Source organism: Musca vetustissima, unplaced genomic scaffold (assembly GCF_032173495.1).
Source record: "Musca vetustissima isolate MV318-11 ecotype Yass unplaced genomic scaffold, APGP_CSIRO_Mvet_v1 utg40409, whole genome shotgun sequence".
Lineage (NCBI taxonomy): Eukaryota > Metazoa > Arthropoda > Insecta > Diptera > Muscidae > Musca > Musca vetustissima.
This window is the reverse complement of record NW_026884993.1, coordinates 1-60,454: the sequence shown is the minus strand read 5'-3', so window position 1 is coordinate 60,454 and position 60,454 is coordinate 1. Positions and strand designations below refer to the sequence as shown.

At 36.1% G+C, this 60,454-nt stretch overlaps 1 protein-coding gene across 1 annotated transcript; it reads right to left on the bottom strand.

Annotated features, from left to right (window-relative positions):
* Positions 1 to 15,139: 15,139 nt before the first annotated feature.
* LOC133332095 (carcinine transporter) lies at positions 15,140 to 47,100 on the bottom strand. The gene is made up of 10 exons (XM_061540476.1): positions 46,796 to 47,100; positions 46,117 to 46,229; positions 24,433 to 24,595; positions 23,743 to 23,919; positions 19,982 to 20,131; positions 18,357 to 18,581; positions 16,047 to 16,174; positions 15,901 to 15,987; positions 15,485 to 15,819; positions 15,140 to 15,234 (listed from the first exon to the last, which is right to left on the bottom strand). The coding sequence occupies exons 1-10, from the start codon at positions 47,098 to 47,100 to the stop codon at positions 15,148 to 15,150; spliced, it is 1,770 nt and encodes a 589-aa protein (XP_061396460.1). The 3' UTR covers positions 15,140 to 15,147.
* Between the last annotated feature and the right edge of the window lie 13,354 nt (positions 47,101 to 60,454).

Here is a 60,454-nt window from a genome sequence, read left to right as displayed (position 1 = left end):
GAGCAGTATAATCGGACGGGACCGACCATACGATACCCTACACAACTACCACGGAACTTGAACTTTCTGCGAAAGCCTGGGCAATATTTCATGATATTTGCACCCATCAGAAGTCTTTCTTACACTGGCATATTTTCCGAATATTACTAATATTCAGTACAGCCCTTCTAATTACTTGTCCAGATCCCCTTCACCGTGGATTGTGTTGTGATGTTCGGTTTATATTTGTGGCCTGCAGTCCACTTCATCCTAAAATTGTAGTCTGATCATCACCGAAAATTATAGGCGTTGTCCTTGACCATAACTGGAACCTAATGGAAAAATTTCAAAGCGATCAGCGCTGTATTACGGCCCTCCAGTGTGATAATAAGTTACTAAATAATATATTATTACGTAAGCACCAGTAAATATTTAAGTGTAACTCCCACATCCGAATACATATGACAATATAATTGGTATCAATTTAAATGTCAACCACTCCTCTTGAATATACTGTCAACTTCTCGGGTCTATATCCTTCATCGGCAAATATATACGCCATAGAATACAAATTTGTTGTAATCGAGATATGACGATCCGTATACTTAAAGGTGGGTCTAGGACCAATATTTCCCGGCGTTACAAACTCTTGGGGCTGCACAAACCTATAATACCCTGTCAACATAGTTGTGTAGGGTATAAAAATCATAGCTCTCATGTAAACCAGTAAGGAAAGTAGTAAAGTCGGACTGGGCTGACTACCCTTCACCACTTTGGGTATATATACCCTTCACTACTTTGGGTATATTCTGCATATGTATCCTAACAGACGACTCGTTTTTGTTATATATCTGTATCTGAACCGTTTTCAGGGAAACTTGCCAGAGGCTAATTTATATAACATCAGTACGTTGTGTCAATCGGCCTAGCTATGGACCTTTTCACGAAGCTTAGCAACAACATTCTAGACTTAATTCAGTACCCTATACCAAAATTCGTGCAAATCGAAAAATATATAGGGTCTTTGGTGCATCAATTACCTTAAATCGGACGAAAATATATATGGGAGCTATATACAAATCTGAACCTATTTTCACGAAACTTAACACACATCATTCTAGACCTAATATATTACGCTGTGCCAAATTTCGTGCACATCGAAAGATATATAGGGACTTTGGTACACCATTTACCTTAAATCGGACGAAAATATATATGGGAGCTATATCTTAATCTGAACCGATTTTCACGAAACTTTTCACACATCATTCTAGACCGAATTCAGTAGGCGATACCAAATTTCGTACAAATCGAAAAATATATATGGACTTTGGTGCACCATTTACCTTAAATCGGGCGAAACTACATATGGAAGCTATATCTAAATCTGAACCGATTTTCACGAAACTTAGCACATGTCCTTCTTGATTTAATTCAATGTGCTATGCCAAAATTCGTGCAAATCAAATGATTTTCAGGGACTTTGGTGCACCATTTACCTAAAATCGGGGGAAACTATATATGGGAGCTATATCTAAATCTGAACCGATTTTCACGAAACTTAGCACACATCATTCTAGACCTAATTCAGTAAGCGATACCAAATTTCGTACAAATCGAAAGATATATAGGGACTTTGGTACCCCATTTACATAAAATCGGATGAAACTATATATAGGAGCTATATCTAAATCTGAACAGATTTGTCCCAATTTCAATAGGGTTCGTCCTTGGGCCAAATAAGTGACATGTGCCAAATTTTATCCAAATCGGATCATAAATGCGACCTGTACTTTGTTCACAAAAATACATGGACGGACGGACAGACGGACATGCGTATATCGACTCAGAAAGTGATTCTATGCATATTCTCAAAAGGAACCATGTGTCTATCTCGTTTCCTTTTGCCTGTTACAAACATATGCACAAAGACATAATAACCTGTACCACAGTGTGGTGAAGGGTGTAAATAGTCAAAAAATCCATAGTTCCCATATTAAAAGGCCCCATGGATTTTAGTTATTTTAAATGTCCACTTCATTGTATAGGATATAAAATATTCGGTCAGGCTGTAACAAAGTTTTTACTTGTTTGTATTTTTTTTTTTTTTTGTACTTCTCGTTCTGAATGCTGCTGCAAAAGAAGTCACTGCAAACATGTCTAATTGTAAGTAAAGCTCTAAAGTGTTCAGTCATTTCATTGTTTCCTTCCATGCTTTCGTTTGTCGGGCACACGCTCACACACAGACCATCTGAATTACTTTGAGCATTTGAATTACATATTTAATGTGTAGATATTCCATAGCTATCTTTACTCCTTTGCCATTTCTTCCTTTGGATTATTAACGACGTTCTTGAAACTCATCATCATGGTCGTGGTCCTTGTCGCCGCCACCATTTCCATTGTGTGTGGTTTTATTTAATGATGAGTTAAATATCCCGCATATCCTTCCTTGAGACCCTCCAGCCAAACGAACATCTCCTTAAACATCTTTCGAATAGTAAGTAAAATTTTGTATTGTTCCCATGTCTCCTTTTATATGGCATTGTTCACGATATTGTTCTACCTCACTCAACCCCACCCTGCCTTTTACGATTTACTTTTAATCAACGAACTCCCAAATTTAATGAGTAAATATTCCGTTTGGCAACATCCTTTTGTATTTTATTATTTAACAAAATATTACAGCTTCATTTATTTTACATGCCTACAAGTCCTAAGTGAATTAAAGTTAACCCCTTCTCCATTCACCCGCTTAGTCCTTTTCATCACCATGTTGTTGTTGCCGTTGTAGCTGTAATTCGTTTTAATCCCCCCAAAAACGTTGTCAAATAAAATTCCTTTGTCACGTACATATGAGTGGTGGTCATAAAAATCTCTCAGGAAAAGTTTCGTGGCTAAATAACGGTATTATTTAATTTAAATACTTAAGCTGTTTGTTTTCGACGATGGAGTTGTTGTTGTAGAATTAAATTGTGCTTAATAGAAGGTAAACGATTAGATAAGTTTAAATATGGAGGACACGGGTGGGGTTACAAATGTAGCTAAAAAAATTAAAGAGATTCAAAAAAAAATTTTAAAGAATCCACGAAACTATATATGGGAGCTATATCTAAATCTGAACCGATTTTCTCCAATTTCAATTGGGTTCGTCCTTGGACTAAATAATTGACATGTGCCAAATTTCATCCAAATCGGATCATAAATCCGACCTGTACTATGTTCACAAAAATACATGGACGGACAGACGGACATGCATAAATCGACTCAGAAAGTGATTCTATGCATATTCTCAAAAGGAATCGTTGGTCTATCTCGATTATTTTTGCCTGTTACAAACATATGCACAAAGACATAATACCCTGTACCACAGTGTGGTGAAGGGTATAAAAACCCACGCTTTGTTGTGATCTCGAAAACTATTTTTTTTTATAATGTCCACCAATTTAAAAAGAAAATTCTTACTTACTTACTTAGCTGGCTTGTGACAGAACTTTCGTTTCATAAGCCGAGCTTAGAAAAGATTTGCAGGCGCATCGGTCTTTTGCGCAATTTTTCCAATTTGAAAGACCATTTTCGGCAATGTTGTCTTCGACGTGATTTTTCCTTCGTATTCGTGGCCTTCCCCTTCTGCGTGAAACATCAGCTGGTTCGCCTTTATATGCCTTCTGTGAGTTTGGTCTGGCGGGAGGTGGCCTTGCTTTTGAGTTGTTTGCTCAGACCATAATAGCATGGGTTGGCCATCACAATCCTTCTCCGAATTTCAAAACTGATGTCATTCGTTTTATTTATGGCGGTACCAAGGTATATAAAATCGTTAACTACCTCGAAGCTGTAGTTCTCAAGTTCCACAGTTGGTCCGAGTCTACTGAACGTCTTGCGCGTTGATACCATCAGCTTGGTCTTCTCGCCGTTTACTGCCAGTCCCACTTTGGCAGACTCCTTCTCAATTTGTTCAAAGGTGCCTGTTACCGCTACCAATGTTCGACCCATTATATCGATGTCATCGGCGTAGGCGAGTAACATGTTTGTTGTTTGGTGTACAGAGAGCAATTTATGTTCACCTTTGCGTCTCATATGACCTTTTCCAGGTGGATGTTAAAAAGATCACACGACAAACTGTCGCCTTATCTGGCTCTCGCTCACATTTTTCTTGTTCTTTCTTCTTTTTCTGAAAACACTTTTCTCCTCTCTCCTTTTCTCTCGATAATTCTCCATCTCATTACGTGTTGCTACTGTATGCAGGGTTGCCCTATACGCTGCATTTTTCACATCAGTAGCATTACGACACTCCTGATCGTACCATGGGTTTCTCGATGGTGGGTTTTGGTACCCAAGTGTTGCTTTTGCTGCAGTTTATAGGGAGTGGGCAATTCTTTGCCATTATGCATCTATACTATTATCGGAACAAAGAGTCCCTTCGTCAAGCAATTGGGTAAGTTGAGCTTCCGTGTTACATTAGATCGCACTTTTGCTGCTACATTAAGGCAGGTGCGAACGTTGGCTGCCACAAAGTAAAGGTCCGAATCGATATTCGTTCCTCGGGCCGATCGAACGTCTAAAACACTGTATGATTGCCTTCCGTCTATCACAACATGATCAATTTGATTTCTCGTTGATTGATCAGGAGAAATCCAGGTGGCCTGGTGTATATCGAGATGCTTGAATCTGGTGCTGCTAACTACCATGTTTATTGCTGCAGCGAAGTCAATCAACCTCGTGTCGTTGTCGGATGTTTCTTCATGAAGGCTGAATTTTCCGACGGTCGGGCCAATGATATTTTCCGTTCCGTTTTTTGCATTAGGAGATTTTAATTTAATGTCATGGCCAGGGCAGCCGTTGTATGCTGTTTCTAGGCGCTCGTAAAATATGTCGTTGGTCTGCTCATCTTTGTCTTCGGTCGGAGCATGGGCGCAAATAAGGTTGATGTAGAAGATTATAGCTTATGTGGATTATAGCAATTCGCTCATCTACTGGAGTGAATCTGGAGACGAGGTCTTTTATTCTCCTGTTGACCATTAATCCGCAGCCAAATTCATGTCTCGTTTCATGGCAGCTATAATACAGTGCGTAATCGTCTGTTTTACTTACGTCTGTCCCTTTTCATCGCATTTCCTATAAGGCAATAATATCGGCCTTGTACTTCTTGAGTACATTCGCCAAAGCAAGAACTACGCCTGTTCGGTACAACGCGCGCACATTCCAAGTGCAGATTCGCAGATCGTGGTCCTTTATACGTTTGCAGGGGGTCGTCAACATTAGGGAGGTTTGGTTTTCTTTTTCTTTGCTTTTTCACAGTAGGAGGGGTTTTCCGAGTCTGGGCAACTAACCCGACACCTTAACCCATTTGTTTGTAGTTCTTCTGGGTGAACTCGCGGCACATATTAGCTCACTATTTGGGTGATGAAAATAGCTACCCCAGGTAACACCACGGAGGTCAGTGTCCACAATTGATATAAAAGAGGGACCAAGATAAGCCTGGACTTCGTCATGTTAAAGCCAATCAGAGCCGTTGCTTGATATCTATCATCCCCTAAGCCACCTTTTTTTTATAAATCCATGCCTTGTTATATCTTGCAAAATAATTTTTAAAAAATCCACACCTTGTTATAATCGCACAACGGATTTTTTTATAATATCCACCAATTTAAAAAGAAAAATCACCAATAAAAAATTAAATTAATATCAATACTGAACACCATATCGCGTTGTTGTTGTTTTTATTTCTAACATAAATTCACTTAAGCAAGACATTGAGTTGATTGCAATATTGCCTTTCTAGCTTCACTTCAATTTAGTTCATTGTTTTGTTGTTGTTGTTTCTGGCTTTTTTTTCAATTTTTTCAACAATTTTCAAAAATTGAACTAAAGACTCCCTTGTTGAGTGGTGTTCATTGTTGTTGCCTTCTTTTTTCATTTATTTCGTTTTGTTGTTGTTTTTTCGCCCCGTTGCAAAACTAATTTGTAGCAACACCATCGTTAGTTTAGTTTTATTTGTGTGTGCCACTCTTGCTGCCACTGAAACTGAAGCTGCTGTTGCAACTGACACCATATTACCTTTGCCACATCGCTGCGAAAGAGTAAGTGTATGAGTTGGTAGTTGTTATTGTTTGCGTAGTTGTTGCTTTTTATACGCGCGCGATAAAAATTGATTCAGAACATCACATAAATCAAGCCCCGAATGTAGAAAGTTTTGTTAGGAATTTATCAGAGGCAGCAGCAACAGCAGACAACAACACAACAGTAGTTACGCAGACACTTGAATGCCACCAATACAAATAGAGATAACAGGATCCATACAACCGCATGGGGTACAGGTGAAGTGTATACGGTTGTCTCACTATATTCTCTGACATACAAACAAACATACAGGACATGAACATAATTTCGTTGTATAAAATATTTACAATCATGTGTTCATCACACATATGTTTGTATGTGTGTGTGTGTGTTGGGAACGGCATGAAAATCTACTGGCAGCCAACCCGAAAGGCACGCATAAAATCCAATTCTGTGGCTGAAACCAAACACAAAAAAAAAATCATATGAAGTGAGTGTAATTTATAAAAAATTCAACTTTGTGAAATTAACCCCATTATGTTGACGAAACTCCAAAACAAAAAAAAACAAGGAACATATCACACACTTACTTATTCAGACACACACATATATGGTCATTCCCATATTATGCAGTATGGATGAAGTACAGTCTACTGAAAAGGAAAGAAGACCCTAAAGGTGTGGATTTTTTAAAAATTATTTTTCGAACATATTACTGGCCCGGGGGGCTTAGGGGATGATAGATACCAAGCAACGGATCAGATTTGGCTTTAACATAGCGAAGTCCAGGCTTATCTTGGTCCCACTTTCATCTCAATTGTGGACACTGACCTCCCCGCGGTGCCACCTGGGGAGCTATTTTCATCACCCTAAGAGGCGTCGGGTTAGTTGCCCACTCTCGGAAAACCCAACCTACTATGAAAAGCAAAGAAAAAGAAAACCAAACCCCCCCCCCCCCCCCTAATGTTGGCGACCCCCGCAAACGTATAAAGGACCACGATCTGCGAATCTGCACTTGTAATTTGCGCACGTTGTACAGAACAGGCGCAGTGTTCGCTTTGGCGGATGTACTCAATAAGTACAAAACCGATATTATTGCCTTACAGGAAATGCGATGGAAAGGGACAGGCGTACGTAAATCAGACGATTACGCCCTGTATTATAACTGCCATGAAACATGATATGAAATGGTGCAGGTACATCCTCCTGTAGAGATGAAGAAGTAAACCTGGTGACGGATACAGACAGCATGTTGAGTATATGGGAGGCCAGATGCTAGTCAGGAGCATGCACCAGCTGATTAGTACAATTTCGCTAGAGGAATGCATGCTCAATGATTGGAACCTCAGCATCCTGTGTCCCGTGCACAAAAAAACGATACAACTATAGAGGAATAAGTCTCCTTCCCAGCGCATATAAAGTGTGCTGTGTGAACGACTGAAGTCAATGGACTATGACGTTATTGGACCATACCAATGCGGCTTCAGACCTGGGAAATCCACCATTGACCAGAATTTCACTCTGCGCCAAATCCTGGAAAAGACCCACGAAAAACACATCGGCTCATACTACCTATTTGTCGACTATAAAGCCGCATTCGGCAGTCCTATACGTTCAGATGTGTTTAAAGTCATGTCTACGTTCGGCGTACCTGCAAAATTAATACGGCTATGCAGGACAACTTTAAGTGGCACAAGCTGCTGACCTTAAAGTCGGAAAGGATCTACCGGAGCCTTTCAATACCGAACGAGGATTCAGACAAGGTGACAGATTGTCGTGTGGTATTTTTAACATCCTGCTGGGAAAGGTCATACGAGACGCAAAGGTGAACAGAAATGGCACTCTGTATACCAACCAACACATGTTACTCGCCTACGCCGATGACATCGATATAATGCGCAAGACGTTTAGTAGACTCGGACCAACTGTGGTACTTGAGAACTACAGCTTCGAGGTAGTTAAAGATTTTATATACCTTGGTATCGCCATAAATAAAACGAATGAAATCAGTTTTGAAATTCGGAGAAGGATTGTGATGGCCAACAGATGCTACTATGGTCTAAGTAAGCAGTTTAGAAACAAGGCCACCTCCCGCCAAACCTTACTCACACTTTACTTGACGCTGGTACTACCCGTGGTGTTTGAAAAAAAAAAATCTCTGAAAGATCGGAGATCTGCGGGCCGATCTGCGTTGACGGTGAATATCGAATGAACCATGTGCTTTACAATTTATACGCGGACATCGACATGGTCAGTCGTATTGAGCTGCAGCGACTACGGTGGCTAGGCCATGTTGTGCGAATGAATGAGAATGCCCCAGCTCAAAAGGCATATAAAAACGAGCCTACTGATGGTTCCCTTAGAAGGGAAATACCACGAATTAGATGGAAAGACCAAGTAGAAATACATATCTTGGAACGTAGTCTTCCAAATTTGTGGATTTGCGCTCAAGACCGATGCGTTGGAAATCTTGTTTAAGTTCGGCTTATGGAACAACCGTTCTGTAACAGGCCAGCTAAGTAAATAAGTAAGTATTACAAGGTGTGGATTTTTTAAAAATTATTTTTCGAACATATAACAAGGCGTGGGTTTTTTTAAAAATTATTTTTCGAACATATAAGGCGTGAATTTTTTAAAAATTATTTTTCGTACATATAACAAGGCGTGAATTTTTTAAAAATTATTTTTCGTACATATAACAAGGTGTGGATTTTTTAAAAATTATTTTTCGTACATATAACAAGGCGTGGATTTTTTAAAAATTATTTTTCGTAAATATAACAAGGCGTGGATTTTTAAAAAATTATTTTTCGTACATATAACAAGGCGTGGATTTTTTAAAAATTATTTTTCGTACATATAACAAAGCGTGGATTTTTTAAAAATTATTTTTCGTACATATAACAAGGCGTGGATTTTTTAAAAATTATTTTCGAACATATAACAAGGTGTTGAGTTTTTTTAATTTATTTTTTCAATGCATTACAAAAAGTTGATTTGCTAGATTTTCTCCAGTCCATACGCAGAGAATCGTTCTTCTAACACCCATTGTTCTTACATTATGTACGAAACCAAATTGAGGCACATATGCCAACCCAATATGTCGCATATGTATGCGAAACTACATTGCGGTATATAAGTCTCTTTCTTTCAACAGATTTCCTGAATTTTTTCGCATATTATTATAATATTGAGGCTATAGCACAACACACACTAAATCAATTTGTTATTTCTGACACGGAGGTCGGATAGACCTCATTTAAGGTAGTTTATATAAATATTTTTTTTTTAACTGGTGAGAGATGATGTAACTTTTTGATCATTCCATACCAAGCAACAACAACAAGGAGCAAGAGACATCCAAACAAACAGCCAAACCAACCCAGTTACCCCAAAACGACCTACAGGCAAACACAATCAGGTAACCACCATTATCGACCACTCTTCTCCTCAATATACATCCCATCTGAACGACATAACGTCGTCGAGTCAAATTGAAGAGCCATGGTCTGGGGCCCATGCAACATGACGATGCGTATTATGTGGTTGTCAGATATTTTCCACCATCGAATTTATTTAAACACTGATTGAAGTACCGTCATTGTTGTATTATCGTCAGGATATTTTCGTAATTTTTTTATGTAGCTTGCAAAAGGATGCGAATGAAATATTTTTCGGCTTTATGTGAAATTTAAACAATTTCATGGATTTCTCTTTTAAAGTCAGCACTTGACTTCATTTGTGTTTTTTGTGTGTTGCAAAGTTGAGTGGCGAGTGAAAGCGAATGTAATTTAAATTAAGACGAAAGTCATAATGGTTATATTGGACTAAAGTTTTTGTAATTGGTAATTAATTTTTCATACACCACTAACTTTGCACTACAGCACAGAAATTTTATAAAATTGTATCCGATGGTAGACTCAAATTTCGTCGTCACAATTTTTATTGAATATATTCGTATATTCAAGGCCATATACCACAATTTTAGAATAAATGCATTAATATGGTGGACCTGTGTCCCTAAACTTGAACATGACCTTCCTCCAGACAAAAGACTTTTAGCACCTTTCCTAGTTCCTTAGGAAGTTGTCGTGATGCCATAGTCGCTTGAGAAAAGTGAAAACGAAGCAATTCCAGCGTTTGATTTCCTCATTGATTATTATGTTTGTACTTTATCCTTCTCCCAATCAATGAAGAATTTACGTAGTTTGCTTTTAAATTCTACTTTTGAATACCGAATATTTGTATCACACGCGATGTCTTGAACGTACTTTTTTGACGTAAGACGTTAATGATTTTAGTCATTCGTTATTTTGGTCCTCTTTTTAGGATAGCTTCCATATATTATTAATTTCATAAGCCCACTGATCTAATTATGGCCAAAAAATGGGATCTCTCCCACAATGTGTATAGCTCCCACAATGATCCCGGCCCATTTGTGAGGATTCAGCGGCAGAAATGTATCCATTTTCCATTCTCGATATTTTAAGGATATAGCCGTATTTTTTAGAGTTTTATCCGTATGTTCTAGAATTGTGACTGTAATTTTGCATACCCATTTGGTTTCTTGAGGCTTACATTCATGTATGCAGAAAATTATCAATAATGTCCATGTTTAAACATATCACCCTATTATTGTAGGGTGAATGATAATTTCGAAATCGATCCTATTTCAATACAGATCAATGTGTTGACATTTGTCCACATCATTTCTTATGTTTTGAAAGTTTAAGCCGAAGAACATCTTTGTAGAAGCCTATCGAATACCAATCGAGTTATCTGTATCATGTTATATCATGTTCCCGATTGTTAGTAGACTGCAAATTATTCACAATATATGGTTGGGAAAAATAAAAACCAGTATGAAAATGTCCATAAAATCGGAGAAATTATCGAATTTGACCGCCTTGTAGCATGAGCCAAAAATCGACAATAAAACTGTTTTAAACCATTTACACAAAGCTGGATTCAGAATGAATCTCGATGTTTGGGTGCTACACCAAATAACAGAAAAAATATGATCGATTGAATTTCCATCTGCGAAGACTTGGCCAAACGGAATGAGTTAGACTCATTTCACAAACGGATACTGACTGGATATGAGAAATGGATCACATAAGATAACCCTGTATGAAAACGATCGTGGTCAAAGAGCACTGAAGCACCTCAAGCGGTGGCCAAACCAGGACTAACGACCATTAAGGTTCTGCTATGCATTTGGTGGGACTGGAAGGGGATTGTTTATTGTGAGTTGCTTCCATATGGCCAAAAGCTAAATTCTGATCTCTACTGTCAACAACTGGACCGTTTGAAGATATCAATTGGCCAGAATTGGCTAACAGGAAAGGTGTTCCACCAGAACAAAGCTAGGTCACATACATCTACAGTGACTCGCCAGAAACTTCGGGAGCTTGGTTGGGAAGTTTTAATGGATCCGCTTTACAGCCCGACTTGGCACCAAGCGATTATCATATTTGTCTTGCATTGACAAATTTCTTTAATAATATAAAATTTGTATCTACGGAGGATTGTGAAAATCAACTACTAGAGTTTATTGCAAATCGAGAGCAGAACTTCTATGAGAGAGGCATTATGACATTACCTTTAAAATCTCAACAAATCATACAATAAAACGGTGCATATTTGGCAGGGTGCGCAAAAATTCACTCGCGAATGAATTAAAATGCATTATTTTCCTTTTGTGTTCATTTTACGAATGAATTTTTGGCGATAAATTCTTTACCAAACGATCATTCGCCAAAGAATGTTCGCACGCACATAACAAACGAGTGAGAGCACGCAACAACGATCGTTCGTTTCGTTTGGTGGTTGAAATTCTTTCTGACATTCTCTCACAAATGAAAACAAACATTTCCGAATTTTCGGGAATGTTCAAAACACCAACAACAAACTTTCGTGAAATGTTACCGAAATTTTATCGGTCGTAAATTTTTCGTACAATGCGAACATTCGCGAGAGATTGCAAATGCTTATTGATTCATTGTAACATTATCATTCGCAATAAATTGAAAACATTGGAATTCTCGCCGTGAGCATTCGTGAGAAAGAGCATATTTTAATCATTCTTCGCACCTTGATTCCTGGTTCGTTAAGTTTTAGATCTCCTCCACGTTACTTATGGTGTTGGGCCATATTCTGCATATGATCCTGACACAAGCCCGGTTTCACTGTCATGTAAGAGAATCGATTTTATACATATATCCAATATTTTCAGCTTGGCTATATTAATTTCAAGTTTTCTAATTATGACTGCATGTTGGTTATCTCATAGAGAAAGGATAGATATCGTTCGCATAATCTATGTCCTAAAATCATACCTTAGCGTAAATGATTAAAAACTTACTCTCATTTTTCCTCGATTATATTTGGTGATGAATTCTTAGATGCGCTCACCGAACTAACTCTCAATTTGAGTTCTGAACAACAATGATCTAAGACTTCGAGTTGCCGCGAGAGACTCTGATTAATACCTGTTCTGCGAGAGCCGATGGCATCGACATAATGGGTGGAACATTGCGAGCGGCAACGGCCACCTTTAAACAAATTGAAAAGGAGTCTGCCAAAGTGGGTCTGGCAGTAAAAGACGATAAGACCAAACTGATGGTATCGGAGATTTGGAGAAGTGTTATATTGTTCATCATATGGTACTATGGTCTAAATAAACAATTCAGCGAAAACGGCATATATAGGCAGACCATACTCACACTCTACAAAACCGTCCTGATCTAATACAATCCGTACACGACCATCGAGCTGCAGCGACTGTGGAGGCTAGAACATATTGTGCGAATGAATGAGGATGCTCCTACTCAGAAGGCATAAAAGCGAGCCTGCTGATGGTTCATGGCAGTATATTAATTTTGTTTTTCTGTTTGTAACTCATCGAAATAATTATTTCCGATCAGCATAAAACTCTATGACGATTTAGCCATGTCTGTCTGTCAGTTGTAATCATTCTAGCCTTTAAGCGAATTGAGATAGATCGCCAAAATTTGGCTAGAGTCGTCTATTGTGTGCAGGCTATATCGGCCCACCTTTAGGCATACCTCCCACATAAGGGTAACCCCCAATTTTCGGTATTTTGGGGTTCTTGAGCGCGGTTTTAAACCGAATTCGCAGTAATTTAGTATTTTTTAGTTGCATATGGCAACAAATCTCCCTACCAAAATTATTAATATTCGCCCCCTTTTAGGGATAGTTCCCATATAACCCCCTTTTTATACCCCTCACCACACTATGGTACAGGGTATTATGTCTTTGTGCATATGTTTGTAACAGGCAAAAGGAAACGAAATAGACACATGGTTCCTTTTGAGAATATGCATAGAACCACTTTTTAAGTGGATTCATGCATGTCCGTCCGTCTGTCTGTCCATGTTAAATTATAAACAAAGTACAGGTCGCATTTTTGATTCGAATTGGATGAAATTTGGCACAGCTCATTTATTTGGCCCAAGGACGAACCCTATTGAAATTGGGAAAAATCGGTTCAGATTTAGATATAGCTCCGTCCGATTTTATGTAAATGGTCCCTATATATCCTTCGATATGCACGAAATTTTGCATAGCGTACTGAATTAAATCTAGAAAGATGTGTGTTAAATTTCCTGAAATTCGGTCCAGATTTAGATATAGCTCCATATATATTTTCGTCTTATTTTATGTGAATGATGCACCAAAGTCCCTATACATCCTTTGATTTTCACGAAATTTGGATTTATAAGTAAATGAAGAACTCAAAATGTTGCCAAATGCAGAAAATATACTGAAACAAGTATAACCTAACATTTGACATGTTTCGATGAAATCGGTTTAGATTTCGATATTTAGCTTTAAATTTATTGTCACATATATTGTCACATTGTAAGAAGCAACTCTATATCTGATCAAAATTTAGTATAGGTTGCAGAATGACATGTTAAATTTCATGTTAATGGTCTTTCACAAATGCGACCTCTGTTAGGATTCCATCTGTTGAATATACCCAAAGTGGACTTTTGAAATTTCCTAACTGGTTTAATATAAACCGACTATATGATACCCTTCACCACTTTAGGTACATACAAAAGATGATCATATATACAATATCATGTAGATAGAACAGATAAATCGTCTTTGGAAGACCATTGAGATGGAATCGGGCGAAATCAAATGTGTGATCTATAAGATATTTGAACCAATTAAAAAAAAAAAAACATAGACATACCATTCTGAAATCAATGAAAAATTGCATATCAAACTGGCAGACTTCGATCCTTTGGTGTTTTTTTATTAAATCGAGCAAAATTATGTATATGAGCTATATGTAAATATGGACCTAATTAAGAAATCGTTGCATACAACATGTTTTTGCGACTTAAATACACATGACTCAAAACTTAATTTAATATAATTTGCAAAATTTGGTGTCAATTGAAGAAACATAGGCTCTTCGGTCCACCATTTACGTAAAATCAGAGGAAAATATATATAAGACCTATAACTAAATATGAACCGATTTTCCCCAATATGTTTCGTCCTTTTGACAAATAAGTGACCTGTGCCAAATTTCATCCAAATCGGATAATAAATGTGAGCCGTACTTTGTAAACAAAAATACATGGACGGACGGACATTCAAAAATCGACTCAGAATGTGATTATATGCTTATTCTGAACATGAAACATGTGTCTATCTCGTTTCCTTTTGTTTGTAACAAAATTATTTGTTTACTAATTTTTTGTTTTATATATTATTTATTATTGAATATAAATATACAATTTTTTTTTCTTATATACAATTCACATTAACTTACACATACATACTTATGTACAAAAGATTCACACAATCTTAAAAAACGAAACAACAAAAATCAATTTGGAATTATACTAAAATAATAACAAAATTAATTGGGAATAACTTAAAGTACATAAATTACATTGTCACTAACACAATGGACAACAAACAGGTGGAGGGGCGACACAAGGAAACGAATATCAATCCTTTGAGCGCCAGCAAGAAAATCATTAAAAAAATACTGACTGAAAAATAGGCTAGTAAAAAAACAGCAAACATCACAAAGTCTCCTAAGAATCCGCTTGACCCTTTTTAGGGGGCAAATTTGCTTTGATTTAGTTTTTCCGTAGTTTCGGCATCAGCATCGGTGGGTGGGGCCTTGGGTAGGCTAAAGAATTTCTGTAAAAAAACAAAATTGCAATTTAGAGTAATTTGAAAATAAATGTTGCAACCCAAAAACAAAGGAACATTTATGCTGCAGTACTAAATAACTGCAGTTGTTGTTGTTATTGTTGTTTGTAATTCCCCATTTTTAATGGATTTCATTTAAATTTTTTGGAAATACCCTGCTGCCAACCACTAAGGCTGCCAAATGAAAAAAACAACAAACTACCACGAAAACAACAAACAAACAAACATCATCACTCACATCATGTATGCCAAAGTTACGAGCCTCCTCCATAGTGTCGGGTAGTTTTTTATGCAACGTTTCGGGTAAAAACAATGCACCAATGGCGCCAATCAGAAACAGTGCACCCAAAATATAATACGGACTGCGAATGTCAACCGTGGTGCCTAAGTACACCAAATACGGTGCAACAACGCCAACAGCATTCGCCAGGATGGTGCCAAGGGCAATGCCCGTTTGACGCATACATGTGGGATAGATTTCCATACCCTGCAGATTGGCGGTGAAGAAAGTCATAGCGTTTAAGAATTTGATAAACGCTGCCAAGCCCATAATTACAACTTCGTATTTTTCATCTGAAAAATGAGGAAAGGGGGAGGGAGATAAGTAGAAGATTAAAATGCCAACTTTAGGGGCAGCTGACTGCTCCAACAAACCTGTAGCCAGTAAAATCAGAGGTACACATGCCAAGAAGGAAATAAAAAACGAAAAGCTGTTGGTAAAGCGGCGACCATATTTATCACCTAAAAAATTTTAAGATTTTAGTAAAATTAAATTTTATTTGTAGGTAATAACAACATACCCATATATTTGCCAACCATATAGGCGGGTATCTCCACTATACTCTGTATTAGGAAATTTAAAAAGGGGTTACCATTCATTCGGGAACTGAAAAGTACCAAGGTGAAGTAGGAAACAGCTACCACACACCTGCAAATATTTTAGAGATTAAAGAATATTTTTCATGACCTTTCATGTCCTACAAAAGACGTGGATTTTTATACCCTGCACCAGACTTTTGTACAGGGTATTATGTCGTTGTGCATATGTTTGTAACAGGCAAAAGGAAACGAGATAGACACATGATTCCTTTTGAGAATATGCATAGAATCACATTTTAAGTCGATTTATGCATGTCCGTCCGTCTGTCCATGTTAAATTGTAAACGAAGCACAGGTCGCATTTATTATTCGAATTGGATGAAATTTGGAACAGCTCATTTGTTTGTCCCAAGGACGAACCCTATTGAAGTTGGGAAATTCGATTCAGATTTAGATATAGCTATTATATATATATTCGACCGATTTAAGGTAAATGGTGCACCAAAGTCCCTAAATATCTTTCGATTTCCACGAAATTTGGCACAGCGTACTGAAACTTAGCACACATCATTCTAGGCTTAATTCTGTACGCTATGCCAAATTTCGTGAAAATCGGTTCAGATTTAGATATAGCTCCCATATATAGTTTCGTCCGATTTATGGTAAATGGTGCACCAAAGTCCATATATATCTTTCGATTTACACGAAATATGGCACAGCGTTTTGAATTGAGTCTAGGATGATGTGTGCTAAGTTTCCTGAAGATCCGTCCAGATTTAAATATAGGTCCCATATATTTTCGTCCGATTTAAGGTAAATGGCGAACCAAAGTCCCTAAATAGCTTTCGATTTGCACGAAATTTGGCACAGCGTACTGAATTGAGCCTAAAATTATGTGTGCTAAGTTTCGTGAAAATCGGTTCAGATTTAGATATAGCTCCCATATATATTTTCGTCCGATTTAAGACAAATGGTGCACCAAAGTCCCTATACATCCTTCGATTTGCACGAAATTTGGCATAGCGTACAGAATTAAGCTAAGAATCATGTGTGCTAAGTTTCGTAAAAATCGGTCCAGATTTTGATATAGCTCCTATATAGATTTCCGTACGATTTAAGGTGAATGGTGCACCCAAGTCCCTAAATATATTTCGATTTGCACGAAATTTTGCACAGCGTACTGAATTGAGCCTAGAATGATGTGTGCTACGTTTCGTGAAAATCGTTTCAGATTTGGATATAGATCCCATATATATATTCGTCCGATTTTTCATAAATGGTGCACCAATTTTTCATAAATGGTGCACCCTCGATTTGAGTCTTGGATGATGTGCTCTAAGTTTTGTGAAAATCGGTTCAGATTTACATATAGCTCCCATATATATATTTTCGTCCGATTTTTCATAAATGGTGCACCAAAGTCCTTATAAAACTCTCGATTTGCACGAAATTTGGTATAGCGTACTGAATTAAGCCTAAAACGATGTGTGCTAAGTTTCGTGAAAATCGGTTCAGATTTATATATAGCTCCCATATATATTTTCGTCAGATTTAAGGTAAATGGTGCACCAAAGACCCTATATATCTTTCGATTTGCGCGAAATTTGGCACAGCGTACGGAATTATGTCAAGAATGATGTGTGCTAAGTTTCTTGAAAATCGGTTCAGATTTAGATATAGCTCTCATATATAATTTCGTCCGATTTTAGGTAAATGGTGCACCGATTTGCACGAAATTTGACACAGCGTACTGAATTGAGCCTAAAATGATGTGTGCTAAGTTTCGTGGAAATCGCTTCAGATTTAGATATAGCTCCCGTATATATTTTCGTCCGATTTTACATAAATTGTACACTAAACACCAATGTTTGTCCGATTAACACGAAATTTTGCACAACACATCAAATTGAGACTTGAATGACGTTATTGGGTTTTGTTGAATTTCCATAAATTTGTCTAAATCTATGTTCCTTTGAGGGAACATTGACATACGTTGATTTTTTTACCTCAAAAGGCGTGGATTTTTTAAAGAATATTTGTTCATGTCCTGCAAAAGGCGTGGATTTTTTAAAGAATATTTTTTCATGTCCTGCAAAAGGCGTAGATTTTTAAAGAATATTTTTTCATGTCCTACAAAGGCGTGGATGTCCTACAAAAGGCGTGGATGTTTTAAATATTTTTTTTCATACGCTTTTCATTTCACTTTCCCTATTTTCCACAATTTAAAGACTACATTTTTTATTTAAATTTTTTTTAAAGACATGTCCTGTCTAATGTCAATTCATACTTACCAGCTGAAGCCCATAATACAAGTGTTTCTGGCCAAACGCCAACCGGAGAACAACGAGGCTATGCCGTAGGTAACTTCTTGTTGGGTGCTCACATAGATGGCGATCAACTCTTTTTCGCTCATGTCAAATTGACGTCCATTGATTTTGGCAATTTTCTTAAATTGCCCAATCGCATCAGCAAAGCGTTTCTTGCTAATCAACCAGCGTGGCGATTCAATGGCATATCTAGGCGGGTGGACATTCGAAAGATGCAAAAAGAGAAAATAAAAGAACAGAAAAATAGAAAATGAAACTAGAAATGGAAACGAAATCTAGATTTGATGGGTCTGTGGAATTTGATGGGTAGCAGGCAGTAAGTGAATAAATGACTGACTGCCTGAATGACTGAATGAGTGAGTGACTGAGTGATGAGGCAAAAGAAAAACAAAGAAAATTCAATTGAAACAAAGTTACGACCATCAGCAGTGGCTATATCGCATACACAGAGGGCATACGAAATTACGAATAAAACATTCTTCTCATCTCCCCTTCCCCATGCAGGGTCCCTTTGCAATTGTTTGGTAAGATAGTAAACAGACATTGAGGGGAGCCCCCAATCCATATCCGCGTCTATAGCCCCCCACCATTCACTTCGGTATTTACATCAGTGCATATTTGGTCATAAAACAAAACATTGTGTAAAAAGGTTCCGGGTTTCTTCTTTTTTTGTTTGTGTCGTTGATGCTGTTCTTCGTTGCTGGTGTTTTTTTTTCTCATTTTTTTTTTTGTTTTATCGAAAGAAATTGAAAACAATCGAATGAATTTGATTGGATTTCAAATGAATTGAACACACACACACCAGCACACACATACAACTACGCAGACACATAGTCATACATGTCGAATTGAGCATAAGAAGACATCGTGCAATTGCTTTATGCTTCAATGAATCCTTTTTCGGTGGAAATTTAATGGTGTGTGTGGCGGGGGGATAGGATAGAGAGGTTTCGGAGGACATAGCTGGCAACCAATCCAGCCATATACTTTTGCATTTGTTGGCAATTGGTTGGAGAAGACCAAGAAAGAAGCAAATGCTGAACGAAAACGAAAAAAAGAACACATCAAACCAGGAGACTGATACCGGCAACCAACACTACGCTACAGCAATATGCTTCGTGGTCCTGGCAATGGCATTGTTTTCGTTTTTCCCAGCTTAAAGAGTTTCACTCGCTTCGCTGGCTCATTCGTTTGGTGCCTGCGTGTACCTCTCTGTGTGTCCGTGTGTGTTCCATAGTTCTTTTTGCAAATTGTCGTAATGAATAACAAAGGAAACAAGAAAATGCGAAAAAAAACAACCACAGCAAACCAAAAAAAAAAAACCCAAAAGGATCAAACCACACTCGCATAGTTATCCTTGCATTGCAAATCCTTGCAAGCACATGTATATATGTTCACATGTTTCACGGCTAGAGAGGTACTAGATATTAGGGTGTAATGTACATTTTTGGAAACCCTCTAGAATACATTTTTTTATAATAAATTCCATTACACCCCATTATATGTGTACGTGTGTATTGATGCTGATAATGTTTACACAGAAAAATTCACCGAAAATGTTTCGACAGTGTGTTCTTCTTTCTACTCACTTGGAGAAAATCAATACTAAGGCCGTTGGTATCGTTGTTATCCACATGAAGGGCTCCCATTTGCGTAACCACCAGAAAAGCAATGGCATTAATGTTGTTCCAATTGACCAACCAAAACTCTGATATATGGCGATTAAACTTCGATCTTGTCTGAAATTAAATTAAGAAGAAGAGGAGATATGTTAGTAATTTAAAGGAAAACAAATTAGACTTAAAATTTTACGTCGAAGAATTAAATAATTCAAGTAGACATAAGTAATATGTAAGGAACAAACCATAGGTGGATGATGCCGAATTAGTAAAATTGAAAATGAAATTTCGTCGATTATTTGTTGTCAATGGCTATGCAACATGTGGTAACTGCAAATGACAAGCAACCCACAAATAAGTCAATAAATAATCAGTTAATAACTTCAAAAATTTCCAGATGGGATGGTATTTTCATAGCAATGACAACGTCATGGTTCAGTGAGTTTCACCAATGTCACCTTTTTTCTTAAGCCATTTCGCTCCGATATACAATTTTTGGGTAATTTGTATACCCTACACAACTATGTTGTCAGGGTATTATATCTTTGCGCATCCCCAAGAGTTTGTAACGCCGCGAAATATTGGTCCTAGACCCACCTTTAACTATACCGATCGTCATATCTCGACTAGCTGAATCGATCTAGACATGTGTGTCTGTCTGTCCATTATAAATTGTAAACACACTACAGGCCACAGTTATGGACCAATCTTCACGAAATTTTACTTGTAGAATGGGTTCTGACCAATGAAGGCCCATATTGTTTTTGGCAAAGATCGTTTAATATTTAGGGGATGAAATGGACCAAAAACTTTATTTTTGTATGATTTTCTGGTCGCTCCAGAGGCCGCAATTATGGCCGAAACATCGCAAATTTTACATGGAGAAGGGGATCGGGCCAAAGAATAAGCATGCCTGTTTTGGGTAAGATCGGTCAAATGGGCCCTGATTTTTCTGTAAAATTACAAAATTTGTATTCTGCAGCGCATATATTTACCCCTGAAGGAAATAGACCCAAGAAGTTGATACTATATCCAAGAGTAGTGGTTGACCTTAAAATTGATACCAATAATATTGTCGTATGTACTCGGACGTGGGAGTTACACTTAAATATTTACAGGTGCTTACGTATTCATATATTATTTAGTAATCTATTATCACAATAGAGGGCGAAAATATAGCGCTGCTCGATTTGAAAATTTCCATGAGGATCCAGGTATAGTCAAGGACAACTCCTATAATAATATTGGGATGAAATGGACCGAAAACCTAATTTGTTGTGGTTTTATACCCTTCACCACACTGTGGTACAGGGTATTATGTCTTTGTGCATATGTTTGTAACAGGCAAAAGGAATCGAGATAGACCCATGGTTCCTTTTGAGAATATGCATAGAATCACATTCCGGGTCGATGTCCGTCCGTCCATGTATTTTTGTGAGCAAAGTACAGGTCGCATTTATGATCCGAATTGGATGAAATTTGGCACAGCCCATTGGTTTGGCCCAAGGACGAACCCTATTGAAATTGGAGAAAATCGGTTCAGATTTAGATATAGCTCCCATATATATTTTCGTCCGATTTTAGGTAAATGGTACATCAAAGTCCGTAGTAAAATAAGTCAATAATGACGTGTGATACATTTCGAGAAAATCGGTTCAGATTTAGATATAGCCCCCATATATAGTTTCGCCCGATTTTAGGTAAATGGCGCCCCAAAGTCCCTATATATCTTTCGATTTGCACGCAATTTGGCACAGCGTAATGAATTAGGTCTAGAATTAGATATAGCTCCCATATATATTTTCGTCCGATTTTATGTAAATGGTGTACCACAGTCTCTATATATCATTCGATTTGCACGCAATTTGGCACAGCGTAATGAATTAGGCCTAGAATGATGTGTGTTAAGTTTCGTGAAAATCGGTTCAGATTTAGATATAGCTCCCATATATATTTTCGTCCGATTTTATGTAAATGGTGTACCACAGTCTCTATATATCATTCGATTTGCACGAAATTTGGCACAGCGTACCGAATTAAGTCTAGAGTGATGTGTGCTAATGTTCGTAAAAATCGGTTCAGATTTAGATATAGCTCCCATATATGTTTTCGTCCGATTTTAGGTAAATACTGCACCAATGTCCCTATATATCCTTCGAGTTGCGCGAAATTTGGCATAGCGTACTGGATTAAGCCTAGAAAGATGCGTGTTAAATTTCGTGAAAATCGGTTCAGATTTACATATAGCTCCCATATATAGTTTCGTTCGATTTTATGTAAGTGGTGCACCAAAGCCCCTACATATCTTCCGGTTTGTACGAAATTTGGCATTTCGTACTGAATTGAGTCAAGTATGATGTCTGCTAAACTTCGTAAAAATTGGTTCAGTTTTAGATATAGTTCCCATATATATTTTCTTCGGATTTTAAATGAACTGCGTCTAGAATGATGTGTGTGCTATGTTTCGTGAAAATCGGTTTAGATTTAGATATAGCTCCGTCCGATTCCATTTTAATGCTCCTCCAAAGATGCTATGTATATTCTATCTAAAAAATATTGTACATATGAGCATCTCTTGTATGTACCTAAAGTGGTGAAGGGTATTATATAGTTTTAATTTGGTGTTTCCAATTTTTGAAGGATAAACAATATATTTGAAAAAAAAATTAGTATAAATCTGTGCTTTGGCATAGCCTCCATACACAAGTCATGCCCAATTTTGGGTAATTTTCTGTTCCTACCATTAATTTCCCTCTGAAGTGATACAATTGCCATACAGGATTCCTGGATGGATAGCTTTTTTGGAATCCTTATGCACCGAGCGTAAAACATTCAAAATAACACTTTTCATTATGAAAAAAGTACTTGTGTAGGACCCATTGATTTCAAAAACGCACTCAAAATTTGTTTGCACTCACAATTTTTTTTTTAAAAATTTGATGTATTAGCATAATGCATCATTATTTTTTTCATCTAATATTTTTTAACTTTTTTTATAAACTTTTAAAAATATAGGTGTCAGAAATTGACTTCTGCTCCTAATTGCTAGGAACATTCTTAATATTTGTAGATTTGAATGAAATAATCTCATATCTGATCAGTCATAAGGGTTCCCACATAATAAGCCCCTAATTTTCATTATTTTTATTAGGTTTTCAGAATTGATATGAAATATGGGCGCTTTAATACCCTTCCAATCAAAAAGTAGATATATGCCGATATTTGGGTATAACTCTATATAATAGTCCAGACCCTTTATTGGAATTATGATGGTCCATTTGCAAAATGCAGTGACTATATTTTAACATTATTAAGTGGCTGTAAACTGGCATTTCCGGATCTTGATGGGTAAACAACGTCTTCACAGAACATTTTCAATATGTCCATATTTATTCCTTTTCGAACCTGAGTGTCTGTAATTTTGTATTTCCTTTTCTCAGGCAGCAATTTACCATTACATACCCCCTATATAAATGTACCCATAAATTTAAGTTATTTCGAATGACCATCTCATTGTGGAATGTATAAAAATGTTACTTGATAAATAGAGATTTTATTTGAATTGTTTTGGTATTTTGAAGAATTTTTATCCAAATTGGCTGAGAACTTAAAATATTTAAGGGTTATAGACATAACCTTCTACTACAGAGGCACTTCATTCTTGCCCTTCACTTCTACATTGACCATTGAACTTCGTATATTTTAAAATTGTAACTTCAATTCGAACTTACTCTCTTGATATTTCCATGCCAACAATTTGTGGCGATTGAAACAGTGAATTAATTGTAAGGGCAGTCAGACCGGAAAATATCAGGAACCATGTATAATGGGCCGTTGTCAAAATCGAAGACAATCGACCAATTGAACAGAACACCACACTGATATAGTAGACCACACGGCGGCCAAAGCTAAACAAATAATAAAAAGAAAATAAAAAAGGAAAAAGAAACAATTGAAAAGAAAAGGAATTGAAAAACAAACATTCACCACAAAAGAAAAAATAAAATGAAACAATGAATGTCGCCAATGTCGATGAAAAAGTAGACGTTAAGGAATATTAACGCTTTTCAATTATTTTCCGAATAATAGATTTAAATGTATTCTTGTTAATTTGATTCGAGTTGAAATGGAATGGAATTGAGTTAGTTTTTTTCACATTTTTCTGTTAGCCACCACAACTGCTGAGGACAATTGTGTGAAGTCATTTAAAGTTATTCCATATCGGCGTTGCTCTTAATGATGATGGTGTGTGGTATGGTCGTGGTGGTGATGGTGTTTGTGATGTTGATGGGAATGCTGATGAAGCGCAAACTGTTTCAAAAATTCTGACCATTGCCACTGCCAACAATGATGAAGACGGTAAATGGTGCTGATGGTGAAATGAACTAAAGTAAATTTTCAAAAAAAAAAGATGGACTTACATATCACCCATTTGTCCTAGCAGAAATGAACCCGCAACTTCTGTCACTCGTCCAACAACGAAAACATTTGTCACATATAAATCGCGCTCACAAACCCAATTCTCCTGGCTGGGTATTGTGTCTCGATACCATTTCTGATCATAAGTCCAACCATGTTGGCAGGCTGTGAGGAAAAAAAAAAACATAAGAAAACACAAATGAATGAGATGAACAAAAAAAATTGTGCCGATAAAGAAAATAAAATAAAAAAAAAATAAAATAAATAAAAAGAAAACGAAGAAAAGCAAATAGTAAACAAGAACAAAAGCCGCAGAGTGACTAAGATTGTTGACTGTTTAAATAGCGAAAGTCATGGCATCCAATAGCTGACAGAAGTTTTGTGGTTGTTGCTTCTCGCTGTGGTGGCCAACGATAAATGTTAGTATAGCTACGTTTTTGGTCAATAGAATAATGATGGGATCACTTCTATTGCCCGTCGCACCGTCAATGTTAACAAGAAATCAAATAAATTGTTTTGGTACAGTGGTTCTGAAAGGGAACACATTCGGAATCTTCGTATAAAAAAAAATATTAAAAATCTACGCTTCTATTTTGCTCTTGAAAAAAATAATTTTAAAAATCTACGCCTGTATTTAAGTCTTGAAAAAAATATTTTTAAAAATCTACGCCTATATTTTGCTCTTGAAAAAAATATTTTTAAAAATCTACGCTTATATTTAAGTATTGAAAAAAATATTTTTTAAAATCGATGCCATTTTCTTAAACCAGTAGTAAAGTCGGACTGGTCCGACTATATGATATCCTTCACCACTTGGGTATATTGTACATATGTACCCTTACAATTGTATGTCAATGTTCCCTCGGAGGAACATACTCATGTCTTTCCGCAGCCTATGACAAATTTAATTAAATTCTGGCAGATTTAGATAAATTTATGGAAAATGATTTATAGCAAAATTGATAATCTCAATCAAACATCCGTTCGAAATACATATGGAAGCTATGGCTGTATCTGTATCAATTTCAACAAAACCCAATAACGTCCTTCAAGTCTCAATTTGATACGTTGGGCAAAATGTCGTGTTAATCGGACAAACATTAGGGTTTGGTACACCATTTACATTAAATCGGACGAAAACATATATGTGAGCTATATCTAAATCTGAAGCGATTTTCAGGAAACTTAGCACACATCATTCTACTCTTAATACAGAACGCTGTGCAAAATTTCGTGTTAATCGGACAAACATTATGAGTTTGGTGCACCATTTATGTAAAATCGGACAAAATATATATGGGAGCTATATCTAAATCTGAACCGATTTTTACGGAACTTAGCACACATCATTCTAGACTCAATTCAGTACGCTGTGCCAAATTTCGTGCAAATCGAAAGATATATAGAGGATTTGCTGCACCATTTACATTAAATCGGACGAAAGTATATATGGGAGCTATATCTAAAGTTGAACCGATTTTTACGAAACTTAGCACACATCATTCTAGGCACAATTCAGTACGCTGTGCCAAATTTCGTGCAAATCGAAAGATATATAGAGGATTTGCTGCACCATTTACATTAAATCGGACGAAAGTATATATGGGAGCTATATCTAAAGTTGAACCGATTTTTACGAAACTTAGCACACATCATTCTAGGCTCAATTCAGTACGCTGTGCCAAATTTCGTGCAAATCGAAAGATATATAGGGACTCTGGTGCACCATTTACCTTCAATCAGACGAAAATACATATGGGAGCTATATCTAACTCTGAACCGATTTTTCCCTATTTCTATAGGGTTCGCCCTTGGGCCAAATTAATGAGCTGTGCTAAATTTCATCCAGTTCGAATAATAAATGCGACCTGTACTTTGTTTACAATTTGACATGGACAGACGGACGGACGGAAATGCATAAATCGACTTAGAAAGTGATTCTATGCATATTCTCAAAAGGAACTACGGGTCTACATATTTTCCTTTTGCCTGTTACAAACATATGCTTAAAGACATAATACCCTGTACCACAGTGTGGTGAAGGGTATAAATATACGACTATTGTTGGGTTTTGAACAAATTATTTCTAAAAATCTAAGCCTATATTTAAGTCTTGAAAAAATATTTCTAAAAATCTATGCCAATTTCTAAAAATATACGCCTATTGTTGGTCCTTGAAAAAATAGTTTTAAAAAATCGTCGCCTATAATAATAATGGCTTGAAAAAAGTATTTTTAAACCAGTGAGCAGAGCAGTATAGCCGGACGGAGCCGACCATACGATACCCTAAAAAACTTCCATGAAAATCTAACTTTCTGTGGTTCTATATTCTCAGATTGGGCAATATTTCGCGATATTTGCACACTTTTGACTGGCTAGAGGTCAGCAAATGTTACTAATAATCAGTACAGCCCTTCTAATTACATGTGCTGATTCCCTTCACCGTAGGTTGTGTTGTGATGTTCGGCTTTCGACTCGAAAAGTACAAATAATTAAGTTTTTAGGCGTTGTCCTTGACCATAACTGGAACCTCATGGAACATTTCAAAGTGATCAGGCTATATATCCGCCCTAAAGTGTGGTAATTGGTTTTTACAATAATATACGAATACGTAAGCACCTGTAAATATGTAAGTGTAACTCCCACATCCGAGTACCTACGACAATATAATTGGTATCAATTTAAAGGTTAACCACTCCTCTTGGATATAGTATCAACTTCTCAGGTCTATGTCATTTGGTGGTAAATATATACGCTATAGAATACAAATTTTGTCATTTTTCACACAAAAGTTAGGGTCAATTTGACCCGATAAGTATTGACCGATCATTATCAAAACAGGTATGATTATGATTTGGCCCGATCCCCCTCTCCATGCAAAAATTCGCGGTGTTTGGGGCATAATTGCGGCGTCTGGAGCGACCAGAAAAAAACGACAAAAATAATGCTTTTGATCCATTTCATCCCCAAAATATTAACCGATCTTTTCCAAAAACAATAGGGGTCTTCATTGGCCAGAACCCATTCTACATGCAAAATTTCGTGAAGATTGGTCCATAACTGTGGCCCGTATCGTGTGTACAAATTATAATGGACAGACGAACGGACGGACGGACGGACACACATGTCTAGATCGACTCAGCTAGTCGAGATATGACGATCGGTATACTTAAAGATGGGTCTAGGACTAATATTTCGCGGCGTTACAAACTTTTGGGGCTGCACAAAGCTATAATATCCTGACAACATAGTTGTGTAGGGAATAAAATTCGAAGCCTATATTTAAGTCTTGAAAATAATATTTTTAAAAATCTATGCCCTTTTCTAAAAATATACGCCTCTTGTTGGGTCTTGAAAATAATGGCTTGAAAAAAGTATTTTTAAAAAATCTAGGCCTATTTTAACGGCTTGAAAAAAACATTTAAAACCCCTACTCCTGTTTTTTGTGTTTCTTATCCGATTGGAATTACAACAATATTTTGACATCAAAGGACCCAGTAAATCAAATCCAGTAAAGGAACCACTGTCTATCTGAAGTTGTGAGCGTGTTGTTTTTCGTTTTTCGTTTTTCATTTCATTCATTTGTTTAACTCCGTTAAGTTAAAGTGAAACGCATTAAAGTGCAAAGTTGTAAAAAGTAATGTTAAGCAAATGGAAAAACTTTGTTAGTTCTGCTTCGTTATGTCCCGCCCGGCGAGCATACATACATTCAAACAGACAGACATTTCTAGCGAACTTCTTACATATTTATGTGTATTGATGGAGTTGCAACGTGGGTGCTCTTTACAGATACATTAGGATTTTCAAAGTTCGTAGCTTCTAAACCAAACTCTATATCCCTGTATTTTCGCTTTTTCTCTTTGACTGCAAAAGGGAGAACTTGAGGTTGCTAACCGAAAACGATTTCCCAAGAAATTATTGCTTTTTATTTTATAATTGAAAGTTATTGAATAACTTTGAAAATGTAAGAAAGGAGAAAAGTCAGAAAAAAAACTGCGACGCGACGACAACGACTAATAACAGATAATGCTATATTATGAATCAAATTTGTGGTTAGAACAGTTCTTTTTTTGTGTGTGGTTGTAGTCGGGTATGGGTGTGTGTGTGTGTGACTACTTTATATTTATATTCAGTAGAGTGTAGATATGTCTGTTCCGCTTCCTGCAGTACCATGGTGTGCTTTGTAAAACCACATTTACATAATAAAGTCATAGACATTTATAGGAAGAAGCAACAGACATATTTAACTGTAGCACATACATGCACACACATATTACCAATAATTCATATTTCTGGTAGAAACAGTGTCTTCAGATGGTATTATGACAGGCCTTTTATTGAAGCTTGAATTTTTTTTTTAAATCTACGCATATTATCGAAGCTTGAAAAAATATTTTTAAAAAATCAACGCCTATTGAAAAGAATATATATATTTTTTTTTTTTTTGAATCTCGACTGTAGTTGTGTTTTGAAAAAAAAAATAGAACATTCGCCTATAATTGTGTCTTGATAAAATATTTTTCAAAAATCTACTACAGTGAATGGCGTAAGGGATGATAGATATCAAGCAACGGCTCGGATTGGCTTTAACATGGCGAAGTCCAGGCTTATCTTGGTCCCTCTTTCATCTCAATTGTGGACACTGACCTCCCCGCAATGTCACCTGGGTAGCTATTTTCATCACCCGTTGAAATAATGAGCTGATATGTGCCGCGAGTTCATCCATAAGAACAATAAGAACTGGGTTGAGGCGTCGGGTTAGTTGCCCAGACTCGGAAAACCCCTCCTACTGTGAAAAAGCAAAGAAAAAGAAAACCAAACCCCCCCAATGTTGATGACCCCCTGTAAACGTATAAAGAACCACGATCTGCTAATCTGCACTTGAAATGTGCACACGTTGTACAGAACAGGGACAGTGTTCGCTTTGGCGGATGTACTCAAGAAGTTCAAAACCGATATTATTGCCTTACAGGAAATGCGATGGAAAGGGACAGGCATAAGTAAATCAGACGATTATGAACTGTATTATAGCTGCCATGAAACGAGACATGAATTTGACTGCGGATTTATGGTTAACAGGAGAATAAAAGACCTCGTCTCCAGATTCACTCCAGTAGATGAGCGGATTGCTATAATCCGCAAAAAACGAAGTTCTTCTGCATCAGTCTTATTTGCGCCCATGCTCCGACTGAAGACAAAGATGAGCAGACCAAAGATATATTTTACGAGCGCCTAGAAACAGCATATGACCGCTGCCCTGGCCATGGCTTTAAAATTATACTAGGAGATTTTAATGCAAAAATCGGAAGGGAAAATATATTTGGCCCCACCGTCTGAAAATTCAGTCCACTCAAGAAACTTTCGATAATGGCATGAGTTTGATTGAATTCGCGGCAGCAAGCTGCGCCAGATTTAAGCATCTCGGTATACACAAGGCCACCTGAATTTCTCCTGATCAAGCAAGGAGAAATCAAATTGACCATGTTGTGATAGACGCAAGCCATTCATCCAGTGTATTCGACGTTTGATCGATAGGAGGAGGGAATATCGATTTAGACCATTACCTTGTGGCAGCCAAGGTTCACACCCATCTTAATGAGCAGCAAATGTGCCATCTAATGTAACACGGAAACTCGACGTCGAAAAGCTGCAAACACAAAAGGTAGCCGAGGTCTACTCCGCTCAACTTACACACCTGATTGACGAAGGCACTTCTTGTCCCGATAATAGTATAGAAGCACAATGGAAAAGAATTGCCAACCCCCTATAAGCTGCAGCAAAATGAATACTTGGGTACCAGAAACCACCATCAATGACCCCAGTGGTACGATCAGAAGTGTCGTAATGCTACTGATCTGAAAAACGCAGCGTATAGGGCAACCCTGCAGAAAGTAGCAACACGTAATGTGATGGAGAATTATCGGGAGAAAAGGAGACAGCAGAAACGTATTTTCAGAAAAAAAAGAAAGACCAAGATAAACGTGAGCGTGAGCAAATCGAGATGTACAGGAGTCAGAATGAAGTTCGGAATTTTTACCAACGAGTAAAACACCAAACCGAAGGCTTTGGTGCAGGCACATCCTCATGTAGAGATGAAGAAGGAAACCTGGTGACAGATACAGATGGCGTGTTGAGGATCTGGAAGGAGCATTTTGAAAAGCTTCTGGTACCAAAATAGTGGCGGTGAAGAAGATGCCCCAGAACCAATAAGAGATGATGGTATAGTATGTATACCACCTAGCCAAGAAGAGATCAGAATAGCTAGAGATGGGTAGTGGGTAAATACCCAAAGGGTAAATACCCGGTAAATTGGGTAAATACCCGGTAAATTGGGTAAATACCCATTTGTGGGAATTTATTTGGGTATTTACTATATTGAATCGGTAATACAACATCTTACACCCTATTTCCGGGTTTATGTTATCAAATCGATTAAGAAAGGATAGTTTTACGATACTTTACAGACGTGGGTAAAAACTTGGGTAAATACCCGAGTTTTTACCCAAAAATTGGGTATAAACTCATTAACTGCAGAACCACTTGACATAGGCGGCCAAAAATTTTGCACACATGTTTCTAATGTCAAAGCAAATACAGAAATCCAACATGGGGTCCCTGGGTCCAAGTTTTGATATAGCCCCCATATAACCATATTTCCCGATTTAAGGTATTTTTTGTCTATTAGACACATTTTACAACCAAATTGGCTGTAAGTTGGCACAGAGTGTTCTTTTTGAGTACAAAATGTCCATGCAAAAATTTATGTATGTAGGTCCACGTTTACTGGTAGCCCCCATACAAAGGTACCCCTATTTTGAGTATTTACCCAAAAAATGGGTATAAACTCATTAACTGCAGAACCACTTGACATAGGCGGCCAAAATTTTGCACACATGTTTCTAATGTCAAAGCAAATACAGAAATCCAACATGGGTCCCTGGGTCCAAGTTTTGATACAGCCCCCATATAACCATATCTCCCGATTTTAGGCATTTTTTGTCTATTAGACACATTTTACAACCAAATTGGCCGTAATTTGGCACAGAGTGTTCTCTTTGGGTACCAAATGTCCATGCAAAAATGTATGTATGTAGGTCCACGTTTACTGCTGGCCCCCATACAAAGGTACCCCTATTTTGAGTATTTACCCAAAAAATGGGTATAAACTCATTATCTGCAGAACCACTTGACATAGGCGGCCAAAATTGTTGTTTCTAATTTCAAAGCAAATACAGAAATCCAACATGGGGTCCCTGGGTCCAAGTTTTGATACAGCCCCCATATAACCATATCTCCCGATTTTAGGTATTTTTTGTCTATTAGACACATTTTACAACCAAATTGGCCGTAATTTGGCACAGAGTGTTCTCTTTGGGTACCAAATGTCCATGCAAAAATTTATGTATGTAGGCCCACGTTTACTGCTGGCCCCCATACAAAGGTACCCCTATTTTGAGTATTTACCCAAAAAATGGGTATAAACTCATTATCTGCAGAACCACTTGACATAGGCGGCCAAAATTTTGCACACATGTTTCTAATATCAAAGCAAATACAGAAATCCAACATGGGGTCCCTGGGTCCATGTTTTGATATAGCCCCCATATAACCATATTTCCCGATTTAAGGTATTTTTTGGCTATTAGACACATTTTACAACCAAATTGGCTGTAAGTTGGCACAGAGTGTTCTTTTTGAGTACAAAATGTCCATGCAATAATTTATGTATGTAGGTCCACGTTTACTGGTAGCCCCCATACAAAGGTACCCCTATTTTGAGTATTTACCCAAAAAATGGGTATAAACTCATTAACTGCAGAACCACTTGACATAGGCGGCCTAAAATTGGTTCAGATGGTTTTAATATCAATACAAATACTGGTGTGGGAAATGGGGTCTCTGGGTCCAAGTTCTGATATAGCCCTTATGTAACCGTAGCTCCCGATTTAAGGTGGTTTTTGACACAAATGGTTCAAAATCAACATTATTTCCTGTATGGGAATTGGGGTCTTCCAAACACACGTCAATTAGTTCGGCTGTTAAATATATATAAATACCCAAAATCAGGACCGTTATATAGGACAGAAAACGTGGACCAGAGTAAACAATTGGTACTCATTGAGAACTCTCTGAGCCAAATTCCAGCCAATAAAATTGGCTAATAGATAAAAATTACCTAAAATCGGGAGCTACGGTTACATGAGGGCTATATCAGAACTTGGACCCAGAGTCCCCATTTCCCACACCAGTATTTGTATTGATATTAAAACCATCTGAACCAATTTTAGGCCGCCTATGTCAAGTGGTTCTGCAGTTAATGAGTTTATACCCATTTTTTGGGTAAATACTCAAAATAGGGGTACCTTTGTATGGGGGCTACCAGTAAATATGGACCTACATACATAAATTTTTGCATGGACATTTGGTGCCCAAAGAGAACACTCTGTGCTAAATTACAGCCAATTTGGCCCTAAAATGTGTCTAATAAGCAAAAAATACCTTAAATCGGGAGATACGGTTATATGGGGGCTATATCAAAACTTGGACCCAGGGACCCCATTTTGGATTTCAATATTTGTATTGATATAAAAACCATCTGAGCCAATTTTTGGCCGCCTATGTCAAGTGGTTCTGCAGTTAATGAGTTTATACCCATTTTTTGGGTAAATACTCAAAATAGGGGTACCTTTGTATGGGGGCTACCAGTAAATATGGACCTACATACATAAATTTTTGCATGGGCATTTGGTACCCAAAGAGAACACTCGGTGCCAAATTACGGCCAATTTGGTTGTAAAATGTGTCTAATAGACAAAAAATACCTTAAATCGGGAGATATGGTTATATGGGGGCTATATCAAAACTTGGACCCAGGGACCCCATGTTGGATTTTTATATTTGCTTTGACATTAGAAACATGTGTGCAAAATTTTGGCCGCCTATGTCAAGTGGTTCGGCAGTTAATGAGTTTATACCCTATTTTTGGGTAAATACTCAAAATAGGGGTACCTTTGTATGGGGGCTACCAGTAAACGTGGACCTACATACATAAAATTTTGCATGGACATTTTGTACTCAAAAAGAACACTCTGTGACAACTTACAGCCAATTTGGTTGTAAAATGTGTCTAATAGACAAAAAATACCTTAAATCGGGAGATATGGTTATATGGGGGCTATATCAAAACTTGGACCCAGGGACCCCATGTTGGATTTCTGTATTTGCTTTGACATTAGAAACATGTGTGCAAAATTTTGGCCGCCTATGTCAAGTGGTTCTGCAGTTAATGAGTTTATACCCAATTTTTGGGTAAAAACTCGGGTATTTACCCAAGTTTTTACCCACGTCTTTAAAGTATCGTAAAACTATCCATTCTAAATCGATTTGATACAGAAACCCGGAAATAGGGTGTAAGATGTTGTATTACCGATTCAATGTAGTAAATACCCAAATAAATACCCGCAAATGGGTATTTACCCGGTATTTACCCACCCCTTGGGTATTTACCGGGTAAATACCCGGTAAATACCATCTCTAAGAATAGCAATTAATCGGCTAAAGAACAATAAAGCAGCAGAATCCGATGGGTTACCAGCCGAACTATTCAAGACTGGTGGTCGGATGCTTGTCAGCAGCATGCACCAGCTGTTTAGGACAATTTGGCTAGAGGAATGGATGCCCAATGTTTAGAACCTCAGCATCCTGTGTCCCGTGCACAAAAAAGGAGACAAGACGATATGTGCCAACTGTAGAGGAATTAGCCTTCTTCCCATCACATATAAAGTGCTATCCAGTATGCTGTGTGAACGATTGAAGTCAATGACATTATTGGACCATACCAATGCGGCTTCAGACCTGGCAAATCCACCATTGACCAGATTTTCACACTGCACCAAATCCTATAAAAGACCCACGAAAACACTCGACAGCCCTATCCGTTCAGAGGTTTTTAAAGCCATGCCTACGTTCGGCATTCCTACAAAATTAATACGGCTTGTGAGTGGCACAAGGTCAGTAGTTAAAGTCGAAAAGGACCTCTCGGAGCCCTTCAATGCCGAATGTCGTGTGATTTGTTTAATATACTGCTGGAAAAGGTCATACGAGACGCAAAGGTGAACAGAAATGGCACCGTGTACACCAAACAACACATGTTACTCGTCTACGCCGAAGATATCGATATAATGGGTCGAACACTGCGAGCGGTAACAGCCACCTTTGAACAAATTGAGAAGGAGTCTGTCAAAGTGGGTCTGGCAGCAAACGGCAAGAAGACCAAGCTGATGGTATCAACGCACAAGACGTCCAGTAGGCTCGGACCAACTGTGGGACTTGAGAAATACAGCTTCGAGATAGTTAAAGATTTTATATACCTTGGTACCGCCATAAATAAAACGAATGACATCAGTTTTTAAATTCGAAGAAGGATTGTGATGGCCAACAGATGCTACTATGGTCTAAGTAAGCAGTTTAGAAACAAGGCCATCTCCAGCCAGAACAAACTCACACTTTACAAGACGCTAATACTACCCGTGCTGTTATATGGATCTAAAGCATGGGTACTTGCGCAAGCAGATGAGGCAGCTCTTAGGGGTGTTTGAACGAAAAATTCTCCGAAAGATCTACGGGCCGATCTGCGTCGACGGTGAATATCTGCGTCGAATGAACCACAAGCTGAAGCGACTACGGTGGCTATGCCATGTTGTGAGAATGAATGAGAATGTCCCAGTTAAAAAGGCAAATAAAAGCGAGCCTACTGATGGTTCCCGTAGAAGGGGAAGGCCTCGAACATCCTGAAACGTGGTTTTTCAAATTGAAGGAGATTTGACATAACTTATTCCCCATTTAACCGCAATTAACAATGTCATGCTTGTGTTAAGTTCGGCCTGGATCATTCTACACCCTCCACCATGTGATAGTATTCGAAACTTCTTGAAAAATTCTTTACCTCCATATGTTTCCAAAAATTGATAAATGCATAGATAAATATAGAATGATTTGGCTTCTCCGCACTCCTTAATATTTATGTACAAAACTGTAAAATATAAATTCCATCTATTCATATTTTCCCTATCGAATTGCCCCTTCATAAATATTGCAATCGACAGAGCACAAATTTTAATTCTCATTCTCAAAATATAAATAAATAAACGAAAGACAAATATTGCAATATATGCCAACAACAACAGCATTCGAATTTTCCAAAAAATAAAGAATAAAAATAAATGTTGCCTGCAACCACAAAGAATTGATATTTAGAAATCGAATGTATCTGTCTGACAGACTTCGATATCTGTCTGGAAAATTTTCTATGAATTACAAACGACACCCAGCACAAAAAAACACCAACAACAACAGAAAAATTCCAACTCACCTGAGTATTATGCAATATTACATTAAAAATTGTACCTCAAAATAAATAAATTACAAAACGTTCCCCACTCAAACCACTTTTTCAAAGGCTGGGTGGAACCTGTAGCTATACTGGCAAATGAATATCTATCTAACGACTCAAAAGTATTGCCGGTATTCGATTTTGATATCATTATGATTATGTTACGAATATGGCTACAAATATACCATCAAACCCAATTGGAAAAGTCACATAAACCCATTCCGACAAACTGATGTGTAGAGTCAAACACACAAAACGAAGTCAAACGGAAGTTCTGTCATATGTCTGAATGAGTGTCGTTTCCTCTTTTTTGCAATATTTGTCTGTGTGTGTGCACCGATTGATTATTTGATGTATGTTTGTGTATTAATAAATCAATTTTATCAAACGAAGCACATAATTATACCAACGTACGTATCTACCTATGTACGTACATTTGGATCGACAAATATGTATCCGGTTAGCAATAGTCCGGATGATGTTTCTGTCACTCATCAAAATATTGATTTGCATCTATCATCAAAACTAATCAATCAGTTTGGGTTTTTGTGGAAAAAATTATGACAGCTGCAATCGGTGACACATAAAGGGTGGATGGGGGAAGGGAGTGAAGGCAGCTGCATAAAGGACAAGTAGGGTATTATCCGTCAATGGAAGGTATTTGGGAGTCTTATGCCTATAAAATGCACGGTAGATATGTTCGGTCAATAGAACACTTGTAGGAGTTCATCTATGAGGTATTATGTGCCTACAAGACTTGTCCGATGCTTTATTTTTAAATGTATGCTGTCTATAGAAAATCTGTTAAAAATCTTCTTTCTACAGAATCTATGTTAAAGATCTTCGGTTTATAGAAGACCCGACAACGGTCTATATAAAACCTGCTCAAAGTCAATAGAAGAACTGTGAAAGTCTTCTGTTCTTATATACCTTGTTAATGGTCGTCGGCCTATAAAAGACCTGCCTTTTGTCTTTGGAAGACCCGTAGGAAGAATTCTGTCCATAGAAGACCTGTAGCAGGTCTTTTGTTTATAGAAGACCTGTAGAAAACCTCTACGATGTCTTCTGTCTATGGAAGACCTGTTAAAGCTTTTCTGTATATATAAGACCTGTAGCAGATCTACTGTCTACAGAAGACCTGTAGGAGGTCAACTGTCTATAGAAGACCTGCAGGAAGTCTTCTGTCTATCTAAGACCTGTAAGAGTTCTTCGGTTCTTAGAAAACCTGGTAAAGGTCAACTGTCTATAGAATACCTGTAGGAGGTATTCTGAATATGGAAGACCTGACGGGTGTATACTGTATATAGAAGATCTGTAGGGTGTCCACTGTCTACATGACATCTTCTACAGACAGAAGACCTCCTAAGGGTCGTCTTCTGTCTATAGAAAACATTCTAAGGGTCGTTTTCGGTCTATAGAAGACGTGCTGGAGGTATTATTTCTATAGAAGACCTGCAATAATTATACTGCCCATAGAAGACCTATAAGAGGTCTTCTGCCTATAGAAGACCTGAAGAAGGTATTCTGCCTACAGAAGACCTGCATGATGTCTTCTGTCTACAGAATACCTGTAGGAGGTCCTCTGCAAGAGGTCTTCTGTTTATCAAAGTCGTATAAAAGGTCTTCTGTATATATAAGACCTGCAGGAGGTATTTTGTTCATAGAAAAGCTGTTAAAGATCTTATCTATATAGAAGACATATAGGAGGTTTTCTATCGATAGAAGAACTGCTGGAGGTCTTTTGTTATAGAAAAACTGTTAAAGATATTATCTCTATAGAAGACATATAGGAGGTTTTCCGTCGATAGAAGAACTACATGAGGTATTTTGTCTATAGAAGACCTGTATGAGGCCTTCTGTTTTTAGAAGACCTGTATGAGGTATTCCCCCTATAGAAGACATGTAGGAGATCAACTGTCTATGGAAGAGATCTTCTGTCTATAGAGAACGTATAGAGTGTCTTCAGTCCATAGAATACCTGTAGGAGGTCTACTATTTACAAAAACTATTCTGTCTGTAGGAAACATGTCGGAGGTATCCTGTCTATAGAGATATAGGAAATCTTCTGTCTATAGACCTCTTAGAAGACATATAAAAGGTCCTCTATCTACAAAGGTCCTATAAAAGGTCTTCTGTTAATATTTCTAAAAAAAAAAAACTTTAAGAAGACAGTCGTCTACAGGATACCGTATGAGGCCTTCTGTTTGTAGAAGACCTGTATTAGGTATTCCCCCTATAGAAGACATGTAGGAGATCAACTGTCTAGGAGATCAACTGTCTATGGAAGAGGTCTTCTGTGTATAGAGAACGTATAGAGTGTCTTCGGTCCATAGAATACCTGTAGGAGGTCTACTATTTACAAAAACTATTCTGTCTGTAGGAAACCTGTCGGAGGTCTCCTGTCTATAGAGGACATATAGGAAATCTTCTGCCTATAGACCTCTTAGAAGACATATAAAAGGTCCTCCATCTACAAAAGTCCTATAAAAGGTCTTCTGTTAATATTTCTAAAAAAAACTTTAAGAAGACAGTTGTCTACAGGATACCGGAAAGAAATTATTTGCTTTGGGTAGATGTCGCATTTTTAGGGAATATTTAAAGGATGCCTGTAGAAAGTATTTTAAAGGCCTTCCGGCTGTAGGAGATCTGTAAAAGGTTTCTATATCAGGAATACTTTTTTATCTCCAAAAGTCGTGTAGAATTTTTATTACCTCTAGAAAGCCTTATATATCTCGAAACTCTACATAAGGCCTTTTTGGGAAGAATTGTAAAATGTCTTCCGACACTAGAATACCTGTGAAAGGTCAATTACATTTAGAAGACCTGTAGAGGGCTTTCTAACAGTAGAATTCATGTAGGAACTATTAAATCTCTAGTAGACCTGTAGAAAGCCTTCTATCTCTTTAAGACGTATGTCAGTTATGTTTACCATCAGTAGACCTTAAGAAGGTATTTTATTTTTAGAAGACCTGCAGATGATCTTGTTATAGTAGACATTTAGAATATATTCTACTATTAGAACATCTGTTAAAGATTTTTCCATTCTAGAATATCTGTAGAATTCTTTCTATGTCTAGAAAACCTTTATAAGATCTTCTGTCGTATAGAATCCTTACCGAAGATCCTGTAGAAGTCCACACCTTGTATTTGTGAAAGATATATAGAAGGACTTCTATCTATAACATATCATCTATAGGCCTCCACAGGTTCTTATATTTATACGAAAACAAGTAAGTATGTACTTCATAACCCCCCTGGCGAAATGGAGCTCACATCGTCGATTCTGAAGGTTCTTTAGAGGAACCTTCGAAAACAAAAATAACAATCCTGCTTAAGGCTCGCATCTTCTTGGCAAAATTGAAAGTTAATGAAATTGCGGTCAAAATATTATATAGACCTTCTCCTTTTCAGAATCCTTCTTTACCGAAATATCGCCAAATATCTTCCCATGTTCCTCTTTCTAGTGACCACTTTTAAATAATTTCCCTACATTCATTCTATATTTTCTTATTTGTTTTTTTCTCTGTTAAATCCATCTCGTATAATAATATCATTCAAAAGTATTGTAAGGAATTTTACATCCATCCAATAAAAAAATGCATCGCGAAAAAAACAAGAGTTCTATAAAGCATTACTTTTGAGCTCTATGTGTGTGTGTTTGTTTGTATGTGTGAGTGCGCGCAAGTGAAATTGAAATTGGTTTCGTTTTCATGCCATATTCGCTTTTTATTTATTTATTTCGCTGTGTATGTGTTTTATTTTTTTTTTTGTTTCTTTTCTGCCTTTATGAACGAGGGCGAAACGATGCTTTACAGTTTCCGTTTCCGATTTTCAAGTGCCTCGAACAACATGGCATGCACTCTGGTTTCAATATACATGTATCTCCAAAAAAATATGAAAATGGAAGGAAGAAGAGTCAGTTGAGTGTATTTCGAAAATTGTTTTGTTACACTGGACAAAACTATTCTGGACAAAAATATAGGCATACGAATATGTCATTCTGTAAATAATGGGAAAAATAAACTTGTTGGCCTTGATGGAATATAATCGAGGTTGTATTGGTGAAACCATGAAACCAAATTTCCATTTCATATAAATTCAAAAATATTGGAACTTCAAATTAATATAAAAATTGCCAAGTACAAATCTTAACTTTCACAATGGTGAAACTAGGGTGGTACGAACATATGAATGCCACTTCAATACGTCGAGATGTATCGATATTTTTGGGATCCGTTAAAATTCCCAAATTCTAAACTCGGTGCATGAAATGGCTATGACCTTCAAAATAGAAATGTGTTGGCCATCTCTGCACCCAATTTATGTTTGAGGAGGTTATGTCAGTTTTTGCATTGCAAAACGTCGATCAATAAGCTCGACTCGAAAGAGGAAACTGACTTAAATAATCATTCAAATTATCATCGCCCTTACAGGCAAAATTCTAATAAATAAAAAAGTTGGAGAAAATTACTTAAATCAATAGTTTTATGGCAAACAAACTCCATTTGCGATTTAACTGGCAACACCACTGAAATAAAACTTAACATTATGAATATCAACTTTTCCCAGTTGCTGTCGATAATACTGTTTTGACACTTCTGGAACTAGAAATATTGTAAACACAAAAAATTGAATAGAATATTTCAGAAAAAACTAATTTTAAGTGATTATAAGCTCACTGGAACTATTTTTTTGATGATGAAAATTGTGTGCAAGGTGTATGGAAGGCATTTAAGAGATAAATTCCGACGGTCAACAGCAATTCCTCCTCTCTGCGATTTTTTCGGAGGCAATGACTTCAACCTTGGCATGGCTCAATTCACAATGTCGGTGGTTTAGACCGAAGTTGTCCGGCTAATAGAGGAAAAGCTGTGTAAAATTTGGATTGCTCCAAATTAACAGAGGAGGAAAAGGGGAGGAATATTTTATTTTTATTCGAAAACAACTAAACTATGGTTACCTTTCGTAATAGACCCATTAGTTTTTATGCTATGAATCGTTTTTCAAAGAGTAAAGACAAAGGTGGTTGTGTCGCAGAACATTGCGCAAACTTATAATACAATATGATCATGAAATATACCTCTAACTATTTTCGATATAGCATGGATAACTGGCCGTTCGAAAAACATGACATTTTGGTCTTCAATGCATGAAAAAACCAGTGAGCGGAGCAGTATAGTAGGACGGGTCCGACCATATGATACCCTACACAACTTTCACGAAAATCTAACATTGTGTGGTTCTATATTCTGAGCTTGGACAATATTTCGCGGTATTTGCACCCTCTGAGTACATACGACAATATAATTGGTATCAATTTAAAGGTCAACAACTCCTCTTGGTTATGCTATCAACTTCTCGGGTCTATGTCCTTCAGGAGAAAATATATATGTACGCCAAAGAATACAAATTTTGTAATTTTTCACACACAAGTCAGGGTTCAATTGGCCCGCTAAATATTGACCAATCTTTATCAAAACAGGTATGCTTGTTCCTTGGCCCGATCCCCTTCTCCATGTAAAATTTCACGATGTTCGGGCCACAATTGCGGCCTCTGGAGCGACCAGAAAAACCGACTAAAATTTAGTATTTAGTCCATTTCATCCCCTAAATATTAACCGATCTTTACCAAAAACAATAGGGGTCTTCATTGACCGAAACCCATCCTACATGCTAAATTTCGTGAAGATTGGTTCATTACTGTGGCCTGTATCGTGTTTACAAATTATAATAGACACATGTCTAGATCGACTCAGCTAGTCGAGATATGACGATCGGTATACTTATAGGTGGGTCTAGGACCAATATTTCGCCGCGTTACAAACTCTTGGGGCTGCACAAAGCTGTAATACCCTGACAACATAGTTGTGTAGGGTATAAAAACTATGTTAGAGAATTCTCAAAACAAAACCCAAAGTACAACTATCGAATAAACTTCAAACATTTATATGAAAATCTCTGAATCTCTGAAAATTGTCAATATATTTTCTCCGAGGAATTAATCAATCATTTGTAAAATTCAATTAGGAACTAAAAATAACAACGAATGGTTTACAAAAAAAATATTGTTTCATAACATTGTCGGAAAATGCCAAATTTATAAATGATAGAATAAAATTATTGAATAATTTATTTATCTATTTGAAAATTTTCTACTTTTAATTTTCTACTTTTGTCTTAAATAAAATTTAAAGTCTAATATATTTTTTTTAATTATTATTACTAACATCATTCCTATTACCCTTTTTTTTAATTTCAGAATTGATCGAAGTTCAATCGCCATATATCTGAGATTTGGTTGGTCAATTAGAACCAAATTGCTTTTCTGGTGGTTAAGCAAATGTTAACTCTTCATGTGGATAACAATGGTACCAACGGAAATACTGTAAATTTTCTTAAAGTGAGTAGAACACTGTCGAAATATTTTTGCCAAGTTTTTGTATAAGGGCAATATTGCCAATTTTTTAATATTCCATTTTCAAAAAATCATCTTTTTTGTTTTTGTGGCACATCAATGATTTTTGGTACACATATAGAGAAAAATGTTCTGACTCCGAAACCGTTCGCGATCAAATTTTTGGTTGATGCGCGCAAAAGTTATCGAGGTTTTAATTTTGGGCATAAGAAAAAAATCTTAAAATCACGCCGTTTCTTATATTGACCAAAAACGTTGATATATATCTTCCTCCGTAAAATAAGAATATGAATATATTATAATAATCACGATAAAGTTGCACATATTCGCGAAATATGAGAAAAATAAAAAAATATATAGCAGATTACATCAATATTTTCAATATATTAATGACATACACACACCTAAAAAATAATTTAAAAATATCTGCATAATCTAAACACCATGATTAATCAAATGATATCAAAATCATACAAGTCCGTGTAGCGGTTTCTAAATCAAAGTGACAACAAAACAAAATATTGAGGAAAAATATTTGTTTTTGGTTCGAAAAAATAATGTCATCATATTTATTTTTTTAATTGTATACAAGAAATTTCAGAAAAATTTTGGGGTTATTCTGCTATTTTACCCGAATTTCGCCGAAAAATTTACATATATAATAATAATCACTTTTTGTGTATAAGTATACGCTTTGCGGATTATATCAAGACCCTTCCGATAAATCTTAGAATTCTATAAATAGGAATAAATCTTAAAATAAAATAATATTATGAAATATACATTTTAAATTGCGTGTAAATCGCGTAATTCTCAAAATCATTTGATGCGCATGCGGTTCCCAGGAAGTACTGAAGTTTATCTTCCAATCCATATATATTTTGCGAAATTTCATTTGACGGCTAAGATGTGCCACACGTTACATCGAAGTACCCAAAAAATCGTAAAACGCGAATAATTTCTGAAAACTCCATATGCCATAACGCGCATCCGATTTCAGTGTGCACCCTAAAAAATACATCGATCTATACCGATTTCAATGTGGTCCATTAAGAACCATGGATGTGCCAGCTCACACTATTTTTGAGATAAATTGCTTCTAAATCGCGTAATTCTCAAAATCATTTGCGCATGCGGTTCCCAGGAAGTACTGAAGTTTATCTTCCAATCCATATATATTTTGCGAAATTTCATTTGACGGCTAAGAAGTGCCACACGTTACATTGAAGTACCCAAAAAATCGTAAAACGCGAATAATTTCCGAAAACTCTAAATGCCATTAACGCGCATCCGATTTCGGTGTGCACCCTAAAAAATACATCGATCTATACCATTTCAATGTGGTCCATTAAGGACCATGGATGTGCCAGCACAATCTATTTTTGAGATAAATTGCGTACATCTCTCTTTCGGCTGAAGTTTTTAAAGTTCTCTTTTCGAAAAAGATCAAAATCCGTATGAGGTCATTTATTGAAGCGGAAATTATACACAGAAAACGCAAATAAATCCGCGATATTTTCAAAAACATTTTTTGCCAAATTTCGTGTTTTTGGAAGGCCAGTTCCCGCCGTTCTAGTAGATGGATTTTCACGAAGAAGATTTTATATCATCCGAAACGTAAAAAACCTTATTGATCGCGGGTACCCATATCATTCAGTTGACAGATCTAAAAATTTGGCCCGAAAATTAGGTTTTTTAGAAATTTGATCGCCCAAAATTCGCACCTTCGGATGTGTATTACTCTGAAGCTATGCATACTACATACACAAAATACATATCAAATTACGCAGATTCGCGACTACAATAATCTTATAATCGATTTTTATAAATTCCTGTTTGCGTATTAAAGCTAGAAGTAAAATTAAAAAAACACTCAAAATCGAGCATCAAAATGTCAGCATCATTTAAAGGTAGATGCAGTTAAAATTTTGAAAAATGATACATAAGGGGCGTAGTCCCCATTTGGTTGGCTTCTAGTTTTATTTTGACACGAAGACCGTGCAATGAGTGGCTTAGTCACAAATCGATAGAGAACATAAAAAAAAACTGGTTCGCCACAACCTGTTTTTACACATTTTTTTACATTAAAGTAGACACAGCTTCCACCAAAATAAAGTTTGGAGGTCAATATCATGAACAGTTTGCAACGACAGATCAATAAACCCAAAACTATTCACTTTTTTCATATACTTAAGTAGTTCCTGAGTTATAATGGGGTGAACCTCCGCTTCAGCTATGTAAAAAAATTGGCAATATTGCCCATAAATATTACCAATATCTACACACATACCCATACGATGGAGTGTAAAGATATTTCTTATAAGACATTAAATTTTTCTAGATTTGTTTGCCTTGAAGGCGTCTATTTAGTACCCTCTACCAGAAGGTAGTCTTTTCAAATATCTAAAATTAATCCGAACTTGTGATATGACATGGTAAGGTTGACAAATTGGACTGGAATCTTTAATATGCTAAACATAAGATGTAACATTTGTAACTATTTGAAATTTTGTAATATTATGGTCGCTATGATTCAAAAGATAGAAATACGTGCTTGAAGTCTTTCAAATACCGAGTAATCTATAATTTCTACTCAATTGTAAATAATAAATTAAATGCAATTCAGTTGAAAAACGTGCCAGAAAACTCTAAAATACCTAATAATATCGTAAAACATCTATATCGGTACCTACGCAATTGGCGTCTGCGAAACATAACGTTTGAATGTTTTGGGCGGATTATGTTTCGGCAGGATCATTGATCTAAAATACATATTATTCCAGAATATATTATTATACAAAAAAAGGAAAAAGCACCACAAAGAGTAAAGAGATATTATGGCTTCTTAAAAGCCAACAATCGAAAATAGAATATGCAATAAAAAGATGAAGTATCATAGGACATCACCATTTTATCAACCGAAAATGTGATTACAATTGTCTACCGATATCTTGTGATTTAACATCTTTGTTATTTTTTTCCTTTTGAACTACATGGAAGATAAGTTATACTCCAACAGCCCAGCGTCAATTCAAAACCTCAAAAATAGAATCCCGGATTTTATCAAGGATTTTATCAGTCAAAGTCTACAAGCGGCACCTGACATTATAAAGCCAAATAACTTTTGGTAAATGATTTGATGTAGGGTGTATAGAAACTAATTCATGCATTAAGAAGGACATGCAATAAGGTTAGCCTGTACAGAAATATTCCATATGGGTTACTATTTTAGCAATTCAGTATAGTAGGACAGGGTCGACCGTGTGATAACCTACTCAACTACTACTGGAATTTGCCATTTCTTGGAACTAAATCCAGAGTCCCAGCAAAAGTTCGCGATATTTGCATACTCTGAATATGTCGACCCTTTGGTTATTTCATTATATCTGCCATATGTATCCTCTTCAATGTATCTTAGATTAAAGGAAAACAATTCCACTTCCACGGGTAACTTTTCTTCCCCTAAATACTAGCCGATCATTACCAATAATTATCTCTGGCCAGAACCGAACCTGCGAACCTACATACCTGATTTTGTGACGATTGTTTCATAACTGCCGTCAATATTTTGGTTACGAGTTATAATAGACATACAGACAGATAGACATTCCAAGATCGATGCAACTACGATCGGTATCTATACTTGGACCAATATTTTGTTACTTTAAAATCTCTTTGAGCCACCCAAACTTACAATACCCCCACCACGGTTCTGTCGGGTATATATAGATTTACAAAACATTTCTCTGGGTGTAAACACATCCGCATATTCATATATCATTTCATATATATGTATGCTCTGTGAGCACATCTTCTATTTCTCCTCGAAAAAAATAATGCCCAAATCATACTATATGCCATCATATTCACAATACTAACCTGTTACATTTGGCGATGTTGAATTCCAATTCTGCCAGTCATCAATTTCGGTGAAATTCGCATCAAACATTTGACAGCTGCTATACTTCTCTGCACCACGATTGTCCTTTGACCTGTGTGAGTAGATGTGAATGGTGAGTGTGTGTTTGTGAAAGAGGATATTGTAAAATATCAATAGTTGTGTTATAACCATACTGGGTATCCCGTCATGCCGGGGTGTTAGGGTATATGTTTGTGTGTGTGTGAGCGAGTGTTGTGGACCAAGTTTTGCATGTTCGATGATGATGACATTTATATGAAATGCAAATTTGAAAAATGAAATTTTAAACGCAACTCTTGACAATTTATTACAGCTGTAGAGGCAAATTGATAGACATTTGTTGTTTGTCTCTCCCTCTCGATATGTATGTGTGTGTGTCTGTCTGTATACATATGTCCTCGATATTGAGGACTTCCACTTGAAATCCGAGTCAGGCGAACAACGAACGAACGACGAGTAGTAGCGTAAAATGTCACAAAATTGTCAAAAATTACTTATCAAATATTTATCATTCATATTGCGTTTCCCAAAGCATTGCGAACAAACATATTTTTGGGACCTCCATCCACCCACATGCACACATACCAACACACATCCATAGCCTCTATTTAGACATAGACTCAAAAAAAAAATACTCACGTGGGTAATGTTATTCGACGCCACTCATCCAATGTGAAATTTGTTTGTTCTCTTCCCGGCACAGTACACCAATGATCGGGTATATTCAAAGCTAAAATAATATTCATATAGCACATGGAACCGGCCATCGATAGGCCCATAACAAATATTATATTATATACCAATTGGAATCGGCCATGATTCCCAGCCTTTTCCATAATGGCTTGAAAAGGATCAACTTCCTCTTCGCTGGGTTCACTAACATGTGAGTGTTCCGCCACAGATCCATTACGTTTTTCTCTCGACACCTCTGCAGATTTCTCCATTTTGACGATTCAAATCCTAAATTTATCCAAGCGCACAACGAACAGTAAATCTAACGAAAGATAGAAAACAAATGACAACAAATTATTATTTTACATTATATTTTGTAGCGTCAAAAAAATTAATCTCTTATCTAAAGCTGGCTGTCGATTGTCGTCGCCGTTCGAGTTTTATTAGGAGCAGATTATTATTACTTGCAAACCTCCATTATTTGCTCACCCTGATTTTGTACCCACTTTATTGGGGGCCTATTTGTGTGATTTTATACCCTCTTCTTCTAAATTTCAATTTGTCTTTAATTGCCCATCATAACTTCTGATAAGAAGTCAATTTTTTGAGTGGAATTTTTAGAAAATAAAAGAAAAGCACATTGAAATCACAAAATTGTATGATGAAATTCGTAATTCACGAGATAACTAATCAATGTTTTTTGTTTTCTGTTATATGTTCGCAGAAAGTGGGTTAATAAAGTCTTCAAATATACAAATTAAGATAAAACGTGTAAATATAATGGGATAGATCCAAAGTTAAGACCCATAATTGTTGAGAAGAACTTTTTGGAAAAAATTGTTTTGGAAGCGAGTGTATTAAAACCAAAATATAAGAATTGTTATTGTAATCTTAACAAATGTTAATTATTATTGTTGTAAATCAACGATATTCTGTCGATCGGACAAACCTAGCACCTGTGGTGGGCCCACATTCCAAATTTTAGGTTTCCATCCCTCTCAGTTACCCAAATCCAAATTTAATGCATTTTCTATTCTATTTTCTATTCGTACACATAAATTCGAATTTCCAAAGTTGTCTCCATAGTTCAATACTACACTAAATTCCAAAATTCAGGATTCAACCAATTCCAAATTGTTTCAAATTTAGCACCATTTAGTAATTCTTATACTCATATATAAGAATTTTTAAAACTACATGAATCCTACATTCTAAAAATAATCTTAATTCCACAAAAGTTCAAACTGTACAAAATTTAGTACTTTTTGTACTCATAAGTAAAAATTTCCAAAGTACCTCAATCCTGATTTTAAATAGTAATCGTAAGTCTAAATTTAAAAACTCCAGCTCTGTGTGTTAATTAAAAGCCAAATTGTATCAGTTTTGTACTTTTCATACCCATATTCCAAACCTACTTTTAAATAGTAATTGTAAGTCCAAATTTAAAAATCTGTCTGTTTACCTAAAGCCAAATTGTACCAGATGTGGTACCATTCTGTACTTTTCGTATTTATATTCCAAACCTCAATTCCATATATTTGGTACCATTTAGTACTTTTCGTACTTATGAGTTCGAATTTCCAACACTGTCTCAATTCTGTACTTTAACAGTAATTTTATTTTCAAACATAAGTTTTCCATTTCTATCCTTCACTCTAATCTAAATTGTACTAAACTTAAAAACGTAGTACATATAACTACGCATTTTCAAAACTACATCCATGTCTCATCCTACACTCCAACCGTAATTTTAATTCCAAATTTTAGGTTTTCGCTCACACAAAACGAATTGTACCATATTTAGTACCATTTAGTGCTTCTCGTATCCATTTTTTAAGTATGTTTTCAATCTCTATCCGTTCGCTTAAATATAAATTGTACTTAATTTAGTACCATTTAGTACACATAAGGACGAATTTTCAAAACTTCCGACATATATCAATCCTGCACTTCAACTGCAATATTTATTAATTAAGAATTTCCTAAACTATGTCAATATTACACTCCAACATAAATTTTAATTCTAAAATTCTGGATTCCAGTTCTATCCGTTCACACATAATCAAGTTGTACCAAATATAGTACCATTTAGTACACATAAGTACTTTGCTTCCATATCTCAATTCTATATTCCAACAGCAACCATTATTCCAAATTTTAGGTTTCCAGCTCTCTCCGTTCACCCAAATCCAAATTGTACTTTTTGTACACATAAATGCAAAATTCCAAAGATGTATCTGTAGCTCAATCTTCAATTGTAATCTTAATTCCAAAATTCAGGTTTTCAGCTCTATCCTTTCAAGCAAAATCCAAATTGTACTAAATTTGGTACCATAGTACTTTTCGTAGCAATCAGTAAGAATTTCCTAAACTACCTCAATATAACACTCCAAAGCTCTATATATTCACCTAAATCTAACTTGCACCACATTTAGTATCATTTATTACTTTTCGTACACATAAGTACGATTTTTTAAAGCTACCTCAATCCTGTACTACAATAGTAGTCCTAATTCCGATTTTCAGGCTTCCATCTCTATACACTCATTTAAACGCAAATATAGTACTAAATTTAGTACCATTTTGTACTTTTTATATAAATATGTACTAATTTCATAAACCATTTCCATACATCAACACCACTTTCCAACCTTTATTCCATATAAGATTTCAAGATTCTAGCTATATATATGTTTAATATATATACAATTAGAACTAAATTCAGTAAAGTTTAGTACTTTTCGTACACTTTTAGGTCGAATTTTCAAAAACCCTTTTGAACATCTTTCTACCTTTCAATCAGTGACCCACATTCCAAATTCTAGCTCTTCCCGTTCGCCTAATACAGAGGGTACCATATCTGATACATTTCAGTACATTTCGTACCCTTCTAGTTCGAATTTCCAAAGACCCAATTTCCAAAAGCCTTATCTCACGCCTACATTTCAAGCTTCTAGCTTCAGCCGTTTCGTCTGGCCGATGATCTGTCAGTCAGTCACTCACTCACTAAGTTCTTTTATATATATATAGATAGATGAGGGTTCCGCTTTTTCCACTTATGTGTCTGTTAAGATATGAACAAAGTACAAGTATTGTGGTCGAAACCGTAGCCGATTTTTGTAATTAAGCATTATGTGTTGTCAGAAAATAAAATACCTTCTAGTAAAATATATTTATTTATTATATTTTTTTTAGTTTATGCCTCATATTTGGACACTTTTTAAGCTTAATTTTTTTTTGGTTCTTACTGGGTAGAAAAACTTTTCAATCATAAAAATTTGTCCGCATTTTCGGTTAGCCATCATATAACGGTGCCTTCAAAATTTCAGTATTTTGGGGTGGAATCAAATTTTCCTACCACAAATTACCAACTGTGGTCTATTCTTTTGATAGCCCCCAACTTTCGGTATTTTGGGCAGATTTTTCAACCAAATTGAATAGAATTTTGTTCCTTAGATTGTTCTTGGGTGTAACACCTCCATACCGCAACTTACCAACTGACAAAAAGCTTAACAAATGACGTGGTGGTGGAGTCAATTGGCTAAAATTTAAGGCAGTTGGCTTCATATCTTTGTTTGCGGCTTATAGACCCATAGGTACTTTTGAGAATAATCATAGAATCACTTTCGGAGTCGTTTTATGCATATCCGTCTGTCCATATGTTTCTGTGAACAAAATACAGGTCACATTTCTGAACCAAATTGGATTAGATTTGGTACAACTCATTTATTTGGCCCAAGGACGAACCATTGACACCAAATTTTATATAGAGCACGAAATTGAGTCTAGATTGCCGTGTTTTTTATACCCTTCGCCACACTTTGGTACATGGTGTTATGTTTTTGTGCATATGTTTGTAACAGGCAAAAGGAAACGAGATAGACACATGGTTTGTTTTTAAAATATGCATAGAAACACTTTCTGAGTCAATTTTTTGCATGTCCGTCTGTAGATGTTAAATTGTAAACAAAGTACTGGTCGCATTTACGATCCTATTTGGATGAAATTTGGCACAAGTTACATATTTGGCCCCAGGGACGAACCCTATTGAAATTGAAGAAAATCGTATATAGTTTCGTCCTATTTAACGTAAAAGGGGCACCAAAGTTCCTATATATCTTCCGATTTGTACGACATTTGACATAGGGTACTGAATTAGGTCCATAATGATGTGTGCTAACTTTCGTGAAAATCGGTTGAGATTTATATATAAGTCCCATATATAGTTTTGTCCGATTTTATGTTAATGGTTCACCAAAGCCCCTATATATATTTTGATTTGTACGAAATTTTGCATAGTGCACTGAATTGAGTTTAGAAAGATGTGTGTCAACTTTCGAGAAAATCGTTTCTGAATCGATTTATGCATGTCCGTCCGTCTGTAGATGTTAAATTGTAAACAAAGTACTGGTCGCATTTACGATCCTATTTGGATGAAATTTGGCACAAGTGACTTACTTGGCCCAAGGATGAATCCTATTGAAATGGAAGAAAACCGGTTCAGATTTAGATATAAATGTTTTCGTCCGATTTAAGGTAAATGGGGCACCACGATTTTCTCGAAATTTGGCATAGCGTACCTAATTGAGTCTAGAATGACGTGTGCCAAGTTTAGAGAAAATCGGGTCAGATTTATATATTGCTATCATATATATTTTAGCCTGATTTAAGGTAAATGGGGCTGCAAAGTTCCTATATATCTTACACGAATTTTACCATGGGGTACTGAATTAGGTCCAGAATGATGTGTGCTAAGGTTCGTGAAAATCGGTTCAGATTTACATATAGCTCATATATATACTTTCGTCCGATTTTAAATAAATGGTGCACTAATTACCCATAGCTCGGCCGATTGACACAACGTACTGAAATTAATATAAATTAATCTCTGGCAAGTTTCCTGGAAATCGGTTTAAATTAAGACATATCATAGCTTCCATATATAATTTCGACCTATTCATGTTGATTGTACACCAAATAATCAATGAGTGCCTGATTGATATTACATCTTAAACAGTAAAGCATACCCAATAGCGTGTGTTAAGTTTGCTTCAAATCTATTTACAAAATTTAGAATAGTTTGCATGTGTTGGGATTGATGTTAGTCGGTATACTTATGGATAAAGATCGCATATTTGAGTTCGTTAAATTTTATGTCAATGTTTCTTCGGCGACGTCTGTTAGGATACATATGTAGAATATACCCAAAGTGGTGAGTGGTATCATATAGTCGGCCCTGTTCGACTTTACAACTTTCTTTCAGATGTAGATATAGCTTCCCGATATATGTTCGCCCTATATTATGTGAATGGTGCAACAATGAGCCCATATTTCTTCGATGTATACGAATTTTAACATTACGTATTAAATTAAGTGTAAAATGACGAGTGTTAGGTATTTAGATATAACACCCATATCTATTTTCTAACGATTTTATGTAAATGGTGCTTAAAAGCGCCTATGTTAGTTCGATTTACACGTAGTATTGCATAGCACGTCAGATTTTTTACAAATTGTATTTACCAAAAGGTGTAAAGGATACCATGATCCGATTTGAATGAAATTCGGCACATGTCAGTTATTTGGCCAAAGGACGAACCCTATTGAAATTGAAGAAAATCAGTTCAGATTTAGATATAGCTCAATTATATAGTTTCGTCCGATTTTAGGTAAATGGTGCACCAAACTCCCAATATTTGTCCGATTGAGATAACATTTTGCACAGTGTACTAAATTAGGTCTAGATTGATACATGCCAAGTTTTGTCGATTCGATTCAGATTTATATGTATCTCCCATATATAATTTCGTCCGAATTTTTGTAAATGAAGCACCATACTGCCCACATTTGTCCGATTGAGACAAAATTTTGCACAGAGTATTGTATTAGAACCAGATTGATGTATGTCTAATTTTGTTGAAATCGGTTCAGATTTAGATATAGCCCCCACATATAGTTTCGTCCGATTTTAGGTAAATGGAGCACCAAAGTCCGATTGGCACAAAATCTGTTCAGATTTTGATATAGTTTCCTCCGATTTTTTGTACTTGGTGCACCATACTATACATGTTTGTCCGATTGAGACAAAATTTTGCGCTGAGTACTAAATTAGGTCTAGATTGATGAATGTGAAATTTTGTATTGGATTTTGTGCCAAGATAAATTTTGGATAGCGCACTGTGTCCATTTATATATACATCTTTTACATATTTGGCTCCATGTTGACATTTAATTTTTCATAAATTTCAGATTGGTGAAGGGTATCATATAGTCGGCCCCGTCCGACTTTTGAACTTTTCTTACTGGGTTAGTTTTTAACTAGTTGTTTAACATTTTTTTTTATTTCCCCCAATCTAATAACCCACTTTTAAGGTTCAATGACTGTTCACTATTTCGATGATAATCCGATATTTGCACTCATAACACAGATTAGGCACTTTGTTTGACACCACCTGCATTTAATTTAGGAAGTAGCACTGTCCTCACTTATCAGTCTCTGTTATTCATTGTTATTTTCTTTCACTTTCAAATTTATTCAATATTGTAATTGTTTTTTTGTTGCCGGTGCACATTTTATTTAATTCATGATTGATTGTAGAATTCACGTGTTGTTATATTTGTTGACATTTGTCATTCATATTTGTGAACATTGTTTATAAGCGGGAGAATTTATTTTTTGATAAAAATAATAGTTTTTTTTTGTATATTCACTTGAAATAACGTTCTTACATTTTGATTTTTAAATAAATTTGAAAAAATGAAACACTTGTTGCTGTCACGCATTAAACGAACCTTTTTTGTGATGACAACGTGTATTTACTTTGTCTCGCGTTTATTTTGTTGTTTGACGAACGATAGACTCTAGCATAGGCATATCAGAGAGATCGCGGAGATTTTCAGTTCAACTATTTTTGGATATTTGGCACAGAAAATTAAAACAAACGAAAAATTTATTAAAAAAGAAAGACAAACTTGCTTTTACCGCGCGTAGCTAACAAATGATTTGAGAAATCTAAAAAAATTACCAATGGAAATGTTTACTTTTTTCCATCATTCAGTGTGTGTGTTTGTGTGAGAGTAGCACGTGCGTGTGTATTTGTAAGGGAGCCTAACGGGCCAGATAAGAAATTGTCGAGTTTGTTTTAATTGTTTTATGATCCGTCCAACACTTGAACACAGTTGAAAATTGTAGAAAACTGTGGCAAACACATTCTGTAAACATCTGATTAAGTGCATATAAATTAGTTAAACGAACTAAGATATCAATGTTTGTAGTGCCAGCAACTAACTAACTAAATATCGGGCAACTGATTAGTTGGATAGAAGTGGTTATGTCCATTTTAGGTAAAAACAAATGTTAAGAACAATTTGTATCTACTGTAAAAAAATAAATTGTAAATAAAAATTGTCATATTATTTTGAATGTAGCAAAAGTTGAGAGTTGGTCAAACACCAAAGATACAGCTGGATATGGTGCGGACTGGATAATTTTGACCTATGTGTTTAATGTATATACCCTTCACAATCCAGTGATAAAGGGTATTATGTATTTGTGCATATGTAATGAAACAAGATAGATCGATGATTCCTTTTGAGAATATGCATAGAATCACTTTCTGAGTCGATGTATATCTGTTGATATTGAAGTGCAGATTTAAAAATAGCTCCCATATATAGGTTTGTCCGATTTGATGTAAATTGTGCACTAAAAACCCTCTATTCTTCTGATTTATACCAAATTGAGAATAACGTAATAAATTGGGTCCAGAATGATGTGTGCTAACTTTCGTTGAAATCGGTTCAGACTTATATATTGCTGAACCAGTTTTCTGTTATATTAGGTTGGGGGAAAATAAATCCATTATTTTTATATGAACTATAGAACTTTATTTAACATGCTTCGGAATGTCCGATATGGGCCAAATATGCACCGTTTTGTTGTATGATTTGTTGCCATTTTAAATATAACTTCATAATGCCTCTCTCATAGAAGTACTGCTATCTATTTCCAAAAAACTCTAGATACCAGTCCGGACTGTATGTCGAATGCATTAAAACTTCCCAACCAAGCCCCCGGAATTTTTGGCGAGTCACTGCTTAGCATTGTCCTGGTGGAACACGACACCTCTCCTGTTGGCTAATTCTGGCCGTTTCTAATCAATTGCAATCTTCAAACGGTCCAGTTGTTGACAGTAGAGGTCAGAATTTGGCGTTTGGCCATATTGAAGCAACTCGTAATAAATAATCCCCTTCCAGTCCCACCAAATGCATAGCAGAACCTTCCTGACCGTTAGTCCTGGTTTGGCCCCCCTTTGAGGTGCCTTACCGCTCTTTGATCACAATCTTTTTGGCACAGGGTTATCGTATGTGATGCATTTTTTTATCTCCTGTCATCATCCGTTTAAGAAATGGGTCTATCTCATTCCGATTGACCAAGGCTTCGCAGATGAAAATTCGATCCATCCTATTTTTTCCTGTTAATTGGTGTGGCACCCAAACATCCCAGTTGTATTGGGACCGTGGAAAATGACGATTTTGTTAAAATACGTTTTTGCCCTTTTTTTCGTGAAGACCATCAAAATATCTTACATGAGACGGGTAATATATATGGTGGTTATTGACATTTTAAAAATATTCTGAGAAAACGTTTGCTCACCCAGAATACAAATGACATTCACATCGTTTTGAAAAATCACCGAGAACTATCAAAATACGTAAATTCAAGAGCCCAAAGTGTCTAATTACATAGATTTATACTGACCAATTTTTTTTTTTTTTTTTTTTGAAAATCACCTAAAAAGCTTATAATGGTGCGGGACCTTTATATGGGGGCTTCAAGAGCCCGGAGTGTCAAATTACAACCATTTCGGATCTGGACCTTTATATGAGTCCCAGTCAATGCATGGAATTATATTGAACATTTGCTGCAAATATGTGTTAAATCGTAATATTAAATTCTAACCCTTTCAGTTAGCAATACGATCTCTATTGCGATTTCAACAGAAAGGTAGACAGACAAACAGACTTGGCTACATCACCATAGAATTTTATTCTGATCAAGATTATTTATACATTATGGGCATCCGAAGAATATTTCGGTGTGCGGTAATTAAATGCGTATATTATGCTGGAGGTTAATTCTAATAAATATGTTATACTCTACATTAAATTGGGGCGATCTATACATTCCATTAAAAGGAGCTATGAGTTGTCTTTCAAAAGCTTATAAACCGCCATGTCAAATTACTGCCAAGCGCATTAAAAATTTATTGTGATTTATTGAAATATATATGTGATTTATACGAAGATATATTACAAATGAGCTTCAATTATGTTTTTCAGCATACTGCGGTATGAAGTGCGGATAAATCTTTATATATCTCTTCGACTTCATGTGAATGGTACACCAAAGGCGCATATGCCTGGCACTAACTTTCGCACATGCTAGGGAATTGAGTCTAGAATGATGTGTTTGAAGTTAGTGTGTTCGACTGTCTATAATAATTTGTATTTAAAGTACAAGTCAAAGTTATAGACCAATAGTCACTAAATCTTGGGGCCTCAATTATTACCAGAACGTCACAACATTTCACCAACAAATAAGCTTTTTAAGATATTGGCGGGTCAAGTGGAAATACATCCTAAAACGTTGCCAGTGTATGAAAGAAAGATAGTTGACCTTAAATCTGGTATAAATTCTATTGAAGTAAGAAGGCGAATATGAATTATGTATTACACGAGTGAATGCAAATATAGCTAATTTTTGTTCAGACTCGGGATATAGTTCAGCTCTTGTAGTTGTGTATGGTATTATATGGTCAGTCCTGTACGACTTCCTTTTCCTCTCAGGTTCCAGTTTCCTCTCAGCCTTATGTCTAGTGATGATGTATGCTATTCTTTGATATGACTAAAATGTGTCTCATCGATCCCAAGATTATTTGAGGCAAATTTTTCAAATGTCCGTCCGTCTAGCTGATTATTTTTAATTAATTAAATTAAAATATCATGTATAACGGACTATCCGATGAACCAACATTTTTACAATCTAATACTGTATAATGTTGGAAGGTGGGACCCATCTGTTCTCTACTTCTAGTACCTTCCACACAAAGTGTCAACATTTTCAATATTTATACATCCAATATTAACCGAATGAAATGTTTGATTTGATCTACATTCCTCCATTAAATTCGAATGTGGGGGTCTATAGATTAACTTATTCTGGTATCTCCCTCTTTAATAAAAATATATACCTTAAACATGGCCGTAATATATATACTATGGGCTATATAGGCCCATCATCTCCTGTACCTCCCTAAAAATTGCCACAATTTTAAAAATTATAAATTTAACCTGTTATGGTGCAATGTTGCCCTCAGACAACAAAATGTTTATATCAAAAAAGTAGTAATATCGTTCTATGGCCATATAAAAATTTCGGCGTTTAATAACCCGCCTTTAAAGGCATTAAAATGTCTTTTTATGCCTTTTTTAGGCCATATCAGCCTTTAAAGGCCTTAAAATGCCTTTTTTTGGCGATAGAAAATTAAAACGTCTTTTTTAGGCGATAGCATCCTTTAAAGGCCTTAAAATGGCTTTTTTAGGCGATAGAAAATTAAAATGTCTTTTTTAGGCGATAGCAGCCTTTAAAGGCCTTAAAATGCCTTTTTTAGGCGATAGCAGCGGCGATTTTTAAAATATTACCCTTTCGTGTGGACCACTAGAGGAGTAGGAATTGACCGATTAATCTTATTTTCTGGGTAAACCAAATCTTCACCAAAAATGGGCTCCATGCTTAGGCATAGTCCCCATATAATTGTCCAAAATCATATTAGGTATGTTCATGGTCCTAGCCGACATTTCCAAGCGAAGTTTATGTAATTTGGTATTTCCATATCGCAAAGGATAAGTCTAATGTAAATTCATATTTTTAACAATAGCCAATTTTGTTGCAGGCCTAATTTTTTAACCAGTCTAATTATATTCTAGTGGCATAAAAATTCTTCTTGTCGCCAATTTAGAGTGCATATCCCATCGAATTTGTAAATACAAATTCTATGATTGAGGGTATATAAAGTTATGCCCAACAGAACTTTACACAGTTTTCACGTTTGGAGCCGAATTTTCAGCCGAAGTTGATTTGGCAATTTGGCCGTTTTTTTAATGAAGCGCATTTAGGATACAATTTTAGACTGAATTTTTTTAGTGTTCATAGATATAGACTTTCTGAAAACATGAGAATATCGATATCTTGCCTCTGGGGAGACTATTAGGAGTTCAAAAAAATATCGTCTGTGGCGAATTTGTCCTTCTGGGTTCTTAATATACTCCCCAAGGACTTTCATTACCATAAGGAATTTTTGTTCCTTAGACCATGACCTCGATTTTGTGTCACAATGCCGAAAGTTTACACAGTCTACCGTATGGAGTCTACAACAATTTGTATTAGGTTTTGTTCACATCGTTTCAGATTTTGATATAGCACCCACTTAAAATTCTAACAGATTTTATCAAAATAGTGCATATATATATATATATATATATATAAATTTGTCAAATTTCGATGCAGCTTGTGTAATGTTTGTTATGAAGTGGTCCACATTTACTTTAAATTTGTACGATTTCATATAAAAGACCCAAATATGTCCACTTGGCATATATTTATCCTAAATCACAAATTTAACTTCATCCACTTTCCATTTCAAGAATCCACTAAGGATGCTATTTCTCTCCGATCATGAGAATATTAAATATTGCAGGTTGCAATAATCATCTTAGAAGCTTCTCTTTTATATAACCAAAGTGGTGTAGGGTGTCATATAATCGTCCCCATCCTACTTGTTTCATTTTCCCAATGGTTCCATATCTCAACCCCCTTTGTTCTAATAAATAATTTCATTCAGCGGAAATTTAAACAAAATTCATGAATATATTCCGCTCGATATATTCACGATATAAATATTTCATTGCACTTACAAAGAAACCGTGACAATCACTTCAACATGAATTTGTCAAACAAAACCAGGAGTATCAATGACAAGGACGCATTTTTGCACCGAATTATTCCACCATCTGTTTTATTTTTGCGAAATACATTCCTTTATTTTTACCTTAAACCACATTCCCAAATATCTATACATTTCTTTACATTTACCGACTCAAGGAAAATAAATTCATCTTGTCAACAACAAAAAAGGATTTACAGAATAACATATATTTATATGTACGTGTGTATATACATATAATATAAATATATATATTGGTGCAACAAAGAGACATTTTCAGTTGCTTTTGTCTTCGTTGGCGTAACTGGTACAAGTACATGCGTGAATTGCTTTAAGTGATGATGTTTTTCTGTAAAGTGATGTGAATATTTGGAGAAAGGAGTGCACTTATATGGGAGTATATATATATATATGTGTGTGTGTGTAACGTCGTGTATAATACAATTCGCACTTTGCTGCTTATGCAGCATAAAATCCGTTTGAATTGTAAAACATCGCCTTTCATTAACTGTTGGCCCATATTCCATTCTTAGACCACACAAACACATTTCTACACACACTCCATCCCGTGTAGACAAACAGACAGACATACAACCAACCAGAAAGACAAATATAAATGTGGTGTGTATTTGTTTAAAAAAGGATTTATGTTTTTGCAACCATTTTCACCTGGATGAGTGTCAGTGTGTTGGTGTCTGTGTGTACATGCGTTTTGTTCCCGAATTTGGGCCACCCACATAAAATTTTTGTTATTTCCGCTATTTTTTTGTGCTACTTGTTCGTCCTTTTCTTCTTCTTCGTTTTAAGTGGAACATCAACGTGTCAGGTTGACATCGTCGTCGCTAACTCAATGAAGATGTACTTCGTTAAGAAATTCTATTTCTAGTTTTTCACACTTTTACTTTTGCAAAGAAAAACTATAAAAAAACAGTGAGCGGAGCAGTATAGTCGGACGGGGCCGACCATACGATACCCTACACAACTACCACGGAACTTTATCTTTCTGTGGATGTTTATTTCGAACCTGGGCAATATTTCGTGATATTTGCTCCCTCTAGCCCGATTAGAGCTCAACAGCATCTGACATATTTTCCGAATATTACTATTCATATTCAGTACATATTCCGTTCACCGTGGATTTTCGGCCTATTATTGGCATCGACTCGAAAAAACACAAAAAAAAAACATGGCATTCGGCCCACTTCATCCCATAATTATAATCCGATCATCACCGAAAGTTATATGCGTTGTCCTTGACCATAACTGGAACCTCATCTAAAATTTCAAAGCGATCAGCGCTATATTTCCGCCATCTAGTGTGGTAATGGGTTACTAAATAGTATCTTAGTAGGTAAGCACCTGTAAATATTTAAGCGTAACTCCCACATCCGAGTACATACGACAATAAAATTGGTATCAATTTAAGGTCTATGTCCTTCATGGGCAAATATATACGCCATAGAATACAAATTTTGTAATTTTCCACACAAAAGTCAGGGTCCATTTGACCCGCTTAATATTGACCGATCTTTATCAAAACAGGTATGCTTATTCTTCGTGAAGTTTGGGCCATAATTGCGGCATCTAGAGCAACCACCGACAAAAATTAAGTATTTGTGTC

What these genes read in the sequence shown, in the direction of transcription:
- LOC133332095 (XM_061540476.1), bottom strand. Translation starts at nt 47,100, where the DNA reads ATGGAGAAATCTGCAGAGGTGTCGAGAGAAAAACGTAATGGATCTGTG. An exon ending in GGCATGGAAATATCAAGAGA is followed by an intron (nt 20,132 to 23,742) that starts GTAAGTTCGAAT and finishes ATTTAATTTCAG; the next exon opens with ACAAGATCGAAGTTTAATCG. An exon ending in TATGGTTGGCAAATATATGG is followed by an intron (nt 15,988 to 16,046) that starts GTATGTTGTTAT and finishes AAAATTTTTTAG; the next exon opens with GTGATAAATATGGTCGCCGC.